Genomic DNA, 72,089 nt, shown 5'->3' on the forward strand with positions numbered 1-72,089 from the left:
TGCTTCCTACCTGAGAGTGAATCGGGTTCGAATCTTGCGGGGACCTTCTGTAAGTATTCTTTCGCGTTTATTGTTCGTTTTAGGTGTGGGGTTCACAGCAGTTGTTTTGCTGTTGTGATCACCTTGAGCAGTGGGCTCAGCAGCAGGTGCCTGAGGAGCAGTGGTAGCTGCTAAAGTCTGCTCAGGAGCCTCTGCTTGTGTTTTGGACACTTTTGATAGCTTTGTAAATGTTAACGGTCTAAGACCATTTATTTGAAAAGATTCACCCTGGATGAGTACATGAGCATCATCCTTTCCAAATTTCTTTTGAAAATAAAAGCTTAGGAACCTTGGAAATAGTAAAAATGATTTGCTATCAACATTTTTTACCAAGTCATTAAAGATCTCCTTTGAATAGTTAAAGTTTTCCCCATGCAAGATAGCATATGCCAGGTATTGGATCTTTAATGGAATTTCATTGAAAGCAGTGGTCTTATTAGAAACACACGTTAAGAGGGTATGAAATAAAAACCTTGGGCAGGGGGAAAACTGCCTTTTTGCAAAGTGTTTTTTCTCATTTGCTTTGCATACCCTCTTTCTAAAAAATCTGTTTGATACTCTATTTTAGGGAAAAAAGTCTTACCTTCAAGATTATTGAGTTCAAACACCTCAGAGATTGTTTGTGGTGTGATTTTAACATCAACACCCTTTATCGAGGAATTGATCGCTATAGGTGTTTTATCTTGATATTCAAGTTTTGCATTTTTCCAAAATTCCCTCTGGGTTGCCAAGTAAATCGGAGCATCAGAAGTCAACAAAGTTTTGTACTTTGAAGACGAAAGGGCATCTATGATGGAATTTAACGTATCAGTGTTACTTGGTTTTATCAACAGACCCAAGTAGTTATGGGGAGCTTTGTATCGAATTTCTATGACCTTTTGACTGGATTTCCTTTTAACTAATGAAGACCTTGATTTTGCCATTTGAGGAAGAAGGACGATGAGGAATTTTGAGAGAAATGGAGGATAACTGCTTTGAAAAAGGAAAACTGAATTCGATTCGACAGTTAAAAAGCTGTTTGGGGGTTTTGATTAGGGTTTTATAGCAGAAAAAGTGAATGCTGACGTGGCAACGGTTACAAAAGATCTGACGGCTATGAATTGTCCACGAGCAAACCCCTGATGAGTAATGGAACACAGTTGTTTTATAAAGACACTGATGGAATAATAACAGTGGTTGCAATGATTACAATGAAAACAGTGGGAGACTTTAAGTTATCAGTGGATAGCCTAAAAACATTTTAATGCTTATAATTCATAAAAAAATATCTTTTTAACTATTTTTAAGATGAATGTTGACGTTTTTAAAATAAAGTATTACATATAATCAGTTAGGATGCTGGGGTGATGTGATAAATACCGTTATATATAAACAACCCAGTGATATGAAATTTAACAATCTAACAGAGTATAAAACACTGATGTGATAAATATGTTAACATAAACAAAGGTAGAATATCTGCTTTTAATTTGAACAACTTTTGTTATTGGGCAGTGGTTCGTATTTGAGTTTGTATAGCGTTTGTCTCGAGAGATAAACTTTATGAACCACTGCTACACTAAACACTGTTACATGAGAAACACTGATAAATAAATAATAAAGTTGAATCCGCTGTAGTTGCTGAAACGCAGCTGCTACTGAGCAGTGGCTTTCCTTTCGTTGATCAGCCTTTAGGTACATAAGTGGTTGTCTTTAACAGGGCTTTGTCCTCAACAGTGGAACGCTCTCATCAGTCTTTAAGTACGTCAGTCTTTATTGAACATCTTATTTACTTTTGGTCAACATCTGTTTGAATTTTTTGTCAACATCTTATCCTGTTGTGCTTTTGTAAGATCTATAATATGGGTTCATGATCTAATTCGATGATTTTAAGACAATGTTGTTGAATAGAATAAGATGGTTGATGTAATGTGGTCGTATTAATAACAAATAGTAATTAATCTAAATAACTTTTCCGAGCCCGGGAAGCAATCCCGAGTAAAAACCTAGTACCGTTATATATAAACATATCAGTGATATGAAATCTAACAATCTAACATAGTATAAAACACTGATGTGATAAATACTGTTACATATAAATACTGTTAACATAAACTGTGACACCTGTGTCACTTCAACCATCAAACAGATACCAAACCAATGAAATATTGTATTTCATACTTGGTATTTGTAAAAATATGTGTATCATTTGCACATATCAACTCTTGTTCGATTTCGGGCTCTAAATCGCTTTCTGGAAGGTTATATGCGCCCTGATGCGTAAATATAACTAGTTTAATGCAACAAACACTCCGGAACAGTGACATAGGCTTAACATACCTTAAATAACCTTTACATAACTTAGAAATAAGTTTTATAAGGTTTGGTATGCCGAAATCAAGTTTATTCGCTTACAGGGACTAAATTCGACAAACTGCGAAAGTATGCCGATTTGTACTGTAACGAACATTCCGGAACTTGATCATAAGTTACAGATACCCTAAGTATCCTTTACATAGCATAGAAATAAGCTTTGAGGGGTTCGGTATGCTAAAATAAACTTATTTGATCAATAGAGACTAAAAGCGTCAAAAGTGCATAAGTTTGCATTTTCGCACATATCTTTCGTCCTGAATATATCCGGACATCCAAAAATTTATGTAATCATTAAAATATTTTATTTTATTGATTGCAATAATAAAATTCCATTCGTCGCGTAATTTGGATCGTTTTTGCGTTCATTACGATTTCCGTCGTAATTAACCGAACAACGCAACCGTACGACCAAACAAACCGACATCCAAGATGTTTTTGAGCATATTTTAAGTTCCCTATACTTTAACTTTATTTTAGAGCCTTGAAATGGGGTTAATGGGGCTTAAAAGTGCAAAACAATCAAGTTTTACATGTGCAGGGACCATTTTTGAAATTTCTGGCAGATACATTGAACTTGGTCCACTTTTGAGATTTGATGGTTTTAAACCCGTGGTTTTGCAGTACCATGGGCTGATATTTAATGGTTATTACAATTCTATGGGCTCATATTAGGGGCTCCCATGGTTTTACAAAACCATGGGCACATGTGTACGGTTGAGATTAAATCACGTTTTACGACGAACGATCTTAACGGCTCCATGAAATCTATAAATAACCCTCACCCATTTCATTCTTCCACACATTTGAATCTGATTCGACACTCTCTAAGTGGAAGTATATGCTTCCTACCTGAGAGTGAATCGGGTTCGAATCTTGCGGGGACCTTCTGTAAGTATTCTTTCGCGTTTATTGTTCGTTTTAGCGTTAAAGTCAAACTGCGTTTGACTTTTTGCATTGATCAGTTTATGGTCAACGCGAAGTTCATTTGAACTTCATAACGTGAGCGAAATCACGATGGTTATGGTCCCTAGTGACTATACCTACTGATTTCCACGTTATCTAGGCTCAGTGACGAGTCGTAGTTTCGGCCAAAATGCGTTTCCTCGCGTATTTTGTAACCAAACTACTCTAGAGTATTAAAACCGTTTGTTTTAATACCAAACCTGTTTTCTAACTTTACTAAACATCTTCTAGCATGTTTAGCTCGTCGCTTTTAGATCTGTGCTTGTCTAGGGTCGTAAAGGTAAGCGATCTAAACAATCGCTTATACTTTCGAACCCGACCCGTTTGGCCGATCATAAGGATCCGACCAAACACATTAGGTGACCATAGTTGTATAGGGAATAACCTTCCAAGGTTATGCCTTATGGTCACGTCGTTTAAGTAGTTGTATGATAAATAGTTCTTATGCCTTAGGTAAATTACCAAAATACCCTTTTTACGCATAAATTCGTTTTAAGCATATGTAACCTAAATTTTGACATCTAAACTGATTAGGTAACTGTATTAGACATGTTAAGGCATATTTTACTTATCATAGGACTAGTTAAGCGGTCTGAACGCGTTTTACACGAACGACGCGTTAAAGTAGCATAAGCTACCTAAACAGGTCGTAACGGGTCATAAGCACCTAGGTTAGGTTTCATGTTAGTATATGGACTTTGTTAAGCCATATCGTATGAGTTCCAATACTCATTTGGTTTACGAAACCTCATACTATCCAATCCCCCGATTTAGGTCCGGATATTTATGTAGTTACCTATATAGGGTGTCGTTTGATTCCGTGATCCCTCTAGCTTTGCTTGGTTGTTGTTCAAGACTTCTAAGCACCCTCAAGTGAGTACATAGTCCCCTCTTTTACTGTTTTTCAAACATTTTGGGGTGAAACACATGTGCCTACTTGTTACTTTCATGCTTTTCATGTTTTCATATCATATACTTGCTATTTTCATTAGTACACTATTAGTACATGATTTCATTATGTTTTGCTATGTATGTTTACTTAGCATGCTAGCACATTGTTATACATTACATTTCTTTTGCTATGTGTGTTTACTTAGCATGCTAGCACATTGTTTTACATTACATTACATTTCTTTTGCTATGTATGTTTACTTAACATTCTAGCACATTGTTTTACATGACTTTTCTGCTTTGTGTGTTTACTTAGCATACTTAGTACATTTGATTTACATTTACCTTTTCATGCTATGTATGTTCATTTAGTCCATACTTAGGACATTCACATCACATCACATGCTTACATTCAGTATAACATTTGGTTTGTAAAAACGGGACTTATATACATTCATTAACATTAGCTACGCCGCTCGGTAGTAAGTAATGGTACCATAGGACTTGACAAATCCCGTTCCTGACATCCTGGGTTGGTTTGGATGAAAGGAATGACTGAATCGGAAAACATTTCACATTGATAACCTTTACTTAAGGTTATCCGTCTGTCTCAAGGCTTGAATGTATGCGTTTAACATACCGCATAAGTGTTTGTATCAGTATAGCATGCATTTCCACAAAACATAACTTTGATTTAAACCAAGTTTTACTTCAATACTTTGTTTTGTGTACTTTCACCTATGGTTTAGTGATACATATTTCACTTGCCATACATAACATTTTGTTTACACATTACATGATTGACATTTGACATAGACATTTTTGACATGGTTTTCACAATGACATTTGACAATTGGTTTAGACATGGACAATTTACATTGGTGGTTTGTTTGGGTAAGTGATTTAAGTAGCGAGATGTGTGTAATATGATACAAGCATGGTGGATACGCCGCTGGTACTTCCTATATATAAGTGCTTGTATTATATTACATATCGTAGCGTTACATAAATCATTCAATTTGGACTTATATATTTTATACAAATGACATATTTTTCACAAGACATTGTTTTACAAAACTTCTTGTTATATACAAACTCATTTTATTTGGTTATTCATTTAACCATACATTATTCTTTTACATATACATATCTATCATCGTTTTTCAAATGATTTATAAAACAAAACATTTTTACAAGGATCATGACTGACTTTTGTTAAACAACTTTTTCCAAACTTATAAGTCATGAGTCCTAAATCAATAAAACCTATGTACTCGCTGGCATTTTTATGCTGACATACCTATTTTCACATGTGTTTCAGGAGATGATTCATAGGATTGATCAAGATACACGTAGGCGGACTTGGGCCTTAGTGACAATAAAAGATGCAAGACTAGTTGATTATGTTATATTCTTCGTTTGTTAAGACATTGTAACTCCTTTAATCAATAAAACAAAATTTCAATTTTCCATGTGTTATGAAACAATGATTCTGTTACAACACTCCCCGACGATTCCGCCACGTTTTGTTGTTTTACGTGGTCGGGGTGTGACATAAACAAAGGTAGAATATATGCTTTTAATTTGAACCACTGTTGTTGTTGTGCAGTGGTTCGTCTTTGAGTTTAAATAGGGTTTGCCTCGAAAGATAAAATATAGCTATCCACTGCTACAGTAAACACTGTTACAAAAGAAACACTGGTACATAAATACTAAAGTCGAATCCACTGTAGATGATGAAGCACTGCTGCTACTGAGCAGTGGTTTTCCTTATACGGATTGATCAGGCTTTAGGTACATAAGTGCTTGTCTTTAACATGGCTTTGTCTTCAATAGTGGATAGGCCTCATAAGTGCTTGTCTTTAAGAACATCAGTCTTTATAAGAAGCAGTGGTTAATTATAATAGTCCTTAGCATGATCAGCTGTTATAACCACAACATAACCCTTTGAGAGGAAGCATTGACACTCTTAAACCTCTGTTGTCTTACCAAACAGATGTTCAGACACAATTCAACATCAACATAATTTAAATCTTACTCAAACACTAAATAATAAATAAAAATAAAATATAACATAGATTCATAAAATTAAATTTATTCATTTATTCATGACCTTAAAACTAAAAGTCCAATAATTACATGACATACTGAACAATATTAAAGTTCAAATCTAAGAATAACAGCAAGAATTAAGAAACTTCAGTTTCAACTCCATCGATTGCAGAACCTCTAGATGTATGTACTTCAGCATCGCCAAGAACTGCATGTCTCTATCATCGCACTCTATATTACTGACAACACTGTAGGTCCCCTTGATGTGTATGGATCTTCACAGAATTGTCAATCTAATCAAGAGTGCGGAATCCTCTTGATCAGAATAAGCAGAAAACGTGTAGGAAACAGAAACAGCAATTCCAATCAAACTGGGTTTCTATTGATTATCAATCACACGGAATTACAATCAATCCAAACCCTAACAAACTCTCTTAAATTCGTCCAAGCAGTAAAGCTCTCACGAAAATCTCACTAACAATTGTTTTGGCTGATTAACCTAAACCCTAAAGCCTAACCTTGTTTATATAACACAAGGTTTGCTACTTGGGCTAGGGTTTCCTACATGGACAAGCCCATTTCGTCCCCCTAGACCCAATGTGGGTTTTGTTTAGCCCAAACTCTATTATTCAACTATTACAAAGCTACATGTCCTTTGATGTGACACCTGAAGCACGATCTCCTTTTCAAAGACTTCTTAGCTGGAGTCTCTGAGGTAGATCCCTTATCAGATGGTGATGATGCCTTCGAAGAATTTTGTTCAGTTTGCTTGGATTTAGATATTTCTTTGTTTTTATTTTTAGCAAACTCTACATTTGATTCATTTTCAATAACAGTGGTTTCATTTTTCATATCACTACCTTGAACAAAACTAATCTTTTTAACAAAAGTTTGATTTTTTGCTCTTAGTAGGTGAATTTTTCTTTTTCAAAGGCTCCCTGTTATTGTTCTTCTTAGCATTATCACTCTCAGACCCCTCACCTTGACTTGATGTGGATGCGAAACTACTTGGTGCAGTTGACATAAAGTCTGCTAGCTCATCTTCATCAGGCAGGAAAGAATAGTCATGACTAAGAGGAGGTGGAACTTCATTAAAGCCCTGGAAGCCCACAGTGGTCTTGTCATTACTCTTCTTTAACCCACCCATCATGTGTTTCATAACAAAAGACGAATCTCTGAATTGACTTAATTTCTGTTCAAGTTCAACAATTTTGAGTTGTGCATCTGACAACTCTTTGCATTTATCAGAAATCTCTTTTGTTTTCTCAGCCATCATTTCATGAGCTAAGTCTATGACTTGAAGCTTTTCATTTAATTCGCATGTTAAAGCTTCAATTTCACTTTCATACCCTTTTATCTTCTTCAAGTATGAAGTTTCGTTTCTTTTAGCAAAAAAGTTTGACTCTTTTATGCTCGACATCTCGCTTACCAGACTTTGATTTTGTGTTGACAACACAAGGTTTGCTACTTGGGCTAGGGTTTCCTACATGGACAAGCCCATTTCGTCCCCTAGACCCAATGTGGGTTTTGTTTAGCCCAAACTCTATTATTCAACTATTACAAAGCTAAACCCGCTAACCGTTTATCGTTTAACTAATTACAAGATATCCAAAGACCAAATCTAAGCTGTTGTCACAGAATATGCACCAACAAACACAAATAACAAATAAACCTAAAATGCAAAGGTCTCTTCTCAACTGTTGTAGCACATCTAAGTTTTCAAGATATTGCACGAATCTATCCAAACTTTCTATAAAAGAAGAAATCCCAATGACAAACCTGACGCAAGAAACCTGACTTTCGATTTAACGAAAATCGAACAACACAACTTTACACGATGTTGCAACAATGATACTGCAACATCGATATTGAAAGGTTGATGCGTGATGGGAAGCTTCATTAAAACGACGATGTTGGAACAATGATACTGGAACGATAACATGTTCAACAAACATTGGAACAAAGAAGTGTAATCGAAGATTAGCGCCTAAATCACGAGAAAGATGCATTCGAGAGAGAGAGAGATACGCACACATATATGAGCGAGCGAGATTTGAATGTGATAGCAGATAATTATATCTTATTTATAGGATTAGAATATACGGTTTGAATTTTGAATTTTGAATGTGGGAACTGATAATTATTAAATTATCTTATTTATTGGGAACTGATGTTTATTAGTAATCGACAGTAGTATATATCCTTATATCCTCCTTTATTAAAATATTAAATATTAAATATTAAATATTAAATATTTGAATTGTTATGCAAAGTAGGAAAAAAAGAGAGAGAAGGTCAATTGTCATGATGACTTTTCTGTAATTACTGATATTATCAGTAATTACTGATCTGATTTGAAAGCAACTGTCATGATGACTTTTCTAATTTTTAAAACATAATAACCATCAGTTTGAAATTCACATTTTGAATATTTTAAATGTCCAAAGCTCAAGAAATTAGCATTAATTACTGATTTGATTTGCAACAAATAGTCATCAAGAATTTTTTTTTATTTTTTAATATAATTTTAAATTTTATGATCAAAACAATGTTGGAGGAAATCTTACCTCATTGGTAATTTCATTGTAATTCTAGTTTTTATTTGATAATTTCAATCTATCACTAATTAACACAATCAATAACAAAAAAGTGAGCAGTGGCTGTTTGTTTAGAAAAACCACTGATGGTCAATATCAATAGATGTCAACAATAAAAAGGTGAGCAGTGGCTATTTTTCCTATCAGATGATACCCAACAGTTTTTTAAACACTGATGTTTGGACAGTTAATGGTCAACATATTTTGAAGAAACATATGTTTCACCTTATATATCAGTTGTCTGGACTTAAACAGAAGTTTGACCTTAAACATATGTTTGCCCATAAACAGAAGTTTGACCATAAACAGGTGTTTGCCCATAAAGAAATGTTTATCTGGTGGTTTAAAACCACTGTTGGGTTAAAATTGTTTTTGTGGAGGTTGAAGGGGATTGAAACAATTGTTAGGTTAAAATATTGTTTTTTTTTAGAAGGACCATGCTTAAAATGGTGGTTTAAAACCACTGTTCGGTTAAAACTGTTCAACCTAACATGTGTTTCCATTAACTATTGACGAAATTGCAAACAGATGTTAAAACCATTGTTTGTTATTGTACTTCTTTACAAAATTACATAGAATTCAAGAAAATGAAACAATGACTTAAAGAACTATAATTTAACACATAATCTAATCGGGCAAAGCAATCTAATATATTAGAATTCACTGATTCTTACAACATGAAACAAAACATCATCATCTGCAATAATCAGATGATCAAAATGCAGTACATGAAAACGCTTCTTCAGCTGTTGAAGAGTAGCCCTTTCCTCATATACTTAATCCTTAACTTTGTTCATAAAGAGCTCCTTTAAAACAAACTTTATGCTTCTTTTAATACAAAAAAGGCAGGAAACACCATTACCCTAGTAAGATAAAATCTTATCTTAAAACAATAGTAGATTCTTTCTTGCGTTTAGTAGGAACTACTGTGGGTTCTACATCATCATCTTCTGCACAAGTCAATTATAATCATCATTTAGTCATAAGCAAAATTATTTTACCTATAAATTTAATAATCTTTCTTTGTGTTTAATTAAACTTTATGCTTCTTTGAATATAGACCTATAATAACCCGCAGCAGATTGTGTGAATTTCAAACAACTGTGATTAGACTGAAATATAAACCGAGAATTAGAGTATATCCCTTCAAAATTAAAAACTCAAATTTGAAAATCGGAGTAGCAAAAAACATATACTTTAAACGATGTTGGAACAACAATACTGGAAACAACCGTAGAACAATCATCATCATTATCATCTGCAACAGATCATTGACAATCATCATTTAGTCAGAACTCAGATAACAAAACTTTAATAAAAATCAAAAATAAAAACATAGCATGATTATGGCAAACCAGATATCAACAAAAATCAACAGATGAAACCCTAATTTCAAAAAGAATAATCGGTGAACATATTCACAGATCAATAATCAACAGATGTTGTACTCATATCATAACCATTAAGAAAAATCAACACAGATCTATAAACATACAAATCAAACCTGAAGATGAAACAATCTTGTAAGAGAAACACCACAGAACCATTAGCCGGCACCCCATCTCTTGATCTAACTCTCGATAAGAAACCCTAGCAATGGTTACATAAAAAGACACAAAACACAAAGGATTACTGTAAATAAGAAGAAATCATGAAAGTATTTCAATAAAAAAAGAAGAACAAACCTTTTGATGAAGTAATGGATGAACAAATGAAGGATGTACGCCAAATCTAATTTACAGCGTTTATGAAATTTGAATCGCCAGAATATAGAGAGAGAAGGAACCCTGGGCATTTGTAAAAACCGAGTTTGTAAAGAAAGAGGAGAAGTGAGAAGAGAGATATATAAGGAAAAGGGCAGTGGTACTGTTGGGCGGGAAAAGAGAACTGAGGATGCCCTAATTAAGTGACACGTGGCCCAAATAACTTTCATTTATTATATATAATAGATTGTAAAAGCGTATGAGTAAATTATATAATTAATTCATTTATCGTAATGAAGTTTGATATGTGTAGGTTCAAGTAAGACAAATTTAGGATATATCTCTATAGAAAAAGTATATCGTACATTAAGGCTTAACGTACTTCACGTATGACAACGTGCGTGATTTGTTCTATAACATGCGTGATTAATGTTTTCAATATGCGTGATTATTGTGTTTTAACATGCGTGATTTTGGATTTTTTGAGTTATAACGTGCGTGATTTTAAAATGAACGTGCGTAATTACCTGTCGTACGTGATGTACGTTAAGCCGTAATGTACGTTAACCTTCCTCTATCTCTATATATGTACGCATGTTTATAAGATAAAATTTTCGATATGTTTATGTTAAAGTGCTTTTACACTACGTCAAAAACCACCTACAGCCACACATATGGCCAAACCGTCCAGCCACACTTTTGATTAAATGTGTGGCTAAAGGTCATTTCTAACATTTGAAAAACTTTAAGCCCACTTATCGCCACATATTTTACGTATTCATGTGGCCATTATATAACAACTCAAAACCTTTAACCACACTTTAAGAAATAACTGTGACATTTATTAGTCACACTAAAAAAAGTGTGGCCAATTGTGATCTACAACCATGGTAATTGTTTTATGTGACCCAAAACCGATGTTTTTGAAACCTTTAGCCACTGTTTAAGAAAAAAATTGTGACATTTATTAGCCACACGAGAAACGTGTTGCGAAATGTGATCGACATCCATGGTATTTTTTAACGATGGGGCTAAAACATATCTTTGGGAAAAACTAAAAAAAGTGTGACCAAATATGATATACGATCACAGTATTTATGTGATGATGTGGCTAAAAGGTAATACATATGGCCACATATATTATTGTGTAACAAAATGTTAGGCAATAGTCACATTCAAAGTTACAAAATTTCATGTGGCTGTACATAAAGATTCGTAACATCATCGTTACTTAGTTTATTTTTGTGTGACAGAATGATAGCAAATGTCATGAAAAATATATATATGACCAAAGAATAGACAATAGTCACACGTAAAATTTATTTTCGTGTTATGTTTTATTTTTATTTTGTGTGAAGAATAATAGCAGATGCCACAGAGAAAAAAATTGTGTGACCAAATAATATACATTAGCCACATATATCTAAACTTTAAATCATCTCACAACTGTTCCCACCTTATACCATATATGTTCCTGGTTCCAATTCGAGAAGATCGACTATGTGAATCCTTTTATCTATGTGATTATGTGAATCCTTTTATCTATGTGATTAGCGTTAGTTTCTCAAACGTGTTATATATTTGTTCCCTCCATACGTAGACGAGCTAGCTAGGTTTCCGAATTGTTCGATTATAAGAGTTTTAGATATGAAAACTTGAGTTCGAGTGATGCAGATCTGAGGGTTGGTTCTAATTGCAGACTACATGGATTGGAATTTCTGGTGATTTCGGTGATTTCGCCTCATATTGCGACCGGAAAAGGTAAACCCTAGTTTCTTATTCAATCTTTCGGTGCATATCATATGCTTTGTTTGAACTTCGATCTAGGGTTACGAATTGGGGGAATTCAAACATATCAATTATCATCTGGTTGAATAGGGGTTCTTTTAGTGAAAGCAAATAAATTCTTAGTTTTCAGAATTAATTTTCTTAGATGTTATTTAACATTGGTTTTAAAACTGAAGTTTAATCTTTTCATGTCACATGGAATTCTTTGTTTGTTTATTTTATTTTTTTTTTGTGTCTTTGGTTGTGTGTGTTTATGCTTTGTTCTTGGCAACTGAATTCAATATTGTTAATCAATGATAAATAGGTCGAAAAACTCAAGTGAAAGAGAAGCGCCCTTGTGAGGAGGAGAATAAAAGCTCTACTACTGCTGCTGGTAACCACTCATTTGCTTGGATTGTAAAACACTTGTCAAGTTTTTTTATTTGTTTCTTTCTTTACTATTGTTCTTGTTGACAATCAGGTGAGCGCCCTCGCGAGGATCTTGTTGACAATCCAAGCTCTGCCTTCGCGACCGGTAAGCGCTCGCTCATTTGGCATGGATTATAATATATGTGTGTATCTATTTATTAATTCTTGACAATCATCAAGTGAAAGGGAATCGCCCTTGTGTGGATCTTGCAAGCTCTGGTTCAGCCGCAGCAGCTACTACTGCTCCTGCTTCTGGTAACCACTCTTCATTTGGTTGGTTGATCATATTTGTTTGTGTTTGTTTATTACTTTTGACGCTTGACCGTGCCTGCTGTTTATGATAGTCCATAACCTTTTTGTTTATAAAACTCAAAAGACTTTCAAGCTTCTTTTAAAGAGAAATTGAATGATAACCACCGCTTGTTTAGCTAAAGTCTCAAACTTAAGATCGGTTTTCTAACATTGTTTATAAAACTTAGCCACTTTTAAATTCATTCCTATACTACGTAGTACGTGATTCTGTTTGTTGCAAGGGTTGTTCATACATTATTTCAAATGTTTTCATCAATTTGCATGTTGTTGTACGTTGACTCCATGCTAACAGTTTGTCTACAACTAACTGATAGGTACAGTGGAAGAACAAGAAGTAGCCTTGATGGAGATACGGATGCCCGATTATGCTGGTAATAACGAAATCCATGTTTCTGCTTTGTTTACATCTTATCAACATTTTTTTTTATTTTTTTAAGTTTCTTTGATGTCTAAGCAGTGATGACTGACTTCGAGGATGATGATGAGGAGGCCGGTGGTTTTCTACACAAATATCAGAGCGGTCATCTAGTTGTTGTCAGAAAATTTCCTAAAGTCGTTTTGGAGGGGCCTTTAAATCCAAACGCCCTCACCGTTGAAGGGATCTTGCGTATGAATTCTTATTATTATATTTTTTCATTTATCAATCTAGATATGTTTGTTTAGCAAGTCATTTAAGCAACAACAAACAGGTAGAATGGCTGAAAGGGGGGGAAGAGGATGTTTACCCGCCGACGATCCTTATGGGAGAGCGCACTGGGGTATTTTCTCTGAACCGTCGTCACCAACTGCTTCTGCTTCTGGTAAGCAACACCTCCCCTCCTTTTGCCTCTTTAGTTTCCTACATCAATCCTGGTTATTAATGTTAATATATTTAATTTAATTTAATTAACAGGCGACGGAGTGGATCTAGGCAACCCGTAACTGATGCTGCCTGCTTATGGTATTAGTATGCACGTATGTAAATTCGCTTCTACGTTAGGTTATGTTCAGATACATGAAATCTTTTGGGCAAATCCAACCGTGACTTTTTAACCTTATTTTCTATGGGGATTAAAGATTAAGCCTTTAATCTATCCATGTGAATTTTAGTGCCATTTATTTCTATGTTGTCAAAAGCGCAAAAAGCGCGCGCCTAGGCGCACCTGGTGGTAGCCTAGGTGCTGAAGCACAGTGGATAAGCAGAAAAAAACGAAACAGCCTCACGCGGGCCCGGGTTTTCGTGTCCGCAGGATGTGCGGGCACGCACGAGTTCAACGAAACAGCCCACGCTTTTTTTGCGTCTTGCACCTAGGCTCCGGGCGAGGCCGATGCGCCTCGCCTGCACCTTGCGTCTTTGACAACATAGATTTATTTATGCATGTAACTCCTAAATAAGGCTGAGCAAACGGATCTAACTGGTCCGAACCGGGTTTTACCCGACCCGAAACCGAAAAACAAGCAAAACCCATAACTGAGGACTGGACCAATGCATTAAGTTCGGGTATCGGTTTTGTTGAGTTCGGGTAAATCGGGTATGAGTATTAGACTGAGACCGATCGGAATATACTTGAAGAGGTAACCAGAGGATGAATACATCAGCGATCGGAATATGACATTACCTTCTGAGCATGCTGCTCAACTCGGTCCGGTCTTAGAATGGACGATGGCAAAAATACCGGAGCCCGACGGGTATACCTGAAACCCGACACAAATGGGATGGGTATACCCGATACCCGACGGGTATTGGGCCGGGTATGGGTTTAGTTCTAAAAATTTTCGCGGGTATGGGTCGGGTATGGGATTAGGTGATACCTTACCCGATTACCCTGGGTCCAAACCCGAGAACTGACCCGAACACGAATAGCACTAAAATAGGATCCGGATCGACCCGAATACACGATATCAGTTCGGTTTCGTGAAGATCATGTCACTTCATTTTTCTTAACAATCTTTAACTACACATGTATTTAATAGCACATGTTATAATTGGTATAATGTATTTCATAGTTGTATTGTATATTTCAAGCAAATAAAAAAATTTCCACTGTTTTCAAATAACATTTTCATCAACTTTTTTTCTAATAACACTCGTTGTTTAGAACGATGCAACTTGCAGTCAATCTCGGCGATATATCGGTGATATCTCACTGATATATCGGTTATCGGACCTTGGCTGGTATATCGGTTTGAAATATCGGTAATAATATCGGTGGCGATAATATCGGTGATATTTACCGATATATCACCGATATTTTGTCTTTCTGATATCGGTCATCTCACCGATAATATTGATAGAGAATTCAATCGTGATAGAGAAGAAATGGTGGCTAATCGAAGTTGTTGAATCGAAGCTTACCTGCTGATTGAACCTTACCTTCCCTGCTGAATCGTAGAATGAAAGAAGATATGTCTGTCGGCTGTTTGTTTTTAGGTTTAGAAGATGGAGGAGCGAACAGAGAAGGAGGAGATAGACAAGAGGATGGCGGCTGCTTTAATTTAGGGTTTTTTTTAGTGTCACCAGTAGGGTTATAAAAATTAACTCCTTTTTCTTGTTTACACACCTTTTCTTTTAAGTAAATTATAATTTTATCCTCCAGTTATATATTTATTAAAATTAACCCTAGACTTTTACAAGTTAGTGCATAAAATTGTTGTATACATATATTATATAGGTTCTATATATAAATATATTATATTATAAATTACCGATATCTCACCGATATCCCACCGCGATAATCGATATCTCAAATATCGGTACTTGACCGATATCCGATATTTTTCCGCATTAACTGCTTAGGATGCAAGTACGTTCACCTTTTGTTATTAACAATTGTCTAATATGTAAGCCTTCAAGGATGGACCCGAAACCATGTGAGTTTCTTTCTTTTTTTTTTGTACTTGAATAACCTTGTAGGTTTTTTGATGACGATCTCTTTTAAATTGGTTATTATTAACTTAAATGCACTAAAATAAAATAAAAAAATTTCCGACCCCATATTTTTGGAGGAGGAAACCTTTACAAAATTGCTTAACGCTGTGTTCTCGAGTTTATAATGACCATTTGTGTAATTTAGTGTACGTTAGCGTTATACTTGAACTTAAGCTTGTAGGCGCGTCGAGGCTTGAGTATGGTTCGTATGCTAAATCATAGTAAAACATGTAAATAGCATAAGTTACATGTTTTTGGGATTCCCAGGCCTCAATAGTGAACCAACGGGTTGAGGCTGGTGATTAAACGGGTCAGAATGATTAAACGCAGCTGACATTTGAGTTCATTATTCTGAGGAAATCGGATAAGATTATCTATGAGATCCGCCGCGAAGCGCGGGGTGTATTACTAGTTATTATCAATGAGGAAACGGAAAAAATTAGGGCTTGTAATTACTGCTTTAAGCAATGGCGGCAAGGCAGATTAGTTGCCTCTGCGGTTGCGGATCATGGCGTTCAGGATTCCAATCAGGATCTTAGTACGTCACCACCAGCTGCTAAGTCTTGTCAGCACTAAATCTAGTTGTACTGCTTACAGTAGCAGCATTACGTTTGCTTCTGTCCCGCAATCGATCTGTTTGTATAATCAGGCTACGGTAATGGAAGTGAATTTGGATGAATAGAACGAACTTGCATCGAGGAGCAATGAATTACTGTTCGATGTAGCCGCTCAATCTCCAACCCACTATGGATGTTATGTGATGCTGGTGTTCATGACAAACGTCGTGCTGGTGTTCATACAACTACATCAAGTACGCCCTTTTGCCATGCTTACCATCTTATTTCATTTTTTTTTCACATTTTGTTTAATTAACTTCCCACATTTTGTATTCGTAGTTGCATTGTGCCACTGAAGAAATCGGAGGGTACCAAATTGACCAGCTCGGAGGGTAGTACCAAATTGACCAGCTTTAGCTTGTGTTATTCAGCTCAACTCTATGGTCTGCTATGTATCTTGATATTATTTGGAGCTATGTTAATTTTGTTGTGTTTGCAGATTGTTTGATTTGTACATGTATTACCCAATAAAACTTAATTCGCTATATTTGTCCCTTACAAATATTAATTCATTACATTTTGGCGTGTTTGACCCGTTTCAGTTTAAAATGCTATATTATTACCTGTTTAATATTAGTTCACTGCATTTTGGCATGTTTGACCCGTTCCATAATAAATTGCTATAGTTTGATCCATTTAATATTATATCATTACATTTGGCGCGTTTGACACGTTTCATTTTTAAATTGTTGTATTTTGACGTGTTAAGTTTGTTTTATTTTGACCCGTTAAGCAGTTCGGGTGGGAACAGTACGGGTCAGGTCGGGTCATGGGTTATAACGGGTTCGGGTCAATTACAATAAAGGGTTGTTTTGGTTCGGGGCACTGCATTGAAGACTACAACTTAAATAAAAAATGTTAAGCAAAAATGACCAAATGAAAATCTGTTGCTGCTGCTACTCAAATGGTTCACGTCGAAACAGTTCACGTCCAACTCAAGAGCAAGCGTTGTAGTAAAATACGTTTTTGTCATTAACAGTCATTGGCACCAAATATTAATTCAAATGTGTTAGGTTGGGCATCATGGCTTAACGTAGAACAAAAAACACAGCAGCCGCGACTGTTGACTTCTGGTGACACGCTGACACTAAAGCTGGTTAACTCAAGTGCCAATTAGCTCCGGAACGGGCTTCCTGTAAGAGCAGCATAGCGCCTTAAGGTGAGGCGGCTAAAAAGCGAGTCTGAAGCGGCATTACTAACTGAAGTGTAAGAGCAGACGGGTCGGGTTGGGTCATGGGTCGGGTTGTTCAAACTATCTTTTTTTTCTTGTTGGTCAAGCCTAGACCTGGCAAACGGGTCGGGTTGGGTCATGGGTCAAAACGGGTTCGGGTCAAAACGGGTCAATTAAAAAAAGGGTAGGTTAAAAAGTTGTAGATGCAACAGCCCTTGGTTTCAGTCGTTATCAGGGTATCGAACAGCAAGGTGATCACTTTCCCTGTCTCGAGTTCAATGAAAGTACAAGTGAACAAAAGTAACCTGTAATGCGATAAATGATACCGAACCAATTACTGGTAAAAAGTTGTAGATGCAACACTAAAAGAACTAAAGGCTCAAAAGCAGCAAATTAAGAGAGAAATCATTAGCAATATAATTAATGTCCAAGGTCACCCGTGGTGCGATAGTTACAACCTTTCTTTATACAAGGGAAATCGCACATTATCGACCGAAAAGAAACAAGTAGCGATTTTTTTTTGCCTTCGAGAATGCAATGAAGTGTTAAAAAGATACACAACCAAATTAGCTAAAAGATCATGTGGGAGCAAAAACATTTTACATGACACATCGCTGTGAAACGGGTTCGCGTCGAAACGGTACAGGTCGAAACGGGTTCGCGTCGAAACGGTACGGCCCGAAACTCAATTTGAACTGAACCCGTTCCAATCCAAATTCCACATCAACGTCGTCATACGAATCTCTATAGTTTTTGGGAGGTGTCATAAAGGTAATAGATATCTTTTTATCCAACTAGTATTTAACAAGCTGATGAAGTGGTAGAGTGGTTTTGGTGCGTGTGAAGCAATCAAGGGGTCGTGGGTTCGATCCTCGTTTATGCTTGGTTTTTAGGCAATTTTTTTTGAAATTTTAGTTCTTTTATTTTGCAGTTAAATTGTTCAAATTATCTTTTTTTTCTTGTTGGTCAAGACTAGACCTGGCAAACGGGTCGGTTCGAGTCAGGTCGGGTCATGGGTCATAATGGGTTCGGGTCAAAATGGGTAAATAACAATAAAGGGTTGTTTTGGTTCGGGGCAATGTAACTACATTGAAGACTACAACTTAAATAAAAAATATTAAGACTACAAGAATACAATGCAAAAAAAAAAAAAAAAAAAAAACAACAACAAATGGCACATAAAAGAGATGTCAATAACAATTATGTTCACCTAAACCGTACGTTCAGAAACAAAGTCTTTAAACACCTACCTTTAAAGCATTCATGTGGGAAGTACCACATGTTGGCAATCAAACACCTGCCTTTAATCATAGATAAATAAAAAATTATTGAGAAAAATTATTACATATAAATAACTAATTTATAAACATTTTGATTTATGTATTGTTTGATTGGACTATTAAATAGTATGTCGTAAGCTTTGTATCATCCAATCATGCCCCGATCACCTTGTCCATTGCAGGTCGGGGTATGACAAATTTCTTACCTTAGCTTTCCTATTGGCGGGATTTACTGAGTATGATGATGATACAAAAATCTTACAACAAAAAGTCATATTTGGCTTAATGGACGATATTGGGCCTTATTGGATTGCAATGGACACTAGTATGTCATAGAGTTGCATAAATCGGTTAATTTCAATAATCGGTTCGGTTAATTGGTATAACTGGTCAATTAGACCAGTCATTTGGGCCCAATGATTGTTATTTGGGTTCTTAAAGGTCAATTAGGCCCAATGAAGGTCAGTTAGGGTTGTTGAGCTCATTGATTGTCAATTAGGCCCAATGACGGTCAATTAGACCCAACGATAGTAAACTAGGTTCAATGAAGGTCAATTAGAGTTGTTGAGGCTCAGTGATGGCCAACTAAGCCCAGTGGTGATCAAATAGACCCAATTATGGTCAATTAGGCCAAATGATGGTTAATTGCGGATTTTGAGCTCAATGATGGTCAATTAGGCCTAATAAAGTCAACTAGGTCTAATGATTGTCAGTTAGCTTCAATGATAGTTAGTTGAGCCTAATAAAGGTCAATTAGGCCTAATGAAGGCCATTTAGGGTTGTTAAGCTCAATGAGGGTCAATTGGGCCCAATGAAGGTCAGTTAGGGTTGTTGACCTAAATGACGATTAATCAGGGTCAATAAAGGTGAATTAGTTATTAGAATGCTCTAGTGAAGGCCAGTTAGGGTTATTGAGCTCAATGGTGGCCAAATAGGCTCAAAAGGTCAACTAGGCCTAATGATTGTCAATTAGCCCAGTGATAGTTAGTCAGGCTTAATAAAGGTCAATTAGGCCCAATGAAAGTTAGTTAGGGTTGTTAAACTCAATGATGGTCAATTAGGCCCAATCATGGTCAATTAGAGGCAATCAAGGTGAATTACTTGTTACACTGCTCTAGTGAATATGGGTATGAATTTTGGACACGACCCGAAAAACAAGATGAACCATAGGAAAATTGACCAATAGGTGTAGGACCGGTTTTGCGACCGTTCGATTGCGTAACGAACGTTTCACGTGCGGAATCCGTGAACGTACGTGACCGAACACACGATAACGTACTACTAACGTGATTCCATTGCTAAATTTGACGTGTACGGTACAAGAATCACAAATATACAACTTTCTCTCTCTACTTTCTCTCTCTAGAAAGTCTTCTCCTCCAAGTCTCCTCCTAAACTCTTTCAAGAACTTACTAAACTAACTAAACTAGTGACATAATCCCCTATTTATATGGTCAAGGCTATTTAATGAAAGTTCACATTAATTACAAGTTTGCCACCTTGCCATTTCTAACTAAATATGACATTATGCGCTTGATTCCTTCCGGCTTTTCACTACGACTCGGATTGACGAAGGCGATAGACAATAAATGCATCAATAATCTCCCCCTTGGATATTGCCGTAGTCAATCTCGTAGTGAAACTCGTAGCGACTTGTCTTTCTCTCTCTCTAAAACTCGAACAAAGATGTAGTCGAAAGACAACTGCACTAACAATAGGGACTAAATTAGTATGATCATTATTAATTAATTACGATTAGGTATATTATTTAGGTGTGCTAAACGGGTCGTGTTCTAATTTCATATTTATTATTATTTTGTCTAATATATGAAAAAATATACCTTCAATTTTCGTTTCCCACCACTCCCCCTAAAAAATTCTAATTTCCCTCCTCTTTTCTCTTGTGTCTCCTTCCTAAAACATGTTAATTTTTACTTTCCCCCTATTTTCCTTTAACCCTAAATAGATCCCCCTCCCAAAATTCATCCCCAGATCACATCTCGTACTGATACCACATGTGAACAACTAACTGGGTTATCCTCTTCAATCTTAAAGAAACCCTAGAGAAACTGCTCGATCAAGAAACCATTCTTCCTCTTTAATTATGCTCGATTAAGGTTCTTTTTCTGCTGGAATAGACATCAATATGATTTTAAATGTTTGCTGCATATGTTCTTGCTTTTGATTGCAGAATTGATTTTGTTAATTAGGGCTAAATCATCTTCAATCATGTTCTACTGCGGTTGTTTTTTTATTTGATTTTGATTATTATTGTTATTTCAACGTTTTAATTTAACTAATTATATGTTGAATGATTAACACATAGGTGATTTTGTTTTTTTGAAATATTAGCCAACAGTAAGAATGTGATTTTTATGATATCATTTTCAACATGAATTGCAGCCGTTTTTAGTTTTTTTACATCTTTGTTGAAATATTAGCCAAGAGTAAAAATGTGATTTTTATGATATCAGAACAGGAGCTATGTTTTACACTGCACAATCGTTTGATGTACCGGTTTCTTTATATTGGCATTACATAAATAGTTCCATGTGATGTATGCTTCTAGTTTTACATATAATACTTCGTTAAGACCTTTCCAGTGGTAAACATGTTAGTAGTTGGCCTCTTGTGTAGGTAAGTCAATGTAAGTAAAACTTTAAGCATTATCGTCAGTAAACTTTAATTAAGCATGGGTGTTCGAATCATTTAAGTATCTATTTATGCATGTTTGATGACATTTTGCATATGGGTATTAGACCGTGGGGATAGTCAGACTGCTTATCGTTAAGTAACCATGCTGGCTATATAACATTTGTTCAATTTTTCTCTTCTACCCTTGTGATTTTCTTGTTTGGGTTGGATTTTCATTTACTTGTCGTACTTCCGATAACAACTTAGTTGTCAGCAAGGTTTTAAAAATAGTTGAAACGGTTGCTTTGGTAAAGTCTTGGTCTTTTTTATGGTTAAAAAGTAGGTCTAGATTTTCCGGGTTACTTTTTTGTTTGTTTTTTATTTGAGTGCGAACATCAGCAGAGTATATTTTGTGTGTGTGTGTGTGTTTTTTTTTTTTGAGGGATTTAGTTGACAACCCGTTCTACCAAGAACCATTTAACCCGGTTCCAAACCAGTTTTAAACGGTCCGGTTCCAGTTCTCATTTCTGGAAAATTTATTCATTCTCTTTATTGTATATAATAACAACTTTTGTCAAACTCATTTCTAGCATCATGGAAGTTGAAGAAGAAAGCGATTTCTCGGATAGGGATTTGACAGGTGAATCTGAAAGCGATTTCTCCGATATGGATTTGACAGCACACAAAACAAAAACACCGAAGAGGGGGTTGACCTGGTTACCAAAAATGCGAACAACATTTACAAACTCGGGTGGAAAAAAACACAAAGTTACATTTGATGAATTGGAGAAGTTTTCTGGGGAATATAGATCAGAATTTTCAAGTTTTTTGGGAGACCTAGTAAGAGAACATGTGGGATTTAGGTTTTTAGCATGGAAAACAGTGCCAACAGAAGTAAAGGATAAATTGTGGGAGGAAATAACGGTTGATTCTTTTCTCTTAATTATAAATGTATTTTTACATTTTCATGTGACTAACATACAACTTGTATTATATATTGGAGCGTTTTTATGACATTGATGCATGTCGTAGGCATTTTGTAATGACTCGGCTTGGTAACCTGTTTCGAAAATTTAGAAGAAAAGTGTATGCGGGATACATAGTACCTAACTTAGGTAAACCAAAGAAACTTGCACGAATTCCTAAGAGGTATCGTTCAATGGTGGAGCAAACAGACTGGGACAAGTTTGTAACATATACACAATCAGACGAGTTTAAGGTTTTAATCTTTTATTCTAATGTTCATCATTATTTTATTTTAAATATAATTTTAAACTCTAATGAAAAAATTACAGATTTTGTTGTAAGGATGTGTCAAATAAGAGAAAAACAGCACGATCAAAATGTCACACCCCGAAATTATCAGAGCATGGCGTGACTGGACCGGTATCTTCATTGCACAGCGGAAGCAATTAGCTAAGACTTCTAGAAAATGAACGCCGCTAAGTACTCGAATTCCCATGGGTTCTCCTATTCCAACCGATCCATAGTTTTGAAAATGCAACCTGAGAAAGAACATGTGAAAAAGTCAACTTAAAGTTAAGCGAGTTCATAGTTTGTTTTGAAAAGATTTAAAATAGATCTTTTTGTTTACCGGTTTAAAATTTGTTGAGAAAATATAGAAAAAAACATTTTCTCGGCATGATATATGAAAGTTGTGAGTCTAGCCCACGAGAGTCTTTGTAAGTAGGACTAACGCGTCCTCTTATTTGTACATAAGTTGAAAGCGTTGTCAAATTTGTAAATACATGTGTTATGAGTTTGCGTCAAATGTATATTAAAAACATTTGAAAGTTTTAGTGTTGTAAGTTGGTATGAAAAGCGTCTATGAACATGTTGATCATTAATGTTTCGCGAGGACATTAATATATGCGACGACATAGGAGGTACTCAACCCGCGTAGGCAATTTTTAGTGTCGAATAACCTCGACTGGGACACAACAGCACTCTAAGTGGTCACCCATGGACCGTGAGTGGGGCTCGCCCGTACCCATTAGATCTAACCTTTGTTCCTTGGTCCTCAAAAGGATTAATGGCACCTCAGTTACAGCCTATGCTCACATGATCTAAGAGTTCATTCCATAACTTAATCATACCTAAGTTTGACATGTATTTCCCCCCGAAAGTTGTAAACCGAAACGTTGAAAGAAAAGGGGGGACATGATCTCACTGAGTTGTCTCGTTTTTCGTACGCAGGCCAACCCAGTCCCGTTGTTGTAACTAGGACATTCTCGTCTCTAGTCATGAAAATCATGCACGTTTGCGAAAATACGCGTTTGTTTTGTAAAACCGGTATGTTTAGTATAAACCTTTCGTAAACCTTTCGAGTTTGTCGAAATTCATTTGCAACATGGTTTATAAATATGTGTTTTCGTTTATCGAAATATTGTTTGCTTTTGCAAAAACTTGCATGTCTTTCCACCCCCGAAACATTTATAAAAATGTAAAACCGTAAAAAAGTGGGGGTTATGAACTCACCTGTATATTCCTGTGCATAGCTAGCTAAATGTGATTCCGTAGTGTCATCCCACGAATGTGAACTCGCTAGCGTGCAACTAAAGCATTCCTAATCAAGGAATAATTATAAGTTTCTAACTAAATTGACGTAGCTAAACTACGTGTCCGAGCTCTACCGAATCGTTAACAAAACGATTCTAAAAAGTGTTATTATTTTGGTTTGAAATAATCAACTTATGGTTATTTGATCCCGTTTATAGTCGAGATAAAACTAAGTCGCGAAATCGACTTAGCTTTTGAGTATTATAAAATATGTATTTATATATATATAAATATAAATATACTTACGAAGTCGTGTTAGTCATCGCGAATAAAAGGGCATAGATAAAATGGTACATATTCGAGTGTCGTATGTGATTCGGTAATTTACCGTTGTAGTTTTCGTAGGATGGAAACAAATAGATAAATATATATACATCCATATATATATATATATATATATATATATAATTCGAAAACTTGAATTAGATACAGGTTATAAACAACGGTTATAACGAATATAACTAATTATATTTTTGTAAGTAATCATCAAATAATAGTCGTTTGAAATAACTATAACTATATTTTTGTATGAAAATTATGCGATTAACGACGTTAAAATAAACATAGAACATTATATATTTTTTTTCGTAAAAGTAAACGAATTAGCACCGATTGAAATAAATATAACAATTATATTTATTTTACGAAAGTACACGAAGTTATTAGATTTGTCGTTGTTTTGAAATAAACTTGAATAACTATATTTGTTTTATATAAATATCAAGCTTCGTAAACTCATGACTCATGTTTTTCGAATATTACAACTCCGTTTGATATGTTATAGAACGCCGTTAGAAATAAGTATACACTTATATTTATTTCTATAAAATACCTTGAATTCCGATAGGTGTCGTTTTTATAACAAAATACGTTTCGTTTATCGGGTTTTTAACAAAAAAAACGGACAGAGCTTCCTCTGTTTTTGGACGATCCCGACAACTAAAGTGTCGATTTATTTTAACCAAATCGCAACAATTTTCAATCAATTCAATCAATATATAATAAATTTCCATCAAATACGCCAAAATAAAACGTAGTAATCGCTAAAGGTATCGGTTCGAGCTCGGTTCGCGTAAAGTGTAATATGTATAAACAACGAAATTAGAGCTCACGTCGTCTAAACTTTACCGCGTCTTGCGTTGACCAGTTGACCCGAACATCGAACTGAGTTGACCCAGACCGACCGTGCCACGAAACCCTAACCAAATTCTGACCCGAAACCAATCCGTTGACTGCTGTTGACTATCGTTGACCGAAACCGAGACCCCAGTTGACCAGCGTTGACCAGTCAACCGACGTGTTGACTAGTCTGACTTTGTTGACCGAACATCATCCTTGACCCGAACCTGTTCGATCAAGTCGGACCCGAGTCAAAACCCAAGCCCAACCTGAAACGTTTTTAACTGTAGGAAGAAAGAAAGAAAGAAAAAGAAATGTAAAGTATACGAGAGCTCACCGGAGCTCTGCTGTGGAATCCCTCCGCCACCACCAGCAGTCGCCGGAAAAACGCCATCCCCGCCGTTGACTGGTCAACATCATCATCATCGTCGTCATCACCAACCACGTCTGAACACCACCACCACCACCGCTGTAATAGTGGCACCGTCGCCGGCGAGAGGGTGTCGGCCCTCTATTCTTCGCGTCCCGATCTATCTCTCTCTCTCTTAATGTACCAGATGTGTGTGTCGTAGGCAGGAGTCGCCAAAGAGGGGTGTTTGACGGTTATGTTGTCGCCGGCTGGTAACACCATTAACAGCTGGTCCGCCGATTGGGGGGTGTGTAGAGATGGTGCGGGGGTGTGTGACCGGAGGAAAACGTCACCGGAGTCCAATCGGACTCCCCTGTGCTCGTCGATAGAGAAATCAAGAGGGAGAAGTGAAGGGGGTGGGGTGTCGACTAGTGATCGAAGGTTGTGGCTGTATGTTGTTTGAATGAGAAGCAGAGAGCACAGGTGTGCCTTTGATTTGTGTTTTCAACTTTTGAATGATGATAGGGTATGCTATCACTATGTGCTAGGGGTTTGCTTTCAAACAAGGAGATGAAGAAAAGCAGATGTAGGCGTGTGTTTTTTTTTGTTTGGTTTCAAATGAAGTGAGGATAAGATTATCACAACACTTATATAGTTAGGGTTTTAGTTAATGGGCTTTGGGCTTGGGCCCAAGGCCCACAAGCCCAATCCCTAAGTTTATGTAGCCCGTAATTCCTACGAGACACGTTATCAGGACCCGAACTCTCCGTAGTGTCGTAAGTTAAATTTTTAGATTTAAAATGCGTAAAATAGTTCCGGTATAGGTCGTGTGCGCGTCCGTTCATCGATTTCGGTAAAACCGGGTAAAACACGTCGTTGCCGTTTTTCATCTGTTTTTTCGATCCGGTTTCAACTACGGGTAATAAATTTAAAAACGAAGCTAAATATGTCATAATATACTAATACCGAGACAGAAATTCGAGTCTGGTGCTTCCGTTTCATCGTTGATTGTCAGCTCGTTACTGTTTCCGTGTTTTTCGTTAACATTTGCGCTTTGTGTCATTCGAAAGGATAATATTTCACAAAACCACATTCATAACTATAAGTAATACGTATAAACTTCGTATTTGTCGGCGTGGTCAGTATTTTGTACGGTGTCAGTTCGTTTTCGTTTATCGTTCAGCAGAATTTCCCAAAATCACCGTACACGCATTGTAACGTCGGATAAGCGTCCCTAGGCATTCCAGTAGCCTAATTTAGTTAATCTGTTCCTTAAACACTATTTCTTACCATCTTAAACGTTTGTTAATCACGTAATTAGAAGGCGTTAATCACCGGTTGTCACATTCTCCCCCTGTTGCAGAAATTTCGTCCTCGAAATTTAGTCTATGTTATCTCCTCAGAGTTGTGTCGTTCCTAGGTAAGTCCGAATAATACCAAAGTGAATAACCGCATAATCGAATCAAAACTTATTCAGATTATGTGAATGTAAAGACATTTTGCATCAATAAGAGCCCAGCGGTTCAACGAAGTTGTTCCAGAAATCGATGTCAAGTGAACGAAGCGTAGTGATACTATCACCAATGTGATCAAGTTTACGGGGTTCAATAAAAGAGGAATTTCGACCAAAAGAATTCCAAATGAACATTCACAATATGCATATCAGTTTTGAAACCATAGAATTCACTACCAACGGAAACTTGCATTGGTTATTGTATGATTGAAACTCAAATTTCAAGCTCAAATAAATGGAATCATGATTTGTCAACTATTGAACCAATAAATGAATAAGATAAAATCAACGTGTTGACATTGTTGAGTTGCACGGATACACCGAAATGGAATACAACCGAACCGGGTGTATCATCGCCTTAATACATAGTTGCATTAAGACTATTTGAGTGATTAGTCAAAAAACGAGCATACGTAGTTTCGCATGAAGCAATTGATCGTGATTAGCCCAAGCTACAAGTTTATACTGACACCACAAGGTGTCGTAGCGATTGAAATAATTCAATAATAGTGGTGACAGAACAAGTTCACCGTGTTTTGAAATTAGATGCGAGGTTCAACGAAGTGAATCTGAATATTTGTTTCAAACAAATCTCAAAGGATTTTCAATTGAAAATGAAACAGATGAATAACGTTTTTCGATCGAAGATGGAAATCAATAAATATCACAATATGTTCGATCGATGATGATAGAACCGTTAAGGGGTACACCGGAATATGACATGAATTTGTGTACCATTATCTTAACACACGATTGTATTAAGATTTCTTTAATATGATAAACCAACAAAGCGGATTTAATATCAATAAACAAATAAGTAAATAATTAAATCCGTACATTATGTGAGCAACGAGATTAGCGCAAGCTTCAAACTTGTGAAAAACGCCACCACAAGGTGATCGTGATCAATGAAACGATTCAATGAAGTCAAAGACCAAACAAGCCTGTTATGGTTCAAAGCAAATGAAGTGCTTGTTGGGATTATTTCGAATATGATGGCTTCAATCCATCATATGGAATCTTGAATCAAATATATATTACGAGCAAGTTCAATCAATTGAACTTGGTTGAAACATAATCCAACAATGAATTCATATATCAATAAGAAAGTTTCGACATGGCCACAACGAAAAACCATGTATGTAGCTTGAAAAGGAAAAGAGTTTCAACAAGTTTCGTTGACTCGACATCAAGAAGTCTAACGCTTTGCAACAATGAAATCATCCAAATCACAATGCAATAATCGACATAGCGAAACAATATTGATCGTTGATAAAGCAACAATTTCGAGTGAAGCCACATGCTTAACGAACAACGCATGTGTAACGTATGAATTTGTCAAGAATGAAGTAATTAAGTGTTCGTTATCATGAAATAAAATTTTCGTGATGTAATGGCCATTAGGGGGAGTAGAAATGCAAAAATCTACTCACAATATGCAAGAAGTCGAAATTTCAACAAAAGAAATTTAAGGACTTTACCTGGAATTTCGCGTGATAACCGTTTGTTAGTTGACCTTACCATGGAATGTCGAACATAGCGTAATCGCCATAAATGAAATAGGGGGAATGTGAAGACGTGTGACTTCTTTTGCAGCGCCAACAATTGTGAGTCTCTTCAGAGTAAGTATCGACTGTTGTGAAATCTTCTCCCGCTGACGAGATTAGCATCGTTGTTGTCGTGCTCAATCATGTTTTTCAAAGGCCTTGCCTTGAAAGTTATGTGCGATGTACTTCGACGTCCGCTGACGTATAGCTTAAGTTTCATGTATACTTGTGCACTAGCGTTTCGTTCTGCGTAGAATGCAATGTGCTCCGACATCCATTGACGTATAACTTGAGTTTCATGTATTCGTGTGCACTAGAGTTTTGTTCCGCGTAGGTTACCTGCTGGGGTAAGTAAGATAGCATCGACAACATAATATAATGGTGTTTGCCCGAGTTGTTAGTCACGGTTTCTAAGTGAGGACCTTTAATGAATGTTGTCATAAGTTTTCCAGATGTCCTAAATGTGTGTTACCACAACTCTCAAAGTCCTGCTTTATGTGTGTAATTGTTTCGTGTACTGTGTATCAACACAACATTTGTATATGTTTAAAATCAAAGCAGTTGACTCATTGTTCTTGGCAACGGTTGGAACCATATTCGAGTCTTAGGCGTTCTATATGTGTTCAATTCTTGATATCTAAGTCCCCAGAGAATAGTGAGGTTAAAGCCTAGGTATCTCTACAGAAACCTAATTCGCTGAAACCTATAGCTCTGATACCAATCTGTCACACCCCGAAATTATTAGAGCATGGCGTGACTGGACCGGTATCTTCATTGCACAGCGGAAGCAATTAGCTAAGACTTCTAGAAAATGAACGCCGCTAAGTACTCGAATTCCCATGGGTTCTCCTATTCGAACCGATCCATAGTTTTGAAAATGCAACCTGAGAAAGAACATGTGAAAAAGTCAACATAAAGTTGAGCGAGTTCATAGTTTGTTTTGAAAAGATTTAAAATAGATCTTTTTGTTTACCGGTTTAAAATTTGTTGAGAAAATATAGAAAAAAACATTTTCTCGGCATGATATATGAAAGTTGTGAGTCTAGCCCACGAGAGTCTTTGTAAGTAGGACTAACGCGTCCTCTTATTTGTACATAAGTTGAAAGCGTTGTCAAATTTGTAAATACATGTATTATGAGTTTGCGTCAAATGTATATTAAAAACATTTGAAAGTTTTAGTGTTGTAAGTTGGTATGAAAAGCGTCTATGAACATGTTGATCATTAATGTTTCGCGAGGACATTAATATATGCGACGACATAGGAGGTACTCAACCCGCGTAGGCAATTTTTAGTGTCGAATAACCTCGACTGGGACACAACAGCACTCTAAGTGGTCACCCATGGACCGTGAGTGGGGCTCGCCCGTACCCATTAGATCTAACCTTTGTTCCTTGGTCCTCAAAAGGATTAATGGCACCTCAGTTACAGCCTATGCTCACATGATCTAAGAGTTCATTCCATAACTTAATCATACCTAAGTTTGACATGTATTTCCCCCCGAAAGTTGTAAACCGAAACGTTGAAAGAAAAGGGGGGACATGATCTCACTGAGTTGTCTCGTTTTTCGTACGCAGGCCAACCCAGTCCCGTTGTTGTAACTAGGACATTCTCGTCTCTAGTCATGAAAATCATGCACGTTTGCGAAAATACGCGTTTGTTTTGTAAAACCGGTATGTTTAGTATAAACCTTTCGTAAACCTTTCGAGTTTGTCGAAATTCATTTGCAACATGGTTTATAAATATGTGTTTTCGTTTATCGAAATATTGTTTGCTTTTGCAAAAACTTGCATGTCTTTCCACCCCCGAAACATTTATAAAAATGTAAAACCGTAAAAAAGTGGGGGTTATGAACTCACCTGTATATTCCTGTGCATAGCTAGCTAAATGTGATTCCGTAGTGTCATCCCACGAATGTGAACTCGCTAGCGTGCAACTAAAGCATTCCTAATCAAGGAATAATTATAAGTTTCTAACTAAATTGACGTAGCTAAACTACGTGTCCGAGCTCTACCGAATCGTTAACAAAACGATTCTAAAAAGTGTTATTATTTTGGTTTGAAATAATCAACTTATGGTTATTTGATCCCGTTTATAGTCGAGATAAAACTAAGTCGCGAAATCGACTTAGCTTTTGAGTATTATAAAATATGTATTTATATATATATAAATATAAATATACTTACGAAGTCGTGTTAGTCATCGCGAATAAAAGGGCATAGATGAAATGGTACATATTCGAGTGTCGTATGTGATTCGGTAATTTACCGTTGTAGTTTTCGTAGGATGGAAACAAATAGATAAATATATATACATCCATATATATATATATATATATATATATATATATATATATATATAATTCGAAAACTTGAATTAGATACAGGTTATAAACAACGGTTATAACGAATATAACTAATTATATTTTTGTAAGTAATCATCAAATAATAGTCGTTTGAAATAACTATAACTATATTTTTGTATGAAAATTATGCGATTAACGACGTTAAAATAAACATAGAACATTATATATTTTTTTTCGTAAAAGTAAACGAATTAGCACCGATTGAAATAAATATAACAATTATATTTATTTTACGAAACTACACGAAGTTATTAGATTTGTCGTTGTTTTGAAATAAACTTGAATAACTATATTTGTTTTATATAAATATCAAGCTTCGTAAACTCATGACTCATGTTTTTCGAATATTACAACTCCGTTTGATATGTTATAGAACGCCGTTAGAAATAAGTATACACTTATATTTATTTCTATAAAATACCTTGAATTCCGATAGGTGTCGTTTTTATAACAAAATACGTTTCGTTTATCGGGTTTTTAACAAAAAAACGGACAGAGCTTCCTCTGTTTTTGGACGATCCCGACAACTAAAGTGTCGATTTATTTTAACCAAATCGCAACAATTTTCAATCAATTCAATCAATATATAATAAATTTCCATCAAATACGCCAAAATAAAACGTAGTAATCGCTAAAGGTATCGGTTCGAGCTCGGTTCGCGTAAAGTGTAATATGTATAAACAACGAAATTAGAGCTCACGTCGTCTAAACTTTACCGCGTCTTGCGTTGACCAGTTGACCCGAACATCGAACTGAGTTGACCCAGACCGACCGTGCCACGAAACCCTAACCAAATTCTGACCCGAAACCAATCCGTTGACTGCTGTTGACTATCGTTGACCGAAACCGAGACCCCAGTTGACCAGCGTTGACCAGTCAACCGACGTGTTGACTAGTCTGACTTTGTTGACCGAACATCATCCTTGACCCGAACCTGTTCGATCAAGTCGGACCCGAGTCAAAACCCAAGCCCAACCTGAAACGTTTTTAACTGTAGGAAGAAAGAAAGAAAGAAAAAGAAATGTAAAGTATACGAGAGCTCACCGGAGCTCTGCTGTGGAATCCCTCCGCCACCACCAGCAGTCGCCGGAAAAACGCCATCCCCGCCGTTGACTGGTCAACATCATCATCATCGTCGTCATCACCAACCACGTCTGAACACCACCACCACCACCGCTGTAATAGTGGCACCGTCGCCGGCGAGAGGGTGTCGGCCCTCTATTCTTCGCGTCCCGATCTATCTCTCTCTCTCTTAATGTACCAGATGTGTGTGTCGTAGGCAGGAGTCGCCAAAGAGGGGTGTTTGACGGTTATGTTGTCGCCGGCTGGTAACACCATTAACAGCTGGTCCGCCGATTGGGGGGTGTGTAGAGATGGTGCGGGGGTGTGTGACCGGAGGAAAACGTCACCGGAGTCCAATCGGACTCCCCTGTGCTCGTCGATAGAGAAATCAAGAGGGAGAAGTGAAGGGGGTGGGGTGTCGACTAGTGATCGAAGGTTGTGGCTGTATGTTGTTTGAATGAGAAGCAGAGAGCACAGGTGTGCCTTTGATTTGTGTTTTCAACTTTTGAATGATGATAGGGTATGCTATCACTATGTGCTAGGGGTTTGCTTTCAAACAAGGAGATGAAGAAAAGCAGATGTAGGCGTGTGTTTTTTTTTTGTTTGGTTTCAAATGAAGTGAGGATAAGATTATCACAACACTTATATAGTTAGGGTTTTAGTTAATGGGCTTTGGGCTTGGGCCCAAGGCCCACAAGCCCAATCCCTAAGTTTATGTAGCCCGTAATTCCTACGAGACACGTTATCAGGACCCGAACTCTCCGTAGTGTCGTAAGTTAAATTTTTAGATTTAAAATGCGTAAAATAGTTCCGGTATAGGTCGTGTGCGCGTCCGTTCATCGATTTCGGTAAAACCGGGTAAAACACGTCGTTGCCGTTTTTCATCTGTTTTTTCGATCCGGTTTCAACTACGGGTAATAAATTTAAAAACGAAGCTAAATATGTCATAATATACTAATACTGAGACAGAAATTCGAGTCTGGTGCTTCCGTTTCATCGTTGATTGTCAGCTCGTTACTGTTTCCGTGTTTTTCGTTAACATTTGCGCTTTGTGTCATTCGAAAGGATAATATTTCACAAAACCACATTCATAACTATAAGTAATACGTATAAACTTCGTATTTGTCGGCGTGGTCAGTATTTTGTACGGTGTCAGTTCGTTTTCGTTTATCGTTCAGCAGAATTTCCCAAAATCACCGTACACGCATTGTAACGTCGGATAAGCGTCCCTAGGCATTCCAGTAGCCTAATTTAGTTAATCTGTGCCTTAAACACTATTTCTTACCGTCTTAAACGTTTGTTAATCACGTAATTAGAAGGCGTTAATCACCGGTTGTCACACAAAATACGTTTATGATCATCACTTGGGACGAGGAGGGTATGCTTATCTAAAAGACAAACTGGTAACTTCATTTCTTCAATTAAAGTTTGTTTTTTTTGTGCTTATAATGATTTTTTGTTTGTATGTCTGATGTGTGTTGATGTATGTAAAATGCAACATATAAATCACATCAATTAAGGCATAAAACTAACCCTTTTTAAGTACTAATGTTGGAAAAAGAGTGTTTTTGTCTTCCTTTTGTATTTTCAGGATGAAATGAGCTCAAAATCACAAAAGAAGCAAAAAGACAGCTAATTCTACCATAAATACAAGAAAAGGAACAAAAGTGGACTGCCCGGACCCTCAACGGCACCTCCCAAGGCAAAGGAGAAGAAACAGAGTCTGAACACGCCCCGTGTCCAGCGAACACGGGGGCGTGCCCAGGAAGCAGCAGAAAAGACAAACCAGTAGAAGCTTCCATTGCCCACCACGGGGCCGTGTCCAGCGAGCACGGGGGCGTGGTGAAAGTACAGCAGGCGCATTAATTGTAATTCGCAATTACAATTAATGAGGAGAGAAAGTGTCAGGCGGGCACGGGGCCGTGTCCAGCGGACATGGGGCCGTGTCCAGCCTTCTGTTCAGCCTATAAATAGAGGAGCTTGGCTTCATTCTCTCTCATCCCTTGACACACCACCTCTCTCACACCTCATCCACCACCCACCACCACCATAACACCATCATCCACTACCATCATCCATTGTCCATCGTAGAGTGTGTGAGTCGTCTCGGGATCCAAGATTGATCGTAAGAGTTCTTGACAATCAAGGCCATGTTTGCCTAAGTCTCTTACATCACTTGGTGAAGACAAGTGTTTAGTATAATACTTTTTATTTTTAATCTTTTGCACTTTTTATTTGGTTTTGTATTAATGACTTTAATAACTAGTTACTTATGTTGAAGGTGATCTTTCCTTATCGTTTGTCCGTGGTGTCTTGGCATTATTTTACTGTCTATATAAAATAAAAGATTTTCACCATTCATATCTCCACGGTCTATATGGAGGTATGTTGGCTACCTGGTCGGGGGTTAAGGGAACGGTTTGGTAAGGGTCTTGCCCTTGTTCAGCGTTTAGAGGTCCTGCTTGGGACCTGGGTCAAATTTAGTAGGATCTCCTTCAATGCCCATAGGTATTGGATGGCGGGGATCCAAACTCTTTGACCCCCTCATAAGTTAACTACTATTAATACTATAACCCGGCTATTTAGGACTGTATCCCTGCTGACTCAGACTACTTAGCCGAGGGTAACGTCACCGCCAAAAGCGGGGCCTACCACAATTTGCATTAATAACTTAATTTATTATCTTTCAATAATCCGACCCTTTAGGATTGTATCCTTGCTGACTCAAACTACTGGGTTGAGGGTAACGTCGCCTTCAAAAGAGGGGCCTACTACAATAACTAAGATAATCTCTTAAACAAGTGCAAAAGTGCGAAAATAATCAAAGGTTATACTAATACACGTGTCGGATCCAAGTGATTCATCTTGTCTATCTGTTTTTATTTTATTTTTATTTTCAGCATTTTAGTTAGTTTTTATTTTTCTTAGTTTAAAACATTTTTCTCACTTTTTGATTTGATTAGACGTTGAGGATAAACCGGTATTAAAAGCTCTTGTGTCCTTGGACGACCTCGGTATCTTACCAACACTATACTACGTCCACGATGGGTGCACTTGCCCATATGTGTGTTTAGTGTTAGTGAATATCGTGTTTTATAAATTTAAAACTTGGTTAAAAGTGTACAAAGGGCTTAATTGTACATCTAAAATATAACACACTTCACGCACATCATGTGTGTCCGTTATTTTTGTTGTATATATTACAACGTACAAAATAACGAACTTTCAGTTGATGAGACCCCCTCTCGTGCTTTAATGTGGAGGAAAGCAAGGGAAAACAAAAACGGAGAATACAAGAATGTTGATGTAAAAGACATAGCTAATAAATGAGTAAGTTCAACTTTAAACTTTTTTGGTTTATGTTTAATTACTATAATACATGTTTGTTTGTTAACAATTTCTACAGATTGACACTGAAACGCAAATTAAAGATGGATCCGTGAACCTTGATCCGGGCACGGATGCACTCACATTAGTATTTGGCAAAGAAAAAGGTGGGTATTGTTGGTTATGGAGTGACTTCTAGTAGATATTGGCAGAGTCCTCGAACAAAAGGATCATCAAAAGAACGAATTGCACAACTGGAGTTTCAACTACATAACGAGAGACTTGAGCGTGGGAAAAAAGATGAACAAATTAAGACCCCTTCGATGCAGATGGCAGAAACAAATAACACACTTAATCAAGTTTTAGCTCATCTGGCTGCACAAGGACAAACATTACAAATATGTTCATTATCTGCAGACAAAATGTCACAAACACAAGTAAGTGACTTATTTTATTAGCAAATTAATACCTTAATAGTTTTCAAATGTTAACCATTGTTAGCTGCCATAAATAGCAACCTATTTATATAAATTTACCATGTGCATTACAATTTTAGAAATTTTCCCTGTTTTATCGAATCGTATTATCTGTATTGCTTCCTTGTTACATTTTGTAGGTAAATTCTTTGGATAAACATGACGGATCAAAGCATAAGGCCAATGCTACCGCATCTAAAATAGTGCAAAAAGAAATGGCACCAACAGTAAGTATGATAATTTCATTATTTTTTTATAATTTCCCATGTAATTATTGATATCTCATAACACATTTATTTGAATTGTAGGTAAAATATATGAACAATAGTACTGGATCAAAGGACAATACTAATGTTACCACATCTAACATATAAGTAAAGTAGTGCAAACAGAAGTCACTTCTCATGCTAACACTTCTAAAATGGTGCAAAAAGAAATGATAACGGTAAGTGTTTGACAATTTCGTATTTTTTATAGTTTTTATGTGTGATTGTTGATTATCTATAACTTAATTAATTCAAAGTTTTTAGGAAAATGTGAAAACTAGAAAAAAGATGTTTTGTCTACGCAAGAGACTTCACTTCTTGGGACATCATCGCAGTTGGAATCACAAGAAAATATACATAATACACATTCAACAAATGTCCTAGAGGTATGTGTTACGAAATACATATTTATATTGATTTTAACCTTAAGATGTTAATATAAAATATTTTTTTTGTAGATCAAGTGTACTCTATATACTATAAATATGAACAACTGTGTGGCTTATGGTACAATTCATTTGTCAACGGGAAAACAAAGCATTCATGGAGTTCCACTACAAGATAATTGCTATAGAGTTTCTATTGATAAAGTTGTAAAAGAAGCAGCATTTCTACCGGTAGAATCATGTGAGGTCAAAACAGTTGGGGATGCACTAAATACTTTTGTTGCTTGGCCAAAATACCTTGTCAAAACTAGCCAAAAGGTTTGTTCTTTATTAATATATGATTAATTACTCTAGCTATTGATATTTGTTTTCATGTTTTTTGCTTCAGATACCAAATCTATCAAGCATTCAAACACAAAACACTACAACTCAAGTCGCTAAAAAGCAAAAGATGTGTTTTACAACGCTAGATGGCAACAAAAAACAGGGAGCAAGAAGAACAAGAAAAACACTTTAAACTAGTACTTATTTTATGTTTACAATCATTTCCTTTTGCAACATTTGTAGATAGTTTTTGATTAGAAGTTTAGTTTTTGGTATCATCGTGCACAGATTTTGATTTATTAATTTTAATATTATTTGGTTTTTGGTTTTCTCATGTCTATTATTGTTTTTTATTATTTGGAATACATGTGTGGCTAAAGGTTAGCCATAAGCCACACTTAAAAGGACAAAAGTTCATGTGGCTTTACATAAACATTAGCCACACCATTGTCATTTTATCTTTTTGTGTCACAAAATCATAGTAAACATTATGTAAAAACAAATTATGTGTGACCAAAGATTAAACAATAGTCACATAGTAAAATTACAAATTTTCATGTGGCTTTACATAATTACTAGTCACATCATCGTCACTTTGTTTATTTTGCCGTGACGAAATGTTAGCAATTGTCACGGGTAAAAAAGATTATGTGTGACCAAAGGTTAGACAATAGTCACATTTAAAATTACAAAATTTCATGTGGCTTTACTTGATCATTAGTCACATCATCGCCATTGTGTTTATTTTGGTGTGACGAAATATTAGCAAACGCCATGGGTAAAAAATATTATGTGTGACTAAAGATTACACAATGGCCACACCTAGAAAAAAAATTTCATGTGGCTTTACATAACTTTTAGCCACACCATCCTTATTTTGATTTTTTTATGTGACAGAATGATAGCATCTGTAATGCACAAAATAAATTTGTGTGGCCAAAGGTTAGATGATAGCCACACATAAAATCATAAAGTTTTATGTGGCTTTACATAATCATTAGCCACATTATCCTTACTTTATGTGACGAAATGATAGCAAATGTCATGAGAAAGTAAATTATAAGTGACCAAATATTAGCCATTGCCACACTTAAAACCACAAAACTTCATGTAGCTTTACATAAACATTAGCCACGCTATCATCACTTTATTACTTTTGTGTGATGGAATAATAACATATGTCATGTGAAAAAAAAAAAGTGTGACCAAAGGTTAAACAATAGTCACACTTAAAATTACAAAATTTTATGCGTGACTAAAGGTTAGACAATAGTCACATATAAAATTACAAAGTTGTTTTTAGTGTCTAGAAATATTTTTTAGCCACAGTTATAGTAAACAGATATGACTAAATAATAAAACGGTCACACTTACAGTGAGTTCATGTGGCCGTTCCAAACATTAAGTCTTACTTAATAAATGGAATGCTTAATTACAACAACTCTTTCTGCCACATTTTTTTAATTGATGTGGCTAAAACAAACTTTTAAGTGACTATATAATAGAAACAACCACATTTACAATAAATTCATGTGGCTGTTGTTACCCTTTAGCCACACTTATTGTACATAATGTCTGATTTCCAGCAAGAGATAGTGGTACCCTTTAGCCACACTTTAAAGTTGCTACGGCCACTAAACGTGAATGTGGCCGTATGATACCTATAATGACTGGACCTTTGGTCACACTTGAGTTGAAAAAAAAAGTGTGACAAAAGGCGTATGGTCACTCTTTTTTTGTGTGGCCGTAAGCCTTTTTTGGCGTAGTGTTAACTAATAATTAAAAAGAGTATATAACGGAAGGAGAGATAAGTATTTAATGTTTTATTAGACCATCCGTAGTGGGCTAGATCCTGACGTTTTCTCTCCCCAAAACGCCCTCCCCTCACCCCCCATGCGTGATCCGGCGTGTTTTCGCAAAAAACCCCCCTGGCGTGTTTTGAATAACGCTAAAATGGCATTATTTGAAGGTTTTTGGCCAATAGCACTTTTTGAAGGTTTTTTTTTATTTAATTATATTTATACCCCCTTTTAACATAATGCCCCATAACCCACATCCCCCTACCACCTCTTTTTAACATAATGCGCCATAATGCCCTTTTGCTGATTGGACCGACGCAAACACCCTAGGGTGAAGGCATTATCTTCCCCTTCCACTACACATGTTCTTATGGTAATATGAGGTCATTGTTTTGTGGATCTTCATCATGAAAGATCATGAGAAATTGTTGTATCCTTTTCTTCCACATGCCAAATAATTTCATCTCTCGTGCAATTCCTAAATAGCAAAAAAGTAAGGATTCTTGTGTTCCTGAAATCAGATAAGCTCAATATCAAAGTTTGAATCAAAATAGATGAGTAAATCAATAGATACACAAAATAACTATAGGTTTAACTAATTATAGTACATGTTTAAAACTATTTATAAACACGTGCACGATAAAATTGTTTCGTGTGCGACACTATTTGATCATATGCCAACATAAATGTTGTCTTATGTTTTTTTTTTCTTTGACACACATGACCAATGAAAGTACAATAAACAATAAACAATCAGATTTCATATTGTTCGTCATCAATATGCGTGTGATCGTGCCATGGCGATCTGCCAGAAATATACATAGCTGAATGAGTTATTAGTGATTCATGGAAAAGTTGGTAGACAACCGTCAGGTGATGAATTTACCTATCTGGTTTCTGCACGTACCCCGGATCTTACTTTCATCAAGTTAGCTAACGGCATCACTGAAAATCTTTTGATTTGTCATGTATAAAATCATTAAAGATTTCATTATTGTAGTCTAGATTGGAGTTGGGTTATTGTTAAAATATATAAATCTTTTATATTTTCCAATTCAATTCTCTCATATCTTTTCCTTTTTTTGTCATGTGTTTTGTGAGGTTCAGTTGGGCTCTTTTCATATCTTGGGCTGCTTCTTTGGGCTGCTGCTGGTCTCCTCATTGGGCTCGTCTCTAGGGTTCTCTCGCCTATAAATTTCCTCTATTCCTCTGTTGTTTCTTTATCCCAAAATAAAAAGGTTGCAGCGATCTTTGATGCTCTCTAGAACATTCCTCAAAAGGCTGTTGTTGTCTCCTCTTGTTCAAGTTCATCTCATCAAGCTGTTGATCAATATATTGTGCAGATTCTTCGGTTGAAGATCTGCTTCTGTTAGCTACTTGTAATCGATGATTTACACCGTGTTTGATACCTTGTTTGGGTTAAATCTTTGTACTTAATGATTTGGTTATAAAAGATTATCTCTTTTTCACATGGTATCAATGTCAACACAAAGGAAGGTGAGTTCACATATTTAAATTTAAAGTAATTTGATCCTAAGGAAATACTTTCCAATTATGTGTTTATTATAAAAACATCCATATAATTTTCGGAAGTTAATTTATTTCCTTAATAAAAATCCAAGGGTCAGCCGTCGCAAGCGTTGCCTAGAAACCTTCGAACAAAGCATCTTCCTAAGTTTACATATTAAATTTATAGCATCAAACGTTCGAACTCGTTAGTTAGCTAGACATTACGAACTATATATTTACAATGAAGGGATAATTAAAGCTAGACAATAAACAAAATATCAACTCGTCGTTTGACTTGACACGGAGCGACCGGTCACGACGGGGTTGTCAACCCGATAGATCTACCAACAATTCCTCGCGTGCAATACTTAAATGATTAAACGACATCACTTGCGCATGGACCATGTCGAGGCCATCTATGATGCCTGCCTCACGTACAATATATATATCATACTAATATGACAAATTTAATATAAAACATTGTACGAATTTACTGAAATCCCTTAGACTAAGCAAATCCGTCCCAACTACACGGTCGTTTTCTCTGAAACACCGAACAATCCCCGTTTCATCCCGAAACATATATTCACCAAAACCGTTTCACCCCGAAACATATATTCACCAAAACCGTTTCATCCCGAAACATATATTCAACAAAACCGTTTCATCCCCGAAACATATATATTTAACAAATCCATATATTTTCAACGAAAATATATAATATATAATTTATATAAAAAAGGTATGTTTTATTCCAAAAACATTATTAAACCCTTTTTGGCGTGTTTCTTCCCCCAAAACATATACAAAACAGTAAAAAGAGGGGGTTTAGTGACACTCACATTTGGGTGCGTATTTTTAAATAGTGCAATCCCACAGATTGATTTCTACACGTCCTATTATACGTAGGAACGATTTATAAATCAATATATCACAAAAATCCTAAGTTTCTCCGATTTATAAATCAATGCTAAAAACTAAAACCCCCAAAAAACCTAACCCCCCCACCCCACCCCCAACCCCCCCCCCCCCAAAAAAAAAAAAAAAAAAACCTAAACCCCCCTCCCCCACCCCCCAAAAACCTAACCCCCCCCCCCCAAAGCTAAAATGCTAAAAACTAAACCCCCCAAAAAACCTAAAAAATAAAAAAAAATCTAATTTTTTTTAAATATTTTTGTGTTAAAATCGCTACTTTTAGTAGCAAAAAAAATGTTTTTTTTCTTAAATTCTTTTTAAAAAATTTAAAAAAAATTGTTTTTTTGGCTACTAAAAGTAGCGATTTTTTTTTTTATAAAAAATACTAAAAAAAATTGTGTGTTTTTTAGCTATTTTTAGGCATTTTTGGTTGTGTTCACATTGGTTCTCGCGGTTCTCGCAATAAAGGGTGGTTCCTAACGGATCTTTGTCCTATATATATCTTTAAGATTTCATGACTTGAACGATTTTATTGGTGACCGTTATCATGTAAATCCGTTAACACACCTGTTTATACGTAATATATCTACGATTTGCGCGTCGTAATATATATACATAAACGTGCACATAAATCAACATCGTAACACGCGTAATCTTGTTAACTTATTTATTTTGTCATTTTTAAGGTATGTATGCATAAAATAACTCATATGTATCAAATTTCATGCTCGACAAATAAGTTACACATTTAACGCGATTTTACCGATTCTAAACGCACAAGTGTACATGCATAGCCTAAATTTCCCGCTATCATGTGAACACTTAACATATTATTATATTCACATATTTAAATCACATAATACTTTTTAACACATAAGGTTCGCCCAAAATAACCCATACTAGTGTTCACTGTAAAACGCGTATTTTAGTGATTCGGTAACGTTTTCGGGTGTCGGAAGTCACGTATGACCAACCAAACACCAAGTAAACTTAAAATTAGTTAAAATACTTATTTTAAACTAAACTTATCAGTTTACCTTACTGATCTAAATCAGTTTCATAAAAATCGTTCGAAAAGCCGATTTTTGACCGTTTTATCGCATAGTTTTGCGTTAAACGTCACTATAACCATCCCAACTCGGAATGACATGATATTTTAACAAAATACATGTTATTTACTGATTAAAATAGTGTTTATAATCAGATTAGTGCAGTTTTTGTGTAAGTCACATAAATCATGCGATTTCACGTATTTTACAACTCCTAATGCACCAAGTACAACATGCAAGACTAGTAAACTTTATATCAAAGTTTTATATCATTAAACACTTCAAAATAATCATATTTTAGTGTTTATAATCTGATCAAAATTTTTTTTATCAAATCATGTTTAAATCATCATTTCATGATTATTTATCATCATGCATGTTCATGTATGTACATCTAATACACTCATACAATATCATTATCACTACATATGATTTAATCATACCCAAGAACACATTAACTCCATGTTCTTACAAAGCACAACATACATAATCATGATCATCTAATCATTTATACATAAATGCAAGTGTTCTTACATTTATGAGTATATGACCAAAAATTACATGCATGCATACACATATACATATATATGAAATTTATACACCCACATGAACTTCCAAAAGCTCACTTTTCATAATGTACCTTTCAAATCATGAAACACTTTTAGAACATTCTTTTATGACACTTTTGATTCTTGCATGCAATCTATCATTCAAGTATCATATTATTCAAGAATCTTTCAATCAAAAATCAAAACACAATCACCTACACACACACACACAAACTCACGGCCATACATATATATATATATATATATATATATATATATATATATATACACACACACTCATTTTCATTTTGTTTGAAATCTCATCCTTTATCATTTTCAAGTTCATGTTAAATTCCAAGTTCAAGAGAAACTTTACATCATCTTTATCATCACTAAAGATCAAGAATGTAATTTCAAAAATAAATTTATACCTTTCAAGTTTTTAGTGGATTTTGACTAGATTTTGGTGTTTGGAAGCTTGTTTCACCAAGAAACCTCCTTTGGATCCTTCAAAACACCTTGAAACCTTATTGAAATAAACTTGGATTTTTAAGAACAAGATTGAAAAATGAAATTGAATGTGATAAGAGGGGTGTCCGGGCGATTTTTATGAGAGAAAGAGTGAAATTGAGTTTGTAAAGGAATTGTGGGATTATGTGAGATTTGGTGCATCTTTAGATGTAGTAATCATCACTCATCTTCCCAAGAAGCCACAAGTGTCATGCATGCAAGGAGAAGAAAGGAGGTGGGCTGCCATGAGGCCGCCATTTGGTCCCTCTCTCTCATGTCTACACACATGAATCCATATATATATATACATATATATATATATATATATATCCATATATATATATATACATATATATATATATAATCTAGGCCAAAACCTGGTATTTTACTGGATACCGGGTACTTTATCTAGCGTCTTAATCCCGTTTTAGTACGTTTTAAATTATTTTTATCATTCTATAAAAATAATCTCACTAAAATATTACTGAAATAATTACCAATTGCCTTGACTGGCTGCGTTGACAGTATTTTGTCAAATACGCGCAGTATCGCGCGGTACGCGCTCAAACTCGAAAAATAGAGTTTCTTAGCGTTTTAATTTATTTTTCCTCACGAACATGATTAAAAATTATCATTCTAATCATAACAGACTATTTTTAGGATTTTAACACTGATCGGGTGGTCACCGACGTTCGTTTCGCATTTTATTCGTTACGCAATAAGTGTTCATTTTATCGTTGCCAATATAATTTTTACCAATGTTTGGATTCACCAACACATTAAATATCACATATAAATATCAAAATCAGTCAAATACAACCTTTTTTATTTATTTATGACACGTGTTACATTTGTACTGTACAACCTAAATAGCCGGGTTCAAACCCGACACTCAAGACAAGCCCAAAACTTCTCTTCTACCTCTTCCATTTGGGTGTGAAAAGCTACATATTAAGGAGTTTTGCTTGAGGACAAGCAAAGATTCAAGTGTGGGGGTATTTGATGTGTGCAAAATGTAAAATATAAATTACATCAAATGAGGCATAAAACTAACCCTTTTTAGTACTAATGTTCGAAAAAGTGTGTTTTTGTCTTCCTTTTGAATTTACAGGACCAAATGAGCTTAAACGAGCAAAAGGAACAAATATAAAGCCAAAACCAACATAAATACAATGAAAAGGAATGAACGTGACATGACCGACCCCTTGGCAGCATCCCCAAAGCAAAAACAAGACAACAGAGGATTGACCATGGGGTCGTGCCCAATGGACACGGGGGCGTGGTCAGGAGCCTGCAGAAAAGACAAAGTTGTAGAAGCTTCTACGCCCACCACGGGGTCGTGTCCAGCTCAACACGGGGCGTGGTCAACGCAAAGATACGCAGAATCTTGCAAAATCTTGATAGTACAGATACGTTGCTTACCACGGGGTCGTACCCACTGGACATGGGGCCACGTGGGACCCTCTGCTGATAATTGCATTTAATGAAGGAAGAGAAAAGGCTGGCCACGGGGGCGTACCCACTAGACACGGGGCCGTGGCCAGAGCTCTATGCAGGCTATAAATAGGGGTGTTTGGTTCACTTCAAAGGCATTCCTTGGCAAACCACTACTCTCCCTCTTTGCCACCACTACACCACCAACACCCACCACCATCATCCATCTTTAGAGTGTGTAGTAGTCTCGAGATCCAAGATTGATCGTAAGGGTTCTTACCAATCAAAGGCCATGTTTGGTTAAGCCTCTTACATCACTTGGTGAAGACAAGTCTTTATGTATTACTTTTGATTTTTAATCTTTTGGCACTTTTTATTCGGTTTTGTATTAATGACTTTAATAACTAGTTTCTTATGTTGAAGGTGAATTTTCTTTATCATTTGTCTGTGGTGTCTTGGCGTTACTTTACTGTTTATATAAAGTAAAAGATTGCATCATTCATGTCTATATGGTCTATATAGAGGCATGTTGGCTACCTAGTCGGGGGTTAAGGGAATGGTTTAATAAGGTTCTTGCCTTGTTCAGTGTATAGATCCTGCAAGGACCTGGTTCAAGCTTACTAGGACCTCCTTCAATACCCTCATATGTAAACTACTATTAATACATTAAACCGGCTGCTTGGGATTGTATCCCTGCTGACTCAAACTTAGCTGAGGGAAACTTCACCTTCAAAAGAGGGGCCTACTACTACAACTAAGATAATCTCTTAAAAAGTCCAAAAGTGCAAAAATCATCAAAGGATACATTAAAGGCGAATCGGATCCAAGTGATTCATCTTATCTATCTGCTTTTTATTTCATTTTACTTTTTCATTTTTAGTTTTTATTTTTCATGTTTCAAATCTTTTCTCCAAAATTTTAGATTGATTAGACGTTGAGGATAAACCGGTACTAAAAGCTCTTGAGTCCTTTGATGACCTCAGTATCTTACCAACGCTATACTACGCTCATGATGGGTGCACTTGCCCAAGTGTGTGTTTAGTGTTAGTAGAATATCGTGTTTTATAAATTTAAAACTGGACTAATGCGTAAAATGGGCTCAAAATATTAATAAAATCATATCACACCAGCGTCAAAACTGCGAAAGTATGCAAATTCGCGTATTTCTGCATACAGACCGTATACTCACATCCCAAAAATTTTTGTAATCATTAAAATATTGTATTTTAGTGATAATATTGCAAAAATATCATTCGTTACGCAATTACGGTCGTTTTCGCGTTAGTTAAACCGTTCATCGTAATTAAGCAAAAAACGCGACCGTACAGCCGAACGAACCGACATCCACAATATTTCCAGACATATTTCAAGTCCCCCATGCTTTAACGTCATTATAAAGCCTGAATTTGAGGTTAACGGGGGTTAAACGCATCAAAAACGCATTAAAATGGTGGAGGGGCCTCTTTCGCCAAAAAATGAAACTGTGCTGAAGAGGGCTCGCGGGGCACGGCACCCTGAGGGTGTTTTGGTCGCAGTGTGCGACAGCAAGAGCTGGGCAAAAAGTTGTTTTTTTTATAAAATCAACTTGTTGCACTTGTATTCTTCCATGGTTTTCATACTTGTGGCCAATCTTGTGTGATCTCCAAGAATAGAATCTGATCTTGGACACTTGTTATGATCATAATCATCCTTTGGCAACACTCAAAACACATGTCAAGATCTTGTGCACCCCCCAACTACTATAAATAGCAAGGCTGTAGGATCGTTTTGCGACCTATATGAGTCGATCAGAGTCAATACTAAGCTGTTTGAAAGGCAGAAACAGTCAAACAACTGAGAATCAGTGATAGAAAGGTGTAGAAACAGATATTTATACTTAATATTTGGTTTTCAATGATATTCAACTTGATTACACGGTGAAAATTGGGCAGTACTTCGTTGCACCTTAACTGATTTCGTACCAAATGAAAACCATGATAGCCATATATATAGGCAACTAATTTCGCACGAAATGACCATTTGTCATTTCGTGCGAAATGACACAACTTGATTTCGTGCGAAATAGCCACATGCTATTTCGTGCGAAATCACTTCAAACAAACATAAAATTTACATTTTGACATATTTGACCCCTATACAAGCTACCGACATGACCTAGACTCTAGACGTAGGCTATAGACATTATGCACCAACAAACTCCCCCTTGGATATTGTCGGAGTCTTCAGTCAGGTCTTCAGCGCTTTCTTCACAACGACTTAAACTTTTCTTCTCTTGGCTTAGGCTTTTTCAGCAACATCTTCCTAAGCTTTTCATTCTCTTCAACCCTTTTCTTTTCTTCAGCAGCCATTCTTTGAACAACAGTATGCCTTAGCATGTTGTCTCTTTCTTCACGAGCTTTTCTTTCCTTCTCAGCTTTCCTAGCCACTTTCTTCTCAATCTTTCTCCACTTTGACGACCATTGACTTTCAGCATTAATCCCTTTCTGGAAACAAATAGACACAACCTTCTGAAATTGCATCGCCTGCTCTCTATCTTTAGCTTTGAATCCAATCTTGTTAATGAACAAGCACTCTATATCTTTTGCTGAGCAGTTAACCAACCACAAAGGATCATACATAAAGATGTGTCTTACTTCATTCTCGACTCTATAAGTGATTACCGCCTCAGTGGACAAACAGCTGTATACCCAATATAAGAATTCTATATGAAAATCCTGCTCCATTTTCGGCACAGGAATATTCTTCATCACCCTAGGTTTCTTTATTTGCAAAATGGTCTCTTCAATGCCAGTCCCTAGATCAACCCTCTTCACTTTCTTCGGTTGATGTGGCTTCCAGTGCTTAAAGTCTCGAAAAGCTTCACACTTCATTAACCCCCAGGTAGGCATATCATGCTTTCTGACTGGATAATCCAAAGATCTGACTTTAGAAAGCTCTTCAACGTCCCACCAAGGTAAAGACATGATATCCTGCATGTATTCAAAATACTGCACGCCATATTCTCTCCTGATTGCATAGGTGTTCACCTATGGCAAGAAACCCCAACTGATAATATCCCCCAGTGACACATCCCTGTCTCTCTTATAAAACTTCAATGGTCTTTTAAACTTTCGCTCATTACTCTTTCTGAACCATTTCTTCCTTTCTTCCTTCTGTGCATCTTTCACTGTTCCATCAAAATTCTTATCTTTCAGACATTCTTCAACTTTTCGTCTTAATTCATCAACATTTTCTTGACTGAAAAATTCAACCAGCGTTGGAAAGTTTGAAGTATCTACATTCACATTTTCTTCATCGTTGCAGTCTTCTACCTCAACCCTATCATAGATATCAGCTTCCTCAATATACTTGTACTGATACTCGGGCTGCTGATTGACATCGAAATCATTCAACTCTTCTTCAAAGTCAAACTTGAAATTAGGATCATCAATACGCGTCATCTCTATAATATCATTCATGGTGTACGTATGTCTGATTTCTCCTTCCTCAACTTCAGGTTCAAGGCGCAATATCAACTTTTCTCTTTTATCAACGTTCTGATCATCAACGTTCTCCCCCTGACCTGTAGCATCCTCGGGCTCTTCATTCACATCATCATGAAGATAATCATCGACATTCTCTTCATTAGATGCTTACGTAACTTTAATGCATGTGCTACCTTGATTATTGTCATCATCATCATCACTATGGCTACTAGCAGAGAATACATCATCTGCATCATCTGTCTTATCTTCATCAACATCCTCTTCTTCAGCATCCTCTTCAACATCTTCCTCATCAACAATAACATCATCAATCAACACGTCCTCTTCAAAAATACCAGAGACAGCCGATATCGGACGAGGATTTTGAACAGGAGACTCAGAAAGAGTTACTGGAATAATTGATCTTTCAAAAACATCAGAAACACCTTCAATTCCTTTACCCTTGTTTTTCATCTCAACATCAATTTCAGCTTGACGACGAGCTCTAACTTCCTCAACCTGAATTTCTTCAATTTTTTGTTCAATAGACATACCAATCAAATTTTCTAGCACCTTGTTCATCATATACATCTTGTGATCTTTCTGTGCATTGGCAGCTTCTAATTCTTTGTTCTTCAGTTTGAAATATTTGTTCTGCTCATCTCTGTGTGCTTTCTCTTCTTCCAACTCAGCAATTTTAACTTTCAGAATATCAATATCAGCTTGATCAGATTCAATTCTTTGCAACAATGAAGAGTTGTCAGCTTCGACTGTCTTTACACGCTTCTCAAGTTTCTTTTCCCTCTCCATCAACTTCTTGTTCTCAACCAATACCTCTTCTACTTTCTTTTCTAACCTCTTCACTTGCTCACCATTAGCAAAATTGAAATCTCCAATGTCATCAAGAGGAATATTCACTGGAATGTGAGGAAAATCTTTAAAGCCTGAAGAACCAAGAGTGGTTTGGACAGGTGGTTGTGTGGATGGTGGTGTTTGAAAGATTTGCTGTGATGTAACAACAGGTTGTTCATGTGGAGGTGTATCAATACGAATACGTGGTGAGGATTGTGGTGATGGTTGATGTGGTGGTGAATGAATTGGTGATGGTTGATGTTGTGGTTCAGGCGGTGGTGTAGGTTGTTTTAGTGGTTCTTAGATTGGTTTCTTCTTCAGCAAAACTCTCAACCTCTTTGCTGCCTTTGGAGTAACAACTCGCTTTCTTGCGCTAGTTTTCTTTCTGCCACCAGAAGAAGGAGGTGTCTGAGATTCTATAACATGCTCAGGAGATGGATTGTACAATTCATCATCTTTATCTTCTCTCCTTTTTCTCTTTAGCTGTTTCTCTTTTTCAATCTCAGCTCTAACTCTTTCCGCACGTTCAGTTTCATCAATTTCTTCTTTGGATGAGCTTGATGAACTTTTATCTACATCATCACCTTCTTCATCACCGACTGTTTTTTCTGTCTCAACATTATATTTGTTAAGAGATTTCAAAAACTTTGCAGATTCAGGAGACAAACGAACATCTCCTTCAACATTAACTTCTGCTTCAGCTTCAGCTTCATCTTCTTTATCTGATTCATCTACAAGCATAGTCTCAACACTTTTCTTTTGACGCTTTTTCTTCGGTTGAGAAGATGACCCCTCCTCTACTTGAACTTTAGGAGTTGACTTTCTACTCCTTTTCTTTTTCTCTTCCTTCAGAAACCACTCATTTCTTGTTTCTTTGAAGTTTGCAAGTGTTTTCAATTCATCTGCATAACTTGCTTCTTTCATTTCTTCGTCATTCCTCCATTTTTGATGTTCAATCGGATCTGGATCTTTATAATTCTTGTCTATGATGAACCCAAAGAATTCAGCTTTTGTCTTTGGCTCTGGATGGTTTATATGATATCTGGCCAAAACCTTCAAATTCTCATTATCCATATGGAATAACATCAACAAATCATTGTTTTCGTTTTTCTCCAAATCAGGATAAGCGTGATCTAACATCATCTGTACAAATCGTGGATAAACCCAAGTCTTGCTTTTCGAAGTAATATTCTCTGCCATGTAATGGAACACAATCTTTGAAAAGTTATACTTCTTGTTTAACACGAGTGCTGTCACCACGCACATTTGATAATCCCACATCACATCATAACCTCCTTTTCGATGACTAAGAGCATGTAACACTGAATGTATAAGAAACTTGTAAGGTTTAGAAAAACATGCTTTCAGGTGGTTAGCCTTGTTTAATGGACCATTGTAACCCATCCGCAACATGCAACCTTTGACCATCCTCTCTGGGAACTTTGTCGGAGAATTTTCATCATCCGGAAAGTTTATCACCTCACGTATAAGTTGCTCTATGATGATGATTGGTTTATCTTGGCCGTTCAAGCTCACAATTGAATTTATTTTTTTACTTCCTTCGTCATATGTGGCATTCTCCAAAAAACGTTCAATATGCGATCTGAACACAAGATGTTGATTTGTCAAAGCTTTCTGTATTGGAAGCCTTTCATGAACTCCAAAATACTATTGAATTCAGCCAGATTTGGAATTTTGCCATCATAAACACAACAGATGTTGTGCAATGGATCGAACTGCACATTAGAAACCTGAAATAACAACATACAACAGAAAGTTAAACACTTTGAAAATTCAACATAAACATCATTCAAACGAAATGATTTTTCATGCGGAATGACTGGTTTCAAACGGAATAGTAACCCTCAAACGAAATAACCCATTCAAGCGAAATAGTATGTTCAAGCGAAAAGACATTTCAAACGATATCACCTTTCATACGGAATGACTTGCTTTCAAAAGAAAACATCTTCAAACGAAATAGCATGATTTCAAACAAAATCAACTTCAAACGAAATACCTATTTCGTTTGAAATTGACACTTTCATCAGGGTGCTATTTCGTACGGAATACCTTGTCGTTTCGTTTGAAAATGTCAAAATTACAGATTGAACTCAACATGATCTGATGATGAAATTGATTAACTGGGTTTGTTCTTTATCAAATTCCGAGCATGTGGGTATGTTTTTTATTCATTTATGACCACCAACAAGCCCTAGATCTAAGTCTGAAGTTACAGATCTACCGATTACTTATAAAAACATTCAAATTCAAACCCTAAACAAGATCTATAACTCATTCCGAGTACATGGGTATGATTATTGTCTGTTTTAGTTCATACTTAAACCCTAGATCTATGTTTTTGGTCATGTTCATCATCGTTCAAACGAAAATAGTCAAATCTGGGTTTAATCGACATGATATCTCACCTTTCCCATGATTATAGTTGAGTAAACCAACTAAAATCAGATTACAAACCACAAACGGGCAAGAGTTCGGCTTAAAATCAATGATTCTGGTGTTTCGTATGAAATCGTTGTGACAGTGACTTGAAGCGAAATGACGACAATGACTTATTCAAACGAAATACCACTGCTATTTATAGACCAGCGTATTTCGTGCGAAATAGGCATTGAGGCCTTTTCAAACGAAATCACCGGTTCAAGTGAAATCATACTTTCAAGCGAAATGGCTATTTCGTGCGAAATAGTCATTTCGTTTGAAATGACACTTTTTCTAAATTTTTCAAACTTTTTCAAATTTTTGACCTTTTGACTTTTTACCGACACACAAAGTTAACCAAGTCCAAGTTAATGACCCTGGTCAACTGTTTAGCCTGCCAAGTCCAAGTTAATGACCTTGGCTGACCAAATTATGAAGATGCTGATTTTCTGAAACAAATTTCAAGTTCAAATTAATGAACTTTTAAACTTTCAAGCAATTACTAATCACTTTTTCTCAAACTTCTGCTTACCCAACCCTCATGATCCAAAACTTGTTCAGTACATATGACTTTAATCATCTGATCCCCAACGTTCGTTGTCGAAAATAAGATGAAAAACAAATCTTTTTGGATTTTTGATTATGATAAGCAATAAACTGTACACACAATATTTTTGTGAGCGTGTTAGGGGATCATATCAGCTGCCAACAAGATACGAGTACCGTTAAGCTTTGATTACATTTTCAGCATTAAACAATTCACATTGATTGCCGATATACTGATCCTCTTAAGCTTTTACACAATTTTCAATCTGTTTAGGATACGGATTTAGTGTTTTAAGATCTTGACTTTTACGTGTGTACCACCTCAGAATATACTCCCATATCCAGATCACTATATTCAGTCTTACAGGTGAATGCACACTAATGATATCTGTGATTGGGTGAATGCGAGGCCATGAGAGTTCAGGCTAGAACTTCCGTTCGTACAGAGAGATGATGGCTCGACTTTAGGTGGGTCCCCTTTGGGGATCTTCTTTACAACAGCACATGATTTAGCATTTTGCAATGTTTCATCATTTTTTATGCTGAGGGGAGGCTTTATGAATAAAGTTGTGCAGAGTATTATACGAGGACTAGGCTATTGCTTCCGCAAAATCGGAAGTCCTGGTATAATACCCCAGATATCATCACGTACAAAGACCTAGTATGTCAGAAATAGGATCTTTCAAACGAGATTTCAGGGGTTACCTATATATCCTGGAGATGTTCCCCACATAAAAGCAAGTTGTGATTTTATGTTTATATCCCGAATAAATTTACCAATTTTGTAAAAACCTATCAACGCATCATCAGCGAGACTGATTAACACTTTTTAACAATACAAATCTTTAGCGTACTGTATCTGTCTAGCTGATGTACTATCATTTCCCCTTTTTACACAAACTCTTTTTCAGATTTTCTATTGTTTTTGGATTTTTGAAATTTTATCATGTTTTTGGATTTTCTGCAAACTTTCTCCCCCTAAAAACAAAGACATATTTTTGTGTTTTTGTTTTTATCAAAAGCAGAAAATAAACTGTACAAAAACTGGACAACACAACGTGGATCACATCAGATCGCCGTCCTCCTCGGCTTCATATTCAGCAACCCTCCCAGAAAACAAATTTTTCATTCCATTTAATTTCAAAAGATAGTTAAATCTCTTTCTATCAAACGGTTTGGTATAAAAATCAGCTTTCTGTTCATCGGTGTGTATATGTTCGATTCGAATCAATTTCTTCTCGTGACAATCACGGATGAAATGATGTCGAATTTCTATATGTTTTGTTTTAGAATAGTGAACCGGGTTTTTTGTTATGTTAATAGCTGCTTCATTGTCCACAAATATAGGCGTGTCCAAGAACTGCAAACCAAAGTCCCTCATCTGTTGTTGGATCCAAAGGATCTGAGAGCAACAGCTGGAGCTGAGACGTATTCAGCCTCGCATGTAGAGAGAGCGACTGAGGTTTGTTTCTTGCACTGCCAGGTGACTAGTCGAGTTCCAAAGAACTGACAGCCAGTAGTGGTGATTGTACTTAAAATCAAGCTAAGTGGTATGATTGTACTTACAAATATTAAGCAAAAAATCTTACTTCTACATGCAAATCAAGCTGATTCAACGTCAAAACGTCTGTTTCCGCCTCTCGTTTTGATCAAGAACTCTTCTGAACGACTCGTTTAGGTCGTACAACGATCCTACAAGTGGTATCAAAGTTCAGGAGGAAGAGTTCTTATCGAATCAGCTTGATTTACACTTGAAAGTAGTTTAATTGCCGTTTGTATTGATTTGACAAAGTTATAGACCGATCCGACACTTCGGCAGAGCTTCGCTACCGGAATTGCAAAGTTACAAATGAATGACATGAGCTCACTATTTATAGGCAGGCCAGTCCACATGAACTGGACATTGCCACTTCGTGTGAACTAGTCCAAAATCCCTATAGTCCTATTTTCTTGACTACCGAGCTCCGTTCTATCACATCTATATACATGACTCGATACAAGACGTAGTCAACAGACATATGCACCAACAGACTCCCCCTTGGATGTTGATGAAGTCTTCGGTACGAGTCTTCAGTATGTCAAGTCTTCAGTTTTGATCAGTCTTCTCGCTCTCTTCAAAATATCTGACATTGTAAGCTTCCATCCATCTTTCTCTTCTTCTCTTTCTTTTTCAAGACCACAACCTGGTTTTCCAAATTTTACTCTAGGATTTGAATCTGGCTCTTCACAGGTTCAGAATGTCTTCTGACTCTCTGTAGCAACAGGATCAGAAACCTGGCTTTTTCCATCTTCAGACTCCCCCTTTCAATTAGTTGGGATCGCAGTCTGGAATTTTCCTGCAAATGCTCTACCCAAAACATAAGTTTCACAAATTTTAAAAACTAACAATTTTTAGAAACCACTGGTAGATATTCTCAAATCACTGTTTAACTACTTGTATATGAAACCCTCAAATTTATCCTTTCTCATTTGAAATTTACTTTTGAGTATTTTTATTTCAATCACACTCTCCCAACCAACTGTTCGTCATGTATAGCACTTGGAATTTCGAAAATCAGCTTTCCAACATCAGTTGTCGAAAATAAGATGAAATAAAAACTTTTTAGTATTTTCAAAATTTTATGCTAAAACACACTTAAAATCTTTTTGGATTTTTGATTTTAAAAGAAAGCAATAAAGAAATATTTACAAACAATATTTTTGTGAGTTTGTGTAAGAGGATCATATCAGTTTATTAGACAAATCACTAACACTGTTATGCTTTAAACATTTTAAGTTCTAAACGATTCACTTAAATTGTCAGTATACTGATCCACTTAAATTTTCACACAAAGTTCAATTGTTTCGAGATACGAAATTAGTGTTTTAATGAACTAAACTTATTCGCGTGTCCCACCTCAGAATATACTCTCGTATCCCGACTTCTATATTCAGTCTTACAGGTGAATGTACACTAATGGCTCGTCTTTAAGGTGTGTCCCGTTTGGGGATCTTTTCTTCAACAGCACATGATTAGCATTTTTCAATGTTTCATCATTTTTTATGCTGAGGGTGAGCTTAATGATTTAAGCAGTGCATTGCTTTCGCAAAATCAGAAGTCCTGGTATAATACCCTAGATATCACCACGCACAAAGACCTAGTATGTCAGAAATAGAAAGCCTTTCAAACAAGATTTCGGGGGTTACCTATATATCCAAGAGATGTTCCCCACGAAATAGGTAAGTTATTCGTATTTAGGTTTCTATCTAGAAAACAATCTACTGAATGTATAAAAACCTATTGGCATATCATCAGTGAGACCGTTTATCACATTTGACATTCCATTTCTTTAGTGTGCTGTGATAGTCCACTGATGTACTATCATTTCCTCTTTTCACAACAAAACTCATTTTAAATTTTTTAATGTTTTTGGCTTTTTTCAAATTTTCAAAATTTCTAAATTTTTTACTCCCCCTAAAATCAAAATGTGTTTCAATTTTGATTTTCTGGGAAAATTTGAAATCAATAAACTGTACAAATAAAATGACAAACTGATGAGAATTGCTTCAATTCGCCATCCACTTGGCTTAAACAATCAGAACTCCCCCTGACAACAAACTATTTTCCCATTATAATTTCAAAACACTTAAGTTTGTTTTAATCAAAATTGTTTTTCCGTAAAATTAGTTTTGTTTGCCATTTCACAAACATGGGGTTTAATTCATCACACTGTTTTCAACAACTTGTAGGTTTATCACAAAAACAATTTCCAATAATCATACCACTTGTAAGATAGTTAAATCAAGTACAACTTAATGTCCTTGATTAACCACTTGTAAGTCGAAATATCACAGATGTGAATTTCTCAAGAAAGATGCCGATTCCTACTCCCCAATTACCAACCTGGGAGTTTCGGCAAGTCAGGATTTTAAGCAAAGAATGCAGGCACCCAAGCCTGACCAGCCTTGGGTGTAACCAGTTCAATTTCACTTGGTCTTTGAACATTCCTTTTTGATTCATAAAATTCTTTTACCCCTTTGGCCTTACCCTCGACCATTTTTCCAAAAATATTTTTCACATTGCCATTAAACGCCTTTTCGACATCAAATTCTTTCTTTTCAGCATAGAGTTGATTCGAAATTTCAACTTTTCCAAATTTTGATTTTAAATATTCAGCCCGCAATGGTGGAAAGTTGACGTCATCCATTGGCAGTACTGAATTTTCTCTTTTGAGATCAACTTGTGGCTCCTCTGACTTTGACGAGTCAGATTCATCGCCAGAACTAACATCTGAATTCTTAACAACCCATTTTTGTTTGTTTAAATTGGCTCTTATTTTGTAAAAATGTTTCGAGCTTTCACCAACTTCGAAAGTCGAATTTTCAAACTTCACAAATTTTTCTGTTGATTGTTCCTTTTTATCAACACATTTTTCTTTCAGTTTTGAGTTAGAAGAAACTCCCTGTTTTGTGTTGGTAGACTTTGGACAATTCCAAGCAATATGTCCAACCTCTTGACATTTGAAACAGGTTCTTCGTTCAACTCTTGGTTCAGATTTCATCATCATATTCTTTTTCCTTTCATCGAGAAACTCCTTATTTGACTGTCTCCAGAATGGTTTTTCATTCTCTTCTTCCGAGCTTCCTCCTGAAACAAAATTAGTTTTTGTTTTATAATTTTTTTTTGTGATATTCTGAGGGAATAAAACCTAAACCTTTCTTTTTGAAATTAATGTTATGGTTTGGTTTCTTTTGAAAACCAGAACCAGAACTGTAACCTTTTTTCTTGTTCAATCTTTTTTGAACTCTTGAAGTGTATTTTTTTGGTTTTTCAGTAAGATTTACATCTTTTATTTCAGAAATATTAATTTCTCTTAATTTGAAAACCTTGTTGATCATTTCAGTTTTGACACTTCTTATTGGAAATTCCTCATCAGAAAATAATTTGTCAGAATCATTCAAAGTATATGCTACTTTGAATGTTTCATCATTCAAATTATTTTTTGACATCAGAAATTCTTTATTGTAAACCTTTTTAACTGTTTTGAAATCTGAGTTACCACTTTCTTTCCAACACTTGGTCTACAACTGTTTTCACAAGTTGTGACTCGTTGTCGGTGTCAGCCGCATAAAATGTAACATCTATGCTTGCTGGTAATTCATTCTCCTCTGTCCTCAATTTGAGGTTCAACGCTTCTTCCACCCCTTGTGGATACTCCTGAGTGTAATGATTCCACATTGGGGGTGCGTTTTTGAAAACAACTTGTTGAGGAATAATCTGATCAAACACATATGACGATGAAATATAACTGATCAGCTTTTTATCAACCCTCTCTGTCTCAATTCGCATCAGTTCAAGTTCCTTTTTCAAAGATGCGATTGTGTCCAGATGAATGTTAATCTCCATCTGCTTTTCCATGACAGTTTCTTTGAACAACTTAGTAGCTTTATCATTTTCTATATTTTCCTTTTGAATCATTTTGGTTGAACGTGATAAAGTGTCATAAGCTTCTTTCACATCATTAAGATCAAATTTTACGTTGTCAGTATATTTCTTCAATTCTCGAAACTGTTTGTCCTTTTCAAGACAATCCATCCAAGGTTTTAAACAGTTTTCGCATGGGGTTTCAGGAATTGGATCAACCTTTTCAAAAACATTTTCTGTTTGCTCGTTTTTAATTTCCGTTTTATCAAACCCTTCGGAGTCAGACTCTGATTTTTCTCCTGATTTGATCTCCACATTTTCTGATTTGGACTCAAACTTCATTTTTCTAATCTTTCGGAGTTCAAGTTCTTGAGCTTCAATCTTCTCGATGAACGTGCTCAAATTGAAGCCAACATATTCCAAGTTTCTCTTCCAAACCATCAAATATGTGCCCCACTCATCATGCGGTAAAGCATTTGCCAACTTGTCAACCCACTCATCATCTCTTTTGTTAATGTTCAAACGCTTCATCTCTACAACCAACTGACAATACCTTTCGATCAACTCTTTTGTTGACTCACCCTTGATACTCGTAAAAATATCAAACTTCTTCTGTGCAATACTCGCTGGGGTCTGAGCAGGCATACCATTTCCGAAAAACGAGTTATAAAACTCAGAATCCATGTTTTGGTATTGGAAGATTCACAAAGACAGGTTTTCAAACGATACGAAAATTCACAAAATCTAAGATTAGTTTAATCACTTTATCAAACAACTGAATCAGATGAATATCCGATTGAGTGACAAAAATCAGGTGACAACGGATCAGTTGGAGATTCGCTCGGACGGGTATCTGATGCTTGACAAATCACCTGAAATACAGACAAATAGAACTGATTAGGATCGGGTGGTAATCCGTTCGGATTGACACTCGATTCGTTGCACTTTAAACCTTTGAACAAATAAAATCTCTTGAATCAGATTGTGACCCAATGTGATGTTAAACCTCTCAAACTGACAAATCTGGTTCAATTTCACATGTACTTTATTGGTATTTGAAATCACTGGCCGACAACACTTTTATACCTACTGATTTAAATGGACCAACAAACCCACTGGGCCGACAACTTCAAATTTTAAAAGAATATGATTGGGCCGTTCAATTAGTGAGTTAACAAATTTCAAGCAAGACTTTAATATTCCTGACACTAATCCAAAAGATCACATGGATTGGTAACAAACATCTTAGGCCGAGATATTGATCACAACAAATTCACATGGGCTGCACTATTGACTGTCAAACTAATATGATTGGGCCGATTTATCACAGTGACCGACAATTTTAAATTCACAATTCAATCTAATTGGACCGATTATATTCACAATTTAAGTGAATCACATGTCTTCTTAATAGGTTGTTCTCATCCACAAAAATGGACCACAAAAATAAGCTTCAATTCAATAGGTTTCTCTAAAGCATCACCCCTATCTCTAAAGACAACCAATAGGTGTATAGATAAATGGACCACAAAAATGTATGATTGGGCCGCTAAATTTGAGTAATTATCTTGGATTAGCACCCTTGAATGATCTGCCATACTTCTTCTGTTGGTCCCGGTTTGCACTCTGAAACGATTGCGTAACAACACGTTCGACGTGCGGAATCCGTGAACGTGCGTGACCGAACACACGAGACGTACACTAATCGGTGATTCTATTGATGATCTGACGATTACAAGCTCCGGGAATCACGTTTTGCCACTTTCTCTCTCTAGTTTCTCTCTCTAAGCACCAAAGCTCTCAAAGTCTCTAATGTGGCAAAAGTCTCTAAATGAAACCCTAAGGCTCCTATTTATAGGCAAAGGATATAAGGAGACTCTCCTTATTTACAATTATGCCACCTTGCCTTTACTAACAAGATATTACAATATAATGCCTGTTTACTTCAGTTTTAGCTATGGTTCGCATTGACGGAGGCTATAGACATTACTGCACTAACCGACTCCCCCTTGGATATTGCCGCAGTCAATCCGTAGTCAAACTCGTAGCTTCTTATCTTTATCTCTCTCTTGAGTCTTCTTGAAGCTTTAACATATTTTTCAGGAAATACAGACTCCCTCTTGCTTGAACAGAATCCCGGTGGGTCTGTCTTCAGCTTCAGCTCCCCCTTTCGGTAGACTCTTTAGGCTTCCCCTTTCGTCAAGCTTCCGTGCTTTTGGGATCGACACCTGGATTTTCGTCTTCAGACTCCCCCTTAGACTCAGCTGTCGGGATCGTAGTCTGGCCTTTACAGCTTCACAAGTTCAGGATCAATTCCTGGCTCTATTCTGCATCTGCTCAGGATTTGAAATCTGGTTAACCTGCACATCCTCTTCCTCAACATAAGTTTCACAAATTTATAACACTTTGATTTAAGAAACTTACTGGTAGAAATCATTCATTCATTAATCTGTAAAGTTATATCAAGTTCAAATGAATGACCTTGATTAACTAACCACACAATCTTTCAAAACATTTGTATATAACATTTAAAGTTTTCAACCTATTCTCCCAATCCAATGTAGTTCATCATGTTTAGTACTCAGAATTTTGAAAATCAGCTCTTCAGCATCAGTTGTCGAAAATCTTTTTGAATTTTCAAAATTTTGTGCTAAAACACTCCGAAAATCATTTTGGATTTTTGTTTTTAGAGAAATGCAGTAAAGAAATATATACAAACAATATTTTTGTGAGTTTGTGTAAGAGGATCATATCAGTTTATGAGACAAATCACTACCACCGTTAAGCTTTGATCATATTAAGTTCTAAACGATTCACATAGATTGACGATATAGTTGTCCTCTTAAACTCAATTTAAAAACTTTCGAAATGCTTACCGATACGTTAAGGTATATTAATTTTGCACTAAACTCTTATAGATCCCACGATCTCAGCATATCGCCTCATCATGCAATACACTGACTCAAGTAATGCCTTTAAACTTTTATCAACTGTGATATGTGCAAAAACAAAGCAGAATGTTTAAACATTAACAATCAGGTCGATACTTCCGTATACGCAGAGAAAGTCCAATGTTTAAACAAAATAAGAAAATAAAACAAGTTGAAGTTGTTTAGGCTTTAACCACCAGGTCGATACTTTCGTATATGCAGAGGTGATCCCAAGCTTAAACGAAACACCAAGAAAAATAAAGCAGAACGTTTAGGCAATAACATCCAGTTCGATACTCACGTATACGCAGAGGATATCCAATGCTTAAACAAAATAAAGAAATAAAACAAGTTTAAATCTTTGCAAAATAAAATGCACAATCACAGCGACTTTTCAGCAAGTTGTGAAAGTTCACAAACTGACCGGTTTTTATGCTCTTTTAGCATTCAGCGATTACTGAGTAGGTACACAATCACGAAGGACAAAACTAAGTACTATGCTTTCAACCATGTTTCCCACTAGAACTAGGCTTTTTCATTTAAGTTTTTATCGTTATCGCAAATCTACTAGTCTAGCTGAGCCTATCGTCACATCAGTAGTGAGACCGTTTATCACATTTGACATTTCATTTCTTTAGCATGCTGTGATAGTCCACTGATGTACAATCATTTCCTCTTTTCTCAACAAATCTCATTTTTGATTTTTCAATGTTTTTGGCATTTTCTGATTTTATCATGTTTTTGTATTTTTCAAATTTTCAAAATTTCTAAAAATTTTCTTACTCCCCCTAAAATCAAAATATATTTCAATTTTTATTTTCCGCGAAAATTTGAAAACAATAGACTGTACAAATAACATGACAAACTGATGAGAATTGCCTCGATTCGCCATCCACTTGGCATAAACAATCAGAACTCCCCCTGACAACAAACTATTTTCCCATTATGATCTCAAAGCACTTAAATTTGTTTTAATCAAAATGGTTTTTCCGGAAAATTAGTTTTATTTGTCTTTTCACAAACTTGGGGTTTCATCACATTGTTCTTTTATCACTTCCTGAAAAATTTAACACTTGTAGGTTCAATCAACAATATCACTTGTAAGAAAGTTAACTCAAGTACATCTTAATGTCCTTGATTAACCACTTGTAGGTCGAAATATCACAAACGTGAATTTCTCAAGAAAGATGTCGATTCCGACTCCCCACTTACCAACCTGGGAGTTCTGGCAAGTCAGGTTTTTCATTTGAAAAGATCTACCCATGCCTGACCATTCTTGGGTTTGACAGTTTTTACCTCAATTTTTGGCTCCTCTGGTTTTGACGAACCAGAATCATTACCTGAATGTGGCTTGTTTGACTTTGAAGAGTCTGATTCATTGCCAACAAGTGGCTCCTTTGTTTCCGAAGAAACAAATTCCTTGCAAGAAGATGGCTCTTTTGTTTTCTCAGAAACAAATTCATTGCCATTTTCTATTGGAACCCAATGCTTACAACTTTTAAGCTTTCCAAACTTGTCCACCTGTGATGTACAAATTCTTTCACAGTCTTTTTCATACTTAAAAACTTTGATAAAAGCTTTTTCTGAAAAATTAACTTTCTTTGATTTTTCATTGGTTTGATTAGTTAATTTTTCTTTCTTTATCAACCCTTTTGTCCTTAGATTTGCATCTGATGAATTCATTTTGCTTGACTGATCCTTGTTAGTTGAGCAAATGGATTCATCAGAACTTTTTCTCAGATTATCAGTTGTACCCGAGGACAAAATCTTTTCTAAATACTTTCTTTCTTTCTTTTCTCCGAAGACAAAATCTTTTCTAGATACTTTATCGCTTTCTTTCTCAGTCTCTCTTTCTGCCCTTGTGATAATTTCACTTTCTGTTCTTTGGGCTTTTCTTCAATTTTGACTGTTTCCTTCACCTTTACCTTTTCCTGAGATTCAGCCTTCGATCCTCTCCTTGATCTCATTGGGCAATCTCTGGCAATATGACCTCTGATTTGACATTCATAGCACCTTCTTGTTTCGAATCTCTGGCTTTGGCAGTTAACAGCAGTGTGTCCTTGATAGCCACAAGTGTAGCACACTCTGTTATCATACCTTTCACCACTTTCATACCTCACACCATTTTCATACCACACACTTAGATCATAGCATTGAGTTGCCTTGTGGTAATCATTTCTCCTCTTGTATCCTTGATTTGGCATTTGAGCACTGTGGTCAAACCTGCACCACTGGTTAACAACTTTTTGTGAGTTTTGATTTTTAAATTTTTGTGGTTTTTCATAATGATTGGATGACTGAACTGATGACCTTTTATTTTCATTTTGAAAAATTTTTGAATTTTGAATTTTTTGTTTTTGTTTTTGTTTTTGTTCTACATTCTTCTTAACAGGTTTTTGCTTTGAACATTCACCTATTTCAGTAGAATGTAAAACAATATTTTTAAATTTTTCTTTTAATTCTAAAAATATTTTTCTTTCCTCATTTTTCTCATTTTCATCATCAGTTTTATCATCACAATCCTCAATTTTGACTTTGTCAAAATTTGTGACATTGTCACTTATTGAACTGAAATGATCGGCTTTGGACATAAATGATCAAACTTTGCTGAAGTGGTCACAAAACCTTTCAATTTCTTTTCAAAATCATCAATTTTATTTCTAGCATTCTCAACTTCTTTTTCAAGTTGAGAAATTTTCTCAAGATGAGAATTTATTTTCTTTTCATTTTCAATTTTCTTTTCTTCAAAAACAGATTTTTCATTTTCTAAAATTTTTATTTGATTTTGAAAATCTGTTTCGTTTTTCTTTTAACACTTTATTTTCTAATTTTATCCAAGAAACATCTTTATTTTCAATTTTAATCTTTTCAAAATCTTTTTCAATTTTCAATTTTTCATTTTCTAAAAATGTTATCTTATTTTGAAATTATTTTTCTTTTTCTTTTAAGTTTTTGTTTTCCAACGTCAAACTCTCCATATCCTTCAAGAGTTGAACATTGTCTGCTTTAGATTTTTCACACTTGGAGCACACAACTTCACATTTTGAACTTTCATCTTTCTCTTTTTCTTTCTCTTCACCACCTCCCCACCATTCTTTCTGTCTGGCTTCTTCTTCATCAGCAAATTGTTGGATGAAAGCATCAATAATAATGGAATTTGGATCAACTGCAATGTTTCCATTTGGATCAAGGTAACATTTTTTATCAGCATCCCATCTCATCGCCTCCTTAGCTTCTTGGAATGTACGAGAGATTCTGAGCAACCTGGTTTGAGCTTTCATTTTTCTGTTGATGAATTTTTCTTCTTCTGTTCTGGTGTCTTTGAAAGGAACAATTTTTTCCATGATTTTATATCCTTGGATTACCTACAAGCAAACAAACGATCAGTCTAAAACTATCAAACAATTGAATCGAACGGGTATCCGAAAAAGTTAACAATGAAAATAATTAAAGCTGTCCGATCGATTGGAGTTGCTGTTCAATCGAACGGGAAAGTTGTTCGATCGGTCGGCAAGGCTGTTCGATCGGCTTGCAAAATTCTTGAAACGGTTAGTAATCCGAACGGCTTGCTTGTTCAATTTATGGCACAAGACGACAAAAAGCTTGATCGATCGGCTGTCACGTTGATGCTGTCCGTTTGATGTCACAAAACGACAAAACAAATATGCTGCGAATCGGACAGAACTTCGATCGGTTAGCCTCTTAACACTTTAAACACAATCAAAGAACTTGAATTATCAAACCAAAATTACATGCAAATTACAGACAATTATTCTTGTTTTAACATTTTTGATTGGCCAAATGAACTTTATGTCAGATTCACAAATAGCCGTCAATTAACAAATCAACTAGCATCTCATTGGACCTCAATTCACTAATGCCGATGACAGATTTTAAACACAATCACATGGGCCTATCGGTTGTTCAAAAACCAAATGAATTTGATAGGGCCAAAAATACCACTAACCCGACAACAATTTTTGTTCAAAGACTATGATTGGGCCGAAGATAATAAAGGACTGTACTTCACATTCAATCCATTGAACTTCTACAATTTGTTTGGACCGATTTAACAAACAAATACAATTTGACTATTCAATTGACTGACAATCATTTGAGTTAATTACACAAATGGGTCCTGTGGTTTATACCTAATTTCGTCTTTAGGTACTAACTTTATTTTTTAACAGATTTAGGTTCTATGGTTTCAATTTTGTAACACCTTTGAGTACTAACACCAAAATTAGTTAATTAATGACTAAAATACCCTTTCATTTTTTTAAGTTTATCAATGTAACACATTTGGGTACTAACACCTAATTTTATTTAAGTTTAAATCAATTTTACAAAATCTATTTATTTTTTTATTTTCATCTTTTTATTATCTCTTAATTAACATAAACTCTATTTATTTTTTTTTATTTTCATATTTTTATTAAATTTCTTATTTAACATAAAATCTACTTGTTACACCAGTATTTTTTTAAATAGACTTTTTAAATAAAATCTACTAGCTATATAGTTTTATGTAACTTAAATTTCTTACTAGTTTTAAATAATGTAAACCTTACTCGTTTTCAATTTTGGATATATATGATTGATAATAATAATAATAATAAATATTTTTCATGTAAAAAAAAGTTAAGCCATTTTTAACTTGTTTTTTTTTGTTCATTTACATTTTACTATTTTAGAAAGATATTTAATTTACATAAAATCTACTAGTTGCACCAGTAAAATCTACTAGCTATATAGTTTATGTAAATTAAATATCTTTTTTTACAAAAAAAATGAGTTAAAAAAAGGCTTAATTTTTTTTAGTTTTATCTAAAATACCTAGTTATATAGTTTTATCTAAAATACCTAGCTATACAGTTTTATGTAAATTAAATATCTTTCTAAAATAGTAAAATATAAATGAAAAAAAAATGAGTTAAAAAAAGGCTTAAATTTTTTTTATATGAAAGATATTTATTATTATCAATCATTTCAATCCAAAAATGAAAACGAGTAAGGTTTACATTATTTAAAACGAGTAAGAAATTTAATTTACATAAAACTATATAGCTAGTAGATTTTATTTAAAAAAATACTGGTGTAACAAATAGATTTTATGTTAAATAAGAAATTTAATAAAAATATGAAAATAAAAAAAATAAATAGAGTTTATGTTAATTAAGAGATATAATAAAAAGATGAAAATAAAAAAATAAATAGATTTTGTAAAATTGATTTAAACTTAAATAAAATTAGGTGTTAGTACCCAAATGTGTTACATTGATAAACATAAAAAAATGCAAGGGTATTTTAGTCACTAATTAACTAATTTTGGTGTTAGTACCCAAAGGTGTTACAAAATTGAAACCATAGAATCTAAACCTGTTAAAAAATAAAGTTAGTACCTAAAGGCGAAATTAGGTATAAACCACAAGACCCATTTGTGTAATTAACTCCAATCATTTATTTTAATTCGAGAATCTCATTGGGCCACTAAATCATATCTCATGCAAACTCTTGAATCGATGTATTCAATTTTTTTTTAACGGCCGACAGAAAATTTTTTTATTCAATGTAGCAAGATGCTACCCACCAACAATTACAACGTTTTACACCCAATTACTTCATTCGACACCAAACAATACTGAATTACATCAACATATAGCACCCAAATTAAAACGACCCCAATCCTCCCATGTTAATGCCCCCGCTTTTGCTCTACTTTTAACCCATAGATACGCCATCGATTTGATCTCATCCAGACTCCTAGCCGTATTTGGTATAACCTGTCTGAATACGGCTTCGTTTCTAGATTTCCAAATGCTCCAAAAACCCACCAAGATAAGAGCATGTATTACCTTCCTTTTCTTCCTCGATCCTGAACTTGACTGATGCAAAGTAAGTAAATCACTTATTCCGAACGCAATGACCGGTGGGATCATACACCAAGTCGCCAAATTCTGCCATATCGATTGTGCATATTGACACGAGACGAATACATGGTCACATGTCTCCTCATAATCACCACATAAGACGCACATTTGATTCTGAACCGGAACATTCCGCCTAGCCAAAGCGCACTTGGTCGGCAATCTCTCCATCTCTGCTCTCCAAGCCACAATTCCGACCTTTTTTGGGACCCAATTGTTCCATTCAAAAACTCGACTAGGACTGACTCGATTCAATGAACTAAGAATCTTCTTAATACTCGCAACAGTGAACTTTCCATCCGGTTCATGCTTCCATTTCCATACGTCCGCACCCGGTGACACTGCCCGTTTATCAAACATAGATTCCAGCTGCTGTAATTGAGTTGCAGCAACAGTACTAAGACCAGGCCGAGCCCAGGCCCAACTGAAAACAGGCCCGGTATCAGTTAGTCTCCAGCGGTCCGCAACCTTGCAGTCTTTTATCACTTCCTCTTTGAACAGTTCTGGGAATTTAATGTACAGCGGCTCTGAGGCAATCCAACAATCCAACCAAAAAAGTATATTTTCTCCATTGCCAACCACTGCTGAAAGGTCAGCCTTCAGATTAATATTTGCACACAATAATTGCTGCCATATACCGTGAATATTTTTCCATGGCCCCCCCATAGAAACCCGAACTGGTATGTCGTTCCACGCCCTCGACCTGTGATGAACGGCCCATACTATCCGACGCCACAGACCTGTTTTTTCTGCTTTGAATCTCCACCACCATTTAGCCAACATGGCTAAGTTAGCGTCCCTGAGCGATCCAAAACCCAACCCACCATATTCAACAGGAGCGATTGTTTTATCCCACGCAACCCAGTTCATTTTCGCCTTCTCTTCCGACCCACCCCAAAAGAAAACCCTCCTAATCTTATCCAGCTCATCAATGACTTTTATAGGTGCTCGAAACAAAGAAAAATAATATGTCGGGAGTGAATTCAACACTAATTTAATTAGAGTTATCCTCCCACCGTAGGATAATGTTTTTGCTTTCCAAATTGATAGTCTACTCTTAAATATTTCAATGACCGGTTTCCAATTCCGTGCTAGGTTCATATTAGCTCCAACTGATAAACCAAGATGTTTAAATGGAAACGTACCTTGTCTACACCTCAGAAGCATTGCCATTTCTTGGACTTCCTCCTCACTTACACCCACCCCAAAAACGCTACACTTGGTTAAGTTTACTTTCAGGCCAGAAGATAAGAAAAAACATCTCAGTATCCGTTTTAAATTAATAGCATTCGATCTTGACCATTCTCCAATAAACATCACATCATCAGCCTATATTAAGTGAGACAATCCCGGCCCCTCGCTAGTGAAATTGATCCCGTTAAACAGACCGATCGAAACTGATTTTTTCATTATTCCAGTAAGAGCTTCCATCACGATAACAAACAAGAAAGGTGATAAAGGATCGCCTTGCCAGAGGCCACGTGAGCAATCAAACTCTCTAGTTGGGGATCCATTAACTAGGACAGAGGCTCTAGCCGAGTACAAAGTAGCCATAATCCAACCACGCCACCTGCTCGGAAAGTTCATCCGCGTCATGATCGAGTTAAGAAATAACCAGTTAACTGAATCATACGCCTTATTAATATCCACTTTGAAATACATCCCACTCCTCTTAGCTTTCTTCAACCAACTGAGCACCTCATTAAGAATAAGCGGACCATCCATGATATTCCTACCAGCCAAAAACGCCGACTGCTGCTCCGAAATTAAACTCCCCAATATCCCTTTTAGGCGATTTACCAGGACCTTTGAAATAACTTTGTTTATAACACCAATTAGACTAATTGGCCTGAAGTCTGCCGGCCCCATAGGATCTTTTACTTTTGGAATTAGCGCTATAAACGATGAGGTACAACACTTGTTGAGGGAACCCGTTTCGTAAAATCTATTGAACAGTTTCACGAAGTCCTCCCGAAATCCATCCCAACATCTTTTAATGAACTTAAAGTTAAAACCATCCGGCCCTGGTGCTCGATCCCCATCACAATCCCACACCGCTGCTTTAATTTCCTCCATAGAGAAAGGACTCTCCAACATGGCGGCCTCATTGTCCGAAATGGTTGCCAGATTCGGACACACCAATTCCGGCCTAACAGGCATTGGCTCCGAAAATTGTTGTTCAAAGAACTCAAATAAGGACTCTTTTATAACCAAAGGATTCGTAATCCAAACTCCATCAATCATCAACCCATTCAATCTATTTGTACTAATATTCGCATTTATAATATGATGGAAGTAAGCAGAATTTTCATCACCTTCAATGGCCCATTTAGATCTAGACTTCTGCCTTAAATCAAGTTGCTTTAATATGTCGAACTCTGCCACATAATTTCTGCAATCGGCTCTTTCAGCCAATTCTTCTTCCATAAGCAACCTTTGCTCCGCCAAAGATTCAATACTGACCAACCTCCTCTTTTTACTACCATAAATACCCTCCCGTTTTTCCTTTTCCACCTTAAGCTATGATTTGATTTTATTTTTTAGCCACCGCAATTTAATTGCAATAGCAAGATCTTTCGGTCCCGAAAACGCAAACACCCACACATCTGACGTACTGTTAGGATCTGAGGCTGTCATGATTTGTGTTTGTTTGCATAAAACGAATAAGTGTAGCGGAAATGAGTAGCAAACTTTGTAAACACAAACAAAAGGAAAGTATAGATTGATAAACAATTTCTTTTCATTGATTCAAATGATTTACATAAAAGCAAAAGATTACAGTAAAAGCTTACAATCTAAACTCCCCCTCAGCCTGATACACCAGAGTTGGTTGCACAAGATGAAAGGATGAATTGAGGAGAAGAACTCACTCAAAACGATCAAGTGTAACAGTACAGAATACTGTCATACTTATAGGCAAACCAAACTACTGATATACTTCAGCTGACATCACCATGATAGTGACATCTAACGACCTAACAAACTACAAATACTGTCCTGTACAAACTACTGTTATGTTACATCTGATATTCACTAACATACAAAACAAAATGAAAACTACTGCTTCACGTTCCACTGTTGTAGCCTTAGCACAGATGTTGAGTCTTCAATGCTTTCTTCAAAGGTGACCAGTCTTTGAGAGGGCAGTGCTTGAGTCTTCAGTAGCACTTAGGAAACAGCAGTAGATAGAGCAACAGAGTTTGTCTTTAGCAGTTGTTAGGTAATCATTAGAGTTTGGTTTATCAGTTGTTGTAGTTGAGCAGCACTTAAGATTATCAGTTGTTAGATAACCACTGTCAAGGGGAGAGATTAGAGTAAACTGCTGCTTATTTAAAGTCCACTGATGGGATCCGGTTTTGGCTTTACATTATCTGTTCCTCTGTTAGGGTTCAATCCCAACAATCTCCCCCTGGAACAGATAATGCCAAAACCCTTCCTTATTCAGGACCTTTATTCTTAATCAGAAGTTCCTTTGCTTTTCTTTTAAATTTTTCTTCAAAATCCTTGGAACTTGTATCATCCTCATCCCTGCACAGTGTAAGCTCAAGGAGATCCTGTAGATCTTCAGCACTTAGGCCTAGTGCCTGATTCCTTGATATATGCTTCACATCACCATTGAATCTGAGCAAAGTCAATACGTGGGTCTTTTGATCAGACATCCACTTTAGTATTTTTGAACTCAATGGGTTTCTTGGGAGAGATTTATTATCTGATGAACTTGAAGTGATTGGCCTGAAGAAGTGAAGAGCAGCATCATGAGCTTCAGACACTCGTATGAATGCTTGATCAATGATCTTGTTGGCTTCAGCTATATCTGCTTCAACTTCTTTGTCAATCAGCTCACTGTTTGTGATGCCTGCTGATGACTTTTGGCTTACTACTTTAACCTTTTTGGCAAGGACTTGTAGTTTAGCCAATCTTTCTTTATCTGAAGCTATTTTCTTCATAGCTTCTTCAATCTGTTCAGCTTCTTTGTTCTTATCTACTCCAGCAGACAGCATTTCCTTCTTTTCTTTACTCAGCTTTGTGATAAAATCTTCTACTGTGCTGATCTGTGTTTCGAAAAGTTTGACTTGTTCTTGAAGCTTTTTGTAGTTAGACTTTTTGGGAGGGTTAGAGGCTTTCATCCTCTGCTTCTCAAGTCTTTCATAAGCTTCATCAGTTTGTTGCCTAGACCACTTTGATATGGCTTCAGCAGTGCCTATCTTAGCATCCACCAACTCCCTTTTCTTCCTTTTATACTCAGCAGTGAGATCAGCAATGAGTCTTTTGTACTTACTCCAGTTTGGAGCAGTTTTCTTCTTTGAGGGATCATTTTTGACCTTTTGGATCCTTTCAGCCTCATGCTTCAAAGCTACTAATGGCCATTCTTTAAACTGGGATTCTTCAGCTGGATAGAACTTTTCTTTCATGATGAAGGCTAGAAGCTGTTCTCTCAATCTCTTCTTTTGATCAGCCTTTTCTTTGTCTAGCTCTTGTGCATATTCTTCCATCTGCTTAACCTTTGCAAGGTAGAACTCCAGTCTATTCGCAATGCCTTCTTCGCTTAGTTTTTCTTTCTCACTGTCAACCTTGGCTTTAACTTTAGCTTGCCTTGCCTTTATCTTGAGATAATCATTTATATCTTCTGGAGCTATATAGCCGATGAGTGAGGAGAATTTTCTTTTTGATGGGTCTGCTTCTGTATAAAACTGTCTCATCTCATTTTTGATGGCATCAAGCTCTAGTGGATATTTTTCAGCATTTGGATCATGTATCCCTTCATCGGCAGTAATTGGCTTTCTTTTTCTTTTTAGGAGCTGTGGTTGTGATATGGGAAGAGATATAGGAAGAATTAGGGCAGTTGTGGATGTCTGACTAACAGTGGTTGAAACAACTGGTGTCTCAACTGCTGTTGTCATTACAATTACTGATGTATTAGTAGTTGTCTTTTACTTTTGAGCAGGGGATGGAGAATGGGAAATGATATTTGAAGGTGGTGATGGTGGTGGTGACTCATCATCAGGAATGAAGACCTTTCTTCTTTTTGAAGAGGAGACTGATGATGTTTTGGGTGGATCAGTGGTTTGTGATTGTGATTGACTAACAGTGGTTGAAACAACTGGTGCTTCAATCACTGTTGTCACTACAGCAGATGTTGTAACATCTGCTGTCTTCTGCTTTGTTGCAGGAGGCAGTGGTGGTGATGTGATTGTAGATGATGATAGTGGTGGTTTTTGTGTTATAGACACAGGTGGTGGTGGAACAGTAGTTGTGATGGTGTGTGATGAGGTGGTGTGTGTTGAAGGTGTGTGTGTTGATGAGATGGCAGCTGTTTGGCTACTGACAGCAGTTTTTGTAACTACTGCTGTATCAGTTGTTGAAGTTTGTGAGGTTTTGGGTTTCTCTGGTTCAATGTACACCCCATCTTCTATACCTTTCTTTTTCAACCTGGTTTTCTCCCCCTTTTTGGCATTATCTGCCAGGGGTGTGTCCATGAAGAAAATGGCAGAAGGAGCTTTCTCACTTTGAGCATTCTGTTGTATGCTGGCCTTTATAGCCTTGATGTCTGCTTGAGTCTTTGAACCGAGATTCCACCATGTTGGTCAGCATTTTTACTTGATTTGCGTTCTATTTAGCAGCCAATTGTTGCTGATGTTCAAGCAGTGGTTGGAGAATATTCCATAGCTCATTTGCAGCAAATGCTTGTGGAGCAGGTGCTTGAGCAGGAGGAGCAGAAGATTGGGCTATTTGAGCTTCTAACAGCTGCTG

General features: G+C 36.1%; 1 protein-coding gene and 5 long non-coding RNA genes across 6 annotated transcripts; 5 read left to right on the forward strand and 1 right to left on the reverse strand.

The window, feature by feature from the left end:
• Positions 1-9,858: 9,858 nt before the first annotated feature.
• LOC110885546 lies at positions 9,859-15,612 on the reverse strand. Its single transcript, XR_002562294.2, has 5 exons — positions 15,444-15,612; positions 13,834-13,946; positions 10,583-10,684; positions 10,402-10,487; positions 9,859-10,155 (listed from the first exon to the last, which is right to left on the reverse strand). It is a non-coding gene; the product is annotated as an uncharacterized LOC110885546 (long non-coding RNA).
• Positions 15,613-16,094: 482 nt separating this feature from the next.
• On the forward strand, positions 16,095-17,204 carry LOC110882369. The gene is made up of 2 exons (XR_002560075.2): positions 16,095-16,827; positions 16,913-17,204. It is a non-coding gene; the product is annotated as an uncharacterized LOC110882369 (long non-coding RNA).
• Positions 17,205-21,035: 3,831 nt separating this feature from the next.
• LOC110882324 lies at positions 21,036-35,501 on the forward strand. The gene is made up of 6 exons (XM_022130375.2): positions 21,036-21,201; positions 22,309-22,642; positions 22,722-22,937; positions 23,027-23,061; positions 33,576-33,633; positions 35,460-35,501. Exons 2-6 carry the CDS (start codon positions 22,313-22,315, stop codon positions 35,484-35,486), a joined length of 666 nt encoding a protein of 221 aa, XP_021986067.2. The 5' UTR covers positions 21,036-21,201; positions 22,309-22,312; the 3' UTR covers positions 35,487-35,501.
• Positions 35,502-35,733: 232 nt separating this feature from the next.
• LOC118491672 lies at positions 35,734-36,228 on the forward strand. Its single transcript, XR_004891852.1, has 2 exons — positions 35,734-35,994; positions 36,174-36,228. It is a non-coding gene; the product is annotated as an uncharacterized LOC118491672 (long non-coding RNA).
• A 129-nt stretch (positions 36,229-36,357) lies between these two features.
• On the forward strand, positions 36,358-37,200 carry LOC110882368. Its single transcript, XR_002560074.2, has 4 exons — positions 36,358-36,478; positions 36,564-36,685; positions 36,758-37,003; positions 37,074-37,200. It is a non-coding gene; the product is annotated as an uncharacterized LOC110882368 (long non-coding RNA).
• Positions 37,201-39,540: 2,340 nt separating this feature from the next.
• Positions 39,541-40,277, forward strand: LOC110882367. Its single transcript, XR_002560073.2, has 2 exons — positions 39,541-39,681; positions 39,916-40,277. It is a non-coding gene; the product is annotated as an uncharacterized LOC110882367 (long non-coding RNA).
• Positions 40,278-72,089: the final 31,812 nt, after the last annotated feature.

This window comes from Helianthus annuus, chromosome 4, assembly GCF_002127325.2.
Source record: "Helianthus annuus cultivar XRQ/B chromosome 4, HanXRQr2.0-SUNRISE, whole genome shotgun sequence".
NCBI classification, from domain to species: Eukaryota; Viridiplantae; Streptophyta; class Magnoliopsida; order Asterales; family Asteraceae; genus Helianthus; species Helianthus annuus.

Bases quoted from the DNA above. Each gene is read 5' to 3' on its own strand.
- LOC110882324 (XM_022130375.2), top strand. From the start codon at position 22,313: ATGGAAGTTGAAGAAGAAAGCGATTTCTCGGATAGGGATTTGACAGGT. The intron at 22,643-22,721 runs GTTGATTCTTTT...TATATATTGGAG, and splicing joins AATTGTGGGAGGAAATAACG to CGTTTTTATGACATTGATGC. The intron at 33,634-35,459 runs GTAACTTCATTT...ACGAACTTTCAG, and splicing joins CTTATCTAAAAGACAAACTG to TTGATGAGACCCCCTCTCGT.